This window comes from Protopterus annectens, chromosome 1.part1 (assembly GCF_019279795.1).
Source record: "Protopterus annectens isolate FY-2018-M chromosome 1.part1, PAN1.0, whole genome shotgun sequence".
Taxonomy (NCBI): Eukaryota; Metazoa; Chordata; order Ceratodontiformes; family Protopteridae; genus Protopterus; species Protopterus annectens.
In genome coordinates this window covers 1,959,871,876-1,959,943,964 of record NC_056726.1, presented here as the reverse complement: position 1 = coordinate 1,959,943,964, position 72,089 = coordinate 1,959,871,876, and positions in this window count along the sequence as shown.

The following is a 72,089-nucleotide window of genomic DNA, read 5'->3' as shown; positions in this document are numbered from 1 at the left end:
CTGGAGCATGTAGCTCTGAGGGATTGGGATTTCTTTAAGTGTAGCATGTCCAACAGCTCTGGGTTTGACATGGCCTTGTACATTAAGCAGAGATCGCCTCTGCGTAGACGATATGTGACAGAGTATAGCTGGAGTTTTTTAAGGCGGTCAGCATAGGGCATCTGCTTTAGGCCTGTGATTCTTTTAGTGAGGTATTTCTGAGGCCTTTCCAGTTGTTGCAGATGTCTTGAGAGGTATATACCAAATGGGGCATTGTATTCTATAATGGGTCTAATGAGGGATGAGTACAGTGGGACAATGACCTCCTTTTTTCTGGATGAAAGCCCTTCGTGATGAGGTGTGCCACATAGAAGGATTTCCTGACTGTTGTGGTGATGTGGTTATCGAAGGTGAGACCACTGTCCACCTGTGTCCCTAAGTCTCTTATCACACTTTCTGTGTTTAGTGTACTGCCACCTATATGGTAATTCATGGATACATGTTTTTTCCCAAAGGGGATAACAATACATTTCTTGGCATTGAGCTTGAGCCCATGGCTCTGGCACCAAGCAACTGTTTCTGTAAGGCCCTTTTGTAGAGTATCCACATCATTTGGGGATTCAATAATGGCTCCCAGTTTGCAGTCATCTGCAAACTTTGTTAGCCAGAGTTCCTTAGTGTTGACCTGTACTTCAGAGAAGTAGATGCCAAACAAGAGCGGCCCCAGGACTGAACCCTGAGGTACTCCACTTGTCACTTGTCTGGAGCTGGATTTGGAGTCGGCTACTTTTACAGTGTGGGTTCTATCAGTAAGCCATTTAGCAACCCATTGGGTGACATAGGGATTAATGCCCAACTTAGTAAGTTTATCTATGATTCCAGAGTGAGGGATGGTGTCAAAGGCCTTGGCAAGGTCTAGATAGGCTGTGTGGACCACCTTACCCTTGTCCATGGCTCTGGAGACTGATTCAAGGAAGTCAATCAGATTTAGGAGACAAGATCGGCCCTTTACAAATCCAAACTGGGTGGGGTCCAGTGTTTGAAGGTTGCCAATGTCTTTGTTTATAAGTTCCATGATAATACGCTCCATGGCCTTGCAGATAAGGCTTGTCAGACTGATGGGATGGTAGTTTCCGGGATCCAAGGTGGATCCCCCTTGTGGATTGGGATAACTGTAGCTCTGCGCCACTCAGTGGGCACGAAACCTGAGGTGAGGCTATGATTAAACATGACACTTAGGTGAGGTGCCAGTTCATATTGTAGTTCATGTAGTACACAGCCCGGGATGTCATCTGGTCCCATGGATGCTGTATTCTTGGCTTTAGAGAGTGCGTTTTGTACCTGTGTGGCCGTTATTACTGGAATTTGGCAATCTTCCGGTATTGAGATGGGCCATTTAGGGGTGAGAGGGGGTGAAGTTGGCACTGAATCGATCTGCCAGGATATTGGCAATATCCTTCGGATCAGTATATTTAATGCCATTCTGTTTTAGCTCAGAGCAGATCTGAGCATTGCCATTTAGATTCTTGACATAGTTATAGAATGCTTTGTGGTTGTCTTTGGAATCTTTGGCAATTTTATTTTTGTAACTAGCTTTGGAGGATTTTATGAGGCATCTCAGTTTCTTATTGAGGCTAGTAAGGGAGTTTTTTGCATCCTGGGATTTTCCTCTTTTCTGCAAATGTTTCTTCCTTTTGTTGTAAAGTTTGTTTATGGCAGGGGACCACCAGATTGGCTTTCTTTTTTTGGATGAGAGCATTTTGGTTCTATTTAGGATGGCACGATTCATGCATGAGTGGATGTGCTCGTACAGTGCCTTAGTGTGGGATTCAGCAGTTGAACTTTCAGTTCCCGTCTGCATGGGTGCCATGAAGTTTGTCACTTCTGACTTGAGTATCATGAAGTTGGCTTTGGAGAAGTTTTTTATGGTGGTTTCTTTACTGGGTGGTGGGGTGGGATGTGGATGTTAAGGGTGATTAGCTTATGGTCAGACCTGACTAACGAGGGGGTGACCATAGGTATGGAGCATTGATTTCCCATGTTGGTAATGACCAGGTCTAGGATATTGGAGCCCCTGGTGTGACTATGGATTAGTTGATCCAGGGCGTTGGAATTTATGAATTCCAAGAACCGTTAGCAAAGCTGTTGGGACATGAGTAGTTTTCCCAGTTAATGGCAGGGTAGTTAAAATCACCCAGTATTAGTGTGTTTGGTTCTATCTTAATATTTTTCAGTATGTTTAGAAAGGTGTAGTGAGAATCTTGGGGTATGGTGGGGGATCTGTAGCAAGCTACAATTTGGATTGCAGTCTTACCTAGTGTTAGTTGCACTTGGAGAATTTCAGACACATTGTGTTGGCCAACTAGCCTGGTGGTGTGAATATCCTTGGTGAATATTGACACTCCTCCAACTTTAGTGTTTCGGATCTGGTTTGGTGGCCGAAAAGTGTGGTAAGAGTTGTAGCCTGGTATTGCAGGGGTGCTCTCTGGAGCCTTGAACCAGGTCTCAGTTACTGCACAGATATCGATGTTCTCCATTTTTAGGAGTGCCTCAAGAGAGTGCATTTTGAAGTTTAGACTTCTAGCATTGAGTAGCATTACCTTCAGATTTTGCATGCTTGTACCTGTTACGGTGGTGGTTTTGTCCTTTGAAGTTTGCCTAAAATAGGCACTATAGGGGTGGCAAGAGCCTTAGCCAATAACCTGAATCCCAGGGGCAACAGGTGCAGACCATCTCTGGCAAAGCATCGTGGTCTGTCAATCATGTCATCCCAGGCAGACAGATACTGGATCCCCTTTGAATGACACCATAAGCTTAGCCAATTGTTGAAGTCAATCATTTTATCCTTATATTGTGGTATCATTCTGGGCGAAGGCAGGATGCTACTCAGGGCTAGGGTCATACCTGTCTGGGCCACATGATCCGAGAGCTCTTCCATGTCTCTTTTCATGTAGTCCAGGGAGGTACATCTCAAGTCATTCACTCCAACATGGACAATGACAGAGTCATATTTGTACTTGTTGTGGAGTGACTTGAGTGCATGCGTTATGTGGCGGATCCTGGCACCCGACAGGCAGCTGACTGTAATTTTCTCCTTATTCAACCTGGTGAGAGGGACATCAGTGTGTTGGACTATAGAGTCACCTATGACTAAAGTGTTAGGTACATTGTCTTGCCTTAGGGGCTGTTGCTGGGTGGCACACTGGTGTTGTGAACTATGTGACACATTGGTTGTGATTGGTGTTTGTTTGCGTTTCAGCTTCAGAGGTCTTTGTTGCTTGGGCAGGTTACAGTTAAGGGCCTCTGCATATGTGGATTTAGTGTTGCTATATGTGGGTGTTGGTGGTGCGGGTTTAGAAGGGCTATGTGTTGCTTGAGGTGTAGTGTGGGTGTTAACCTTCTCCTCTTGACTGTTTAGCACAATCTTGGGTGGAGAGAGCTTTGCTTCCATTTTGGCTATGTAAGTGCATCTCTCACATGTTGTAGTGTTGGGTGGTAGGAGGAGAGGGTTGTCTGTGTACATGAGGCAATTGCTGCATTGCCCCAGTATGCCCACATTCACCAGGTGGACAGGAGAAATCACTGGAAGCTGACCCTTGGACATGCCTGGTTTGGGGCTTTTTTTTCTTTGTAAAGTATAGGAGCTGTTTCCTTAGCAAGGTACTTTGCAATTATAGGTTGTTTAGTGCCTACTATTAATTTCTCCTTGTTAACAAGGAGAGTTCAGTGTTTGTATGAGTTTAAGGCTTCCTAGTGCTTTCCAGCAGGTATTAGAGAAAGTGCTAGTCACAGGGATGCTTAAAGGTAAGATTGAAAAGAATGCACTCTGCAGTGTGCACTAGAGAAGTTAGATGTGAAAGTAGGTAACTTGAGTTTTACCTGTTTAAAAAGTTAAGGTTTAGTGGAGAGTTACTATTTTTAAAACAGCAAGATGGATTGAAAGGGTGGTCACTTTTGTATTTTGGTACTATGAAATACTGTAGGATGGCCAATAAATTTAAATAATTGAAGGGGTGGGATTTCAAAATGATGATTTTGTGATTACTCACATAAGCCAGTGAAAGTAGAGAGAAATGAGATATATGGTCAGATTAACATAAGAGGCGGGCAACTAGAAAGACAGTGGTACTCAGAACAGAGAGAGCTGTGGTCTCTTTTGAAGTTTTAATATGCTGTTAAAACAGAATGCAAGCAAAACACAAGGTAAAGAAAACAAACTACAGTATTCAAAATATAGAAAGGCAATACAGTAATACAAAAAATAAAAGCAAACTAACCTTTCCTTCACAGCAAAGTGTAGCAGAGTCTGGATGAGCCTTTCTGGGGTTGGTGTCTGAATAGGTTGAAGGGTGGGGGGGTCGAGCACTTGGGGTGCTAGTTAGAAGGTCTGATGTTGATTTTATGAAGTGCTTGTTAAAGTTTTTGGCTATTTGTGATGGAGTGGAATCAGGTGATAGGGTGTGGTCTCTATTTGTTCCAGGGTTAAGTAGAGAAGATATGGAGTGCCAAAATATATTGACGTTGATTTTATGTTGGAGTTGAAGCTGGGACTAATATGACTTCTTATCTCAGTTGATTAGGTTTGTCACTTTGTTACATAGTGTTTTGACATTAACATGATTTTGTTCATTTTGTTCTGTTTCCAGGTTATCCAGGCTAGGTCCCTTTGCTTCATCGGGTGTTTACATTCCTTAGAGAACTGTGGAACTGAGTTATTTTTGATTCTTTTCATACAAATGGAAGCTAGGCATTAAGTGTGCAAAGGAATATATTATTAAAGTATAGTACAGCATCATTAAGGGATAGTTGTTTAAGGGGTGTCCAGTCTATTTCATGTAGGAGATTGTTGAATTTATGCTGAAAAAATAAGTTGAGTTCCTAACTGATTTTACAGTGTGTACTCTTAGTTGTTGGGAGTTTGTTCTAAGGGAATATGCTGGCAGATGATTGATGAGGGAGCTAGACAGTATACCAGAAGAGGGGCAATTGGCAGGGTGAGATATTAGGATCCAGTCTAGGGTGGATTGGCAGGTAAGATCTTTACTGTATTTTGTTGGAGTATTGATAAACTGAGAAAAAACATACAGATTTATACTATTTCTAGCGGAGTTGGAAGCTATGGTTTGCCAATCTATATTTACGCCTCCTAAGATTATTATTTTGAGGTTTATTGTTTGGGATGTCCAGAACAAAATATTTTCCAGCACTGGTATATTGTTACCTTATGGGATATATATTGTCATTATGCAAATTCTTTAGTAATAAGCTCCTCCCTTTCCACCCTACTGCTGGTATCTTGAATTTTTTTATTTGCCTTTCCTTGTGTTTATATTGAAAAAGTGCATTTTGCCTCTCATTGTCTGTTCTACTGATTTACTTGCTCTGAATTAATTATCTAGCCAACTGCTGGATAAAGTAGTGTATTTTTACATTCTGGCAAGCACTTGCTTTTACACCAAGAGGTCAGTGGATTTTCCATCTAGTGCACTGGGAGGTAACCTGGTCTGTTTAGGTTGGGGAAACAGTTATGATTCATGCATGTAGTTTTACTGGCTGGAGGGCTTATTAATCAGTTTATCTTGTTTTCAGTGCCTTTATAAATTCAGTACAATTGAGTGGCTCTTGGCTCATTTATACAAAGTGAAGTACTTTTATTGAGTAATCACACTTTTGTAAGCTGTTTAAAGTACACTGCTGTATCCATATCTTTAAGTTTGTTTGTGGTAGCATTTTGTATGTTTTAAGTTTGTTTGTGGTAGCATTTCATTCCAAGCACTCCTTTACTGTGCCTATACATTAGGACTATGGTTGTTCATCTAGTGAGAGTAGGTGTTTGCCTGGTCTATCTGAGCTGGGAAGCACACAAAATGGCTCTAGTATGTTTTACATTTCCCTTATATACTGTTACTGTACTTTAGCATTTTTAAAAATAAATAAATTAATAAAATAAACTGTACTGTCTGCTGCTGCTTAAAGTAGTTAATTGCACTGTATTACATTGTATTTGTTAGTTGTAGGGCTGTTGTAGGTAGTTTGTATGGTCTTGTTACAGTTGGGCTCCAAACCAGCTATTCTACATTAAGAAGGTGTTTTGCTGCACCCCTGTGGCGGAAATGCACTGATATAACCTGTCTGAGTTGGGGATTGCTGGTGGAAGGCTTATTGTGTGCTTTTCTGATTGGTAGTTAGCTAAAAACCTGTTTCTCTTTGCACATATTTAAGCCTTGTATTTGCACAGTGCTGCTCTTCATGCAAAAGCCTAGAAGCTAAGTTTTTCCCTAAACATATGTCAGTAAAACCCTTCCAAGCTTTTCTGCTCCTCTAGGAGCAACTCAGTTGTTCACTGAGCAGTGTTTCCTTATTGCTCAACCTTAGCCTAAACAAAATATAGGTGTCCATTGTAGTCACGGCACTACCAGCACAGTCCTGTCAAATTAACCCATTCCCTTCCCTAATAAAATATACAGTAAGAACCTGCTATTCTGGACGTGGAGTTTCTCATCATCTCTCTCTGGCCATTCTGATAGACATGGGCATCCTGAGGCAATGTAGCAATTGTTTCATGTATACTGACAACCACTTACTCATGAAACAAACAAATACTTTATGTGAGAGATGTAGTTACATTATGAAATTGGAGGCAAGACTCACATAAGGACAAATCACATGCCAACCAGGCAGTTAGCGCACACACACACACACACACACACACACACACACACACACACACACACACACACACACACACACACACTCTTCCCACACTAAATAAGGTCACGACACATAAACTCACATATCACTCTGCATCCCCCAGTTGCTGTTCAACACAAGCCTAATTTGTGTAATCCACAAGTAGTTTACCTGCAATCATTTATAAAACACAGCCATGGCACGTGGCATAAGTCCTGTGATCTATAATGTGTAAGACTAGATAGAAAGGGGTAAGAATCTCACTCCAGGCAACTTGGTGTGTGTGTGTGTGTGTGTGTGTGTGTGTGTGTGTGTGTGTGTGTGTGTGTGTGTGTGTGTGTGTGTGTGTGTGTATACCCCTGAAAAACTACTGAGAATCACTCATTGACTATCATACTGCAATGGTCCAGCACGTTTTGGCCCTGTAAGTTGCTGCCAGCTTCCAAACTGCCCTCTTCTACAAGGCCTGCTGATGTCATCTACCTTAACCCTACCAGCTGCCATTATAATGTCATACTTAAGCTGTGGCTTGTGCGATAAGTACTGTGATCTATAGTGTGTGAGACTAGATAGGTAGGAATTTTAATCTCACTCTAGGCCACTTGGAATATATATGTGCGCACATGTATGCCCCTGCAAAACAACTAAGAATCCCTCATTGACTATCAAACTACAATGGTTCTGTACTGTTTTGGCCCTGTAACTTGCTGCCAGCTTCCAAACCGCCCTCTTCTACAAGGCCTGCTGATGTCATCTACCTTAAGACTACCAAATGCCATTATAACATCAGACTTAAGCCATGGCAGTTGTGATAAGTACTGTGATCTATAGTATATAAGACAAGATAAGTAGTGGTTCTAATCTCACTCCAGGCCATGTGTGTGTGTGTGTGTGTGTGTGTGTGTGTGTGTGTGTGTGTGTGTGTGTGTGTGTGTGTGTGTGTGTGTGTGTGTGTGTGTGTGTGTGTGTGTGTGTGTGTGTGTGTGTGTGTACATGCGTGTATGCACATATCCCCCTGAAAAACAACTGAGAATTCCTCATTGACTATCAAACTGCAGTGGTTCTGCACTTTTTGACCCTGTAAGTTGCTGCCAGCTTCTAAACTGCCCTCTTCTACAAGGCCTGCTGATGTCATCTACCTTAATACTGCCAGCTGCTATTGTAATGTCAGACTTAAGCCGTGGAGTGTACGATAAGTGCTGTGATCTATAGTGCATACGATGAGATAGGTAGGGGTTCTAATCTCACTCCAGGCAACTCAGTGTGTGTGTGTGTATCTTCGTATGACATAAATATAATCACTGCACCATAAGTATTAGTATTTCATCTGAGTATTCAAATCTTGCTAAACAACCAAAATGGCGAAAAGACAGCTTCAAAACAACAGCTTCAATAACAGGCTTTTGCCATATTGAATCCACAGTATATGAAATATAGAGCTTTGCTGTTGTAAAAGTCAAGTGGCATTGTAATTCCACAACTTTAAAACATGTGGATGTCATAAAAACAGAAAAAACTAACATAAAAGTGAAGAACCTTTCTGATGTAAACAATGGACAAGCACTTTCAGCTTTTTCAAGCCTTCTTCAGCTTGTCCGTTGTTTACATCAGAAGGGTTCTTCACTTTTATGTTCATTTTTTCTGTTTTTATGACATCCACATGTTTTAAAGCTGTGGAATTACAACGCCACTTGACTTTTACATCAGCAAAGCTGTATATTTCATATACTGTGGATTCAATATGGTAAAAGCCTGTTATTGAAGCTGTCTTTTCACCATTTTGGTTGTTTAGCAAGTTTTGAATACTCAGATGAAATACTAATACTTGTGGTGCAATGCTCTTCAAATATTTACATTGTTTTTTGTTCTGCTGAGCATTCTTTAGCGGAATTCACTTCTTTTTCTGGATAAATATGATCACGTCAGTAACTTAGAAAGGTAGGGTTTTGCAGTATTTTAGTTGTAGCAGGTGATGTGGACTTCCAGACACCTGACCACAACTAGGTCTGCTGAAGTCATCAAACATAAGATGTCCTAAAGAGATAGTAATAGAAGGCTTGAGGTGTAGCATGTGCATTAGGTACTGTGATTTGTAGTGTGTACCATTAGATAAGTAAGTGTATTAATCTACATGCAATCAACTTTTATTGTGTGTGTGTGTGTGTGTGTGTGTGTGTGTGTGTGTGTGTGTGTGTGTGTGTGTGTGTGTGTGTGTGTGCGCACGCGCATGCTTTGCCATGTCCTGTTAACAGTAATTGGAAGTGGTGCTATCCTCAATGTTGCCAGGTTTGTGTGTGTAGCTGTTAGAACATTTTACATCAGCTTATGGAATCATAGGATCTTTGAACTTTAGTATCATAATGGCCTTACAGTCCTCACAATCCTAACCAAGTTTATACCCTTATTTACATGATCAGCACATATTGCAACTATCCACAAGGGGCACAGGCAGAAGCCCTGTGGTGAAATGATAGTCACCCAGCCAATCATACAGATGGCATCTGATGAGGTCCACTGAGGTGCTCTGTTTGCCATTAGGCAGGATTCTGTTTCAAAGGTGTGTTAAAGTCTGCTAGACAGATCTCTCCCACCAACATGTGTTACTAATGTCACAAACCAGGTTAATACCCTTAGATTGAGTAATCCATGTACCATGCCACTTACAGATATGCAGCATTTCCAATCAATCAGGGTCACACATTGCCCCATATGCAAGGCAGAGATCACCTCTGAGTAGTCCATATGCCACAAGCTACAATGACACTGATTTCAGAAGATCCCCATTGAACAGATACTGAAGATGCAAAACTCCCTTGTGAGGGACCATTATGTTGTGTGCAATTGCCAGTAGTGCTTGGAAAGGTACAATACCAAGTGGACGTTGCACTCAGTTATTGGTATGCTGAGGGAAGAGTGCATGCAGGTTATGACTATGTCAGTTTCAGGTGACTATGCCCTCAGTTGTGACATATGATTCCTGTCTTACCACTGGGGAGACATGGTAATCTCAGGTACATTAAGTGTAAACCTGTTTGCCCAGGTCTATCACCTCTGAGTATGTAAATCACATGTTGCTAATGATGTGCTACTTACCAGGAACATAGGTGTTACCAACAGAAATTATACCACACACATATATATATATATATATGTATATATATATATATATGTATATATGGAGCTTACAGCCATTAGTATGTCAACAGGCATTTGTTCATCAATACCCTCTTGTAGGATATTGACATAACTCACAGAGTCTATGACTGCTCACAGTTTGCAGGCATCAGCCAATGTTGTCAGCCACAGGCATTCAGTATGTACTTGTATCTTGATTAAATGGATTCCAAACAGTACAAGACCCAGGGCCAAGCCCTGCTGAACAAGGATGCTTACAGATCAGCTGTTGGAGGTGGATTTCCCTATTCTGAGTATGTGTTCCATCACTGAGCCACTTAGTGACCCCTATAATGATATTACCATGGATGCCTAAGTGGGTGCTTTTGTCAATGATGCCTGAGTGGGGAATACAGTCACACTACTTGACTAAGTCCATGGGGTTGTATGCCCTTGATGTCCTCTCACCCAGTTCCTTGGTGACTGCCTCAGATATGTCTACCACATTTAACAGCCATGATCTCCCTGTCAGAAATCCAAACTGTGGACAGTCAACTATTTGCAGATCACATATATGTTTGCTGATAAGTTCCATGATGATTTCCCCCACAGGCATACTGATATGACTACTCAGGCAAATATGTCTATAGTTCCAGTGGATGGTGGATGCACCACCTCTGTGCAAGGGGATAACAATTGCCATTATCCAGTCAGCTAGGATGCAGCCAGTGGTTTCAGTATTATTGCAAGGAGTTCCCAATGGTGTTAGTAATCTTTATTGGATCCCATGTAGGATGCAGCCTGGGATGTTAGCATGTCCAGCAGATGCTGTGTATCCCCCATAGACAGGACAGTTATGACCTGCTCTGTAGATATGGACAGTATGGGACATGTTGCAGGAATGTCGTGTGGCATATGTGGTGGGGACAGGGTAGTGAAGTTGATGCAGAACCTGTTGGACAACAGGTTAACTATGAGTACAGATCCATTATATGTGGTATCATTAAGTATGAGTTCACTGACAATCTGGGCCTTTCCTCTGAAGTTACACATGTAACTACACTGTGCGTTGTGGTTATACTTTATGGGGGAGGCTAATTTTGTCACATACTGTTTCCACATGACATCACAACAGCACCGTGTGCTTGTTTTCGAGGAGGAGGTTGTGCCTCCATTTTAGGGGGTCATCCTCACCCTAAATGTCACACAATAATGCCCACCTTGTATTGTACAGCCTGCTAATCCAGTTGTCCACCAGGCAGGTTTGCTGTGCATGAGGAGCGTGTATTCCTCCTGTCAGGTACAACCGAGTCTATGCAGTTGTACTGCTGCATACATAATGCATGGGTGAAGAGGTCTGCATACTTGCCATTCCAGTATGATAGGGGAGGTGCAGTCACTCTTTGTAAACCATCCCATAGGGCTTTGTTGAAGTATATTTCTAAATTTTCTACAAGGAGGGGGGTAGGTCTGATAGTTTTAATGAGACTAATCTGTGGTCATATCTCACCAGGGAGGACTTCACAGTAGGGTTCTGCTGTGGTCACCCATATTGGTAAATGCATGAAGCACTACATTGGCTTCCCTTGTGGGGATGTCACGCCACTGGTCCAGGGCATTGTAGTTAAGGATGTGGACTAACCTTTGGGCAAGTGAGCTTCAGCATGACTAAGCAACACAGTTGGTGGTTACTTAATCCCACCCCAAACCATGGTGGACTGATATATTTTGAGAGACACAAGTACATTCAAATAAGCACAATGGATGTCTTTATTCATGAGGCTGCTCCTGTAGCTGATAATGGCTTGATTAGGTCCCTTCAAGCAGTGAATAGCACCTGCAGTGTCTCTAGAAAATCATAATGTTTCACTAAATCTGGATGTTTATCTATCCTTAATGAATACGTATACACCACCTGCGTTACCTTGCACACTATCAGTTTGAGGTCTAAACATGTAGAATGACATGTAGACTGGTATGGCTGTGGTGCTGTCTACAGCCTTGAACCAGGTGTCTTTGACTGCACAAATATCTGCATATTCCAAGGTGGGGACACCTTCCACAGAGTAGGGTTTAGTGTTGTCATTCCCAGCATGAAGCAGCATAATTGTGATGCTGTATGAAGATAGCATTCTCATTGGAATGTTTTCCCTCCAAAGAGTGCCTATACAATGCATTGTGGAGGTGTCATCAGCCTTGGCCAGTACTCAAAATCCCAAGGGTGAGAGATAAAGACCATCTCTTGCAAACATTGATGTCTGTTGAGCAAGTCATCCCAGGCAGATATGTAGTGGATCCCCTTACAATGACACCACATGCTATGGCAATTATTGATATCTATAATTTTTCCGTGTGTATTGAACCATCATCCTATGTGAGGGTCAAATGCAGCTGTAAGTTATGGGCATACCCGTGAGAGACACAGAGTGTCTAAGCTCAGTCATGTGTCCGCATACAGTCCGGTGACGAAAGTCCCTAGTCGTACACACCTGCAGGAAATATGATGTCATCATTATGTCACCTGATATTCTTGAGTTGCAGCAATGTGTGGTATGGCATATTGTGTCAACCAACAGACAGCTAACTGTGACATTTCTCATAAGTAGCCTGGTGACATGGACATCAATGTGTCTCATGATGTAATGACCTATGAATAATAGGTTTGATTTTTTGTTTTGTCTCAAGTGTTTGACTGGTGAGACAGTGGTGCATGCACAATTATGTGGACTGTGCTCTCCAGAGTTAGGATTTTCTGAGGTGTCTGTTGTTTGGGAATGTGTCTGGTAAGGAGCTGCGCACACGCAGGTGTGTGTGATGTGGGTGAGGGTGGTGCAGGAGGTGAGCTGTGCATGTTGGCAAAGTGCTTATTGCCATATGTACTGACTACTGTTTAAGACACCATGGAATAAAAGTTTGAAATACAGTCACATCTGTCACACTTTGTATTTGTATGGCATAGGAGTAGAGGGTGGGGGCACATTCCACATGTCAGCAGCAGTCATTGATAGTGCCATTAGCAATACAATCATACTTGTGTGTACGCACAACATGCCATCATTAGGCAGTGTCATGACAGATGGTGAAATGTAACATATCACCTTTATGTAGGCCCCCATAATGTAACACAGAACCTAACAGTGTGCCATACAACGCTCTGTCACCCATGTGGACCTTGTCATTAGGCTTGGTGCCAATACCATACCTACAAATGTGATACTCTGCAAGTCCTTGGAGTTGACCGCCTGAAACACAATGTTTATAGACAGGCCTTGCAGTGCAGAAGTGAATGAACTTGCATGCACAGAGGACTTGTTCTGCTGACATTATGTTGGCCTTGCAAGCGTACAATGCTTATTAAGCAACTAGACAGCAAACTGGTTGTTGTTTGACATGATATGGGAATATAGACATATGTTTCAGGTACATAACTGTATGACATACCTAGGACATGTGGCAGGTGGACACACTTTGGCCAAAGGTGGTCAGTAATTTGGAGTAGGCCTCACAGTCATGTCATGCAGATATCCACTGTTAATCTGTTGAAGGGCAGGATGCATGAAGTGCTGTGAAATTATCACCTAAGATAGATCACCACCACTGTGCTGCTTGATTCAGCAAGCCTGGACATTTATGTCACTGAACATTGCACATTATATTGTGCTGCTGCTTCTAATCACCATCTGGTCAGTTCCCTAGTGACATACCATCAACCCTGGTACAGAAGGCATTGTACATGCAAAAGCCAACTGATTAAGCAGGGTGCTAATCAAGGCATCTACCTGGAGAAGGGTATGTAAAGCTTACAGAGCATTTCATGATGTGAGACAATTATGTGGATGAACAAACAGGCTGTGCCTACTTCTCATCATGAGCTTTGTAGTAATATTTTGCATGTAATGATAGAAAAAGTATTGGAGCATGGTATCCCATGAGAGAGTGGTTGTGGTGAGACCAGCACGTGTAGTAGCCAGGCACCAGCAATTCAGGGGACTCCCTTGCTTTCTGCATTATTCACAAGGTAATTGTGTCCTATCAGTACACACTGCTTGAGTAGTGTCCATCTGCAGAATACCTGGGTAAAACCTCCCAACTTACCTTCACAGGGTATACATATTACACTTCCGTCCATTGTTTGTCTCTGCTTTGTACAGACACCTTGGATGACTCTTTTCTTGGAACATGATAGAAGTAACTGCAATACCTAATTGCACAGAGGACAAATAGCCTGCAGTGCTAAGCAGTGTCCCCAGATCCCTCAGTCATCTGATATGTAAAGCCATGAAATGAGTTAGCATGGATACGATCAGCAACAATGTCATGGACCTACTAACACTGGACCAAACACAGTTTGTTTTGCTCAAGGGCAGATCATGTGTACCTACATTAACCAGTGGACCTCAATGAGTGTTACATTATGCAGTGGATGACAGGAATATGGCTCACTCCACTTACCATGGCCTGACAAGGTATTTGACAATATTAGGCCAGCTGGTCTTTCTGAAAACTGTGTAGATCACTACACAGACATATCTTACAACTGTAGCAGCCACACAGGTTCCATGGTAAACCAATACACATTGTAGATAACATGTCCAATGTAGTCTTGTGTCAAAACCGTGCATGTGTAGTCTGTCTCCTACATGCTTTGGAGGGGATGTGTATGGCTGCCATACAGGGAGGTGTCAGATCAAACTGTGTACCTCCCACTTATCCAAGACAGGACTAACACATGTATTACCTGTTCTAAACACCTACACCATCACTGTGGTACAAATAGTACATGCTGGAGAGACAGGTATGTAATGCAGACACTACACCCTATATGTAACAGGCTCTCCATGCATGTGAAGCACACGTCTACTGTAACACACATCATATGCAAGTGACACAATGGGATGCAGAACAAGACAATCATAACTGGTGTAAGACAAATGTCTGTAATGGACACTGGAAATTTGTACATGGGTCATCTCCATCACCACAGCTTGTAGATGTGTTAGATTTAGAAACCCTGGTGAAACTTATCAAGGAACTCAGACCTTTTCATAAATTAGGGATGCATAAGTAGGCTGAGTGACAGCACTGTCCTTGTTAGCCTGTTATACACATATGAACCTATGAAGCCATGCACCTATAGTGCTGTAGCTTGCTGGAGACATATTTCTTCTGTGCTGACATTCCATCCTGTGCTGTGATATCTATGGATTTATTGCTGCTGCGTATTCATTGGTGTCCCCTACAGACTCCTAAAACTAAACCATAAATAGGTCCATGACACACCTTTCATTGTGTAAGTATACGGCCATTGCAACTTCATACCACATAAGGTACACAAACTTATGTGTCTTACTCATTACACATGTCAGCGTACAGTATCTGTCAGTGACCAGTACAAGTGGCATGACAAAGCAACACTGCATTACACAATTACAAATTAATTTATATAGTCACCCTGTGCATCAGACACATAGCTTCATTTTCCTGCATCAATGATGAAGATGACAGGGATGCGGCACAGGTATTATCACTTGCACAGGATGCTGTGTTGAGGTGCAGGAGGCCTAGGCTGACCCAATAGGTTGAAATCATGTGTGTGTCAGGAAGGGTAGCAGGCAAGATGGACCATGGAAAGGTGCTGTGTGTGTGTGTCTGTAGGTGACCTGAATTTGACAGTGGTGTGTGAGTGTGTGCGTGAACACAGTCAAGCTCAGTAGCCTTAAATGTGTGTATGTTGGACAGCTTTGAACCATGCATAGTAGAGCTGACAGTTCACTGTCTCCACCCCTGAACATGGGAACTGGCTCTGCCAGGAGTTGCACTGGCACCTCTATGCCCAAGGTCAGAAGCAGTGCTAGTACCTGACGGTGACTACTGTCTGCTGAGACTGTGTCCTCCATGGGAATGCCTAGGGCCACAAGTCCATGTCTTGTCATGTCTTGGTGCGTATACACTCCCCTCTGGAGTACTGGATGCACTGAGACTATAGGACCGTGATTGTGCAAGGCCACATGGACTCTCAGCACATGGAGTTGCTGACCTACATCCACGAGTCTGACACTCAACTCCAACCAGATGTTCCATCACAGACAATTTGTGTTCCAAGGCAGATAGTCTGTGATCTGTCTCAGACCACCTTCTTTCTACAGCATCAGTGAACCAATCCAAGGTATCACCAATGCAGTGAAGACAGTCATGGATGTCAAACTGTGCTGCATCCATAATCCTGAGCATTCATCTGTAGTTCCTTTCAAAATGTGCCTGTGCCTCCATGATGGCCCAAAACATATGCAAAGTGACACATGATGAGACAACTTTAACAGGTGGTGGAAGGACAGCTGGCCCCCCTATCAATCTACCTGTGTGGAACCTTGCCAGCTTTCTGACTGTGGCCAGTGTTTACACTCACTAGATCCATAGCTGCCACACCTTCCTGTTCAATGCCCCCACCCTCTGACTGTCCCATATCTGTGGCCTCCGGGGACTGGGTATGTGTAGGCATACTGACTGTGTGTGGTGATGAGGACAAAAGAGAGATGTAAACCTCTAGGACAGCTTCAGCCCCTGAAACCCCCACCTGCACCTCACTTTGGGTACCATTATCATATAACAGACACTGACATCATGTTGTGTAGGGGCAGAAACCAACCCTCCTGGTCACCTGTGTTAAGAAAGGGAAAAGCAGTACATTAATACCTGCACTGTTATGTTCTGCAGTACTATGTTGCAATATATGTAAAGATCTATATAATGTTGTCAGTATTACAGACCTGTTTAACCCCCAACTTCATATAATAGGACATGAGTACATTACTTTTCCCATAAACATCTGCAGTTACTTGCAAATAAAAGCTCTTTACACAGAAATCTCATCAGCAACAGTGAGGTACACTATTGACATTTGTGAAGACTCTGCACAGTTGACAAATATGGTAATCTGTAATGTCCTGCCAATACTGTCACATCTATCAGTGTGGTCATACCCACAAGGCATAGGTATGACTCTAAAGTGTGTACAGTCAGAAAATATCTGTGCATTTGCCAGTCATGCCAACAGTACAGCAGTCCTACTAGCAGACCTGGGATGACACTTTATGGAATACATTGCAGTAAATCTACATCTGTAGCAAAACAGTGTTGTGGTTACCAGGAGCAGGACCACAGCCTTGCCTGACTCCTGAGGGACCTGTGAAAAGTTGAGGGAGAGGTAACACCACTGCATGTTGCGCTATAACAGGGTAATACATCCATATATCTCACATTTACACTAGCTACTTTGTTAATTGTTATGTTGGTCAAAATCTGAGTATGAGATTCAAACTGCAATTAAACTCCTCCTCACAAAGAACAAACACCTGACACCCACGTAAAAGTATGTACATCCTGACACACTGAATGCTACAGTATTCCAATAATGATCAAACTAAGCCTACCTGGATGCTCCTGTGGTGTGGAAACTGTGGGAGCTATCATGTGTTCCTAGGTTCACCAGGAATTCCTCAGTGGCTGAGAGTGGTTGTTCTGCTGCAGGCCCTCCACCAGTGACAACATGATCCCTGGCCACATCTGCTGTTCTTCTGCATGCAACATTAGTCATATCTGTGGCACTGTCAAACCTGGTCATATATCCTGCTCTGGTGACCTATGGCTTTCACATCATGTACAAGGTCAGCTCACAATGCTGCCCGCTGTTCCCTGTTTTGCCTCCCCCTGGACAGTAGGCGTTCATGGTGTTGACAGAGGCCTTCCAGGATGATATCATTCTCAGAATCCATAAAAGGGGCATGGCATCTGGCATACATGTTTCCTGAAAGACAGCAAAATGGGAACACATGTCAGGATCATATACTTGAAAGTACACTATGTAGAGATACAGCAAGAACAGAATGACTGGAAGTACCCACTGCTTGATCACACATGTCATATTCCACAGTGTGAAAACATACTAACCATGTGCATACAGCTAAGATACTATCAATAGTCAGCTATTCCTATTTGTGCCATGACAAATAATGGTGTATGATCACACACCCAACATAGGAGTTCATTATAGTGTATCCCCTAGGGGCAACTCTCTGGGGGTTGGGAGGGTGTCCTAAAGGTTAAGGTGTTTGCCTTACAAACACAAGGTGCAGAGTTTGAGTCTCACAAGGGATAATTGGCTAGGCTTAAAATGTCTCACAAGGGCAGTTAGCTTAGTACTAATCTATGAATCTATGAATCTGATAATATGTCAAAACAAAAGTGCCAAACAAATAACAGTGTGGTATTACACCCACTATAAAGGGACATTCCCATGAGACCAGTGTGCCACATTGACAAATAAAATTCCACCTTTGATGTATTGTACGTCCTCTGTAGATGTAACAAATCTGGAGATCAATGACATGTTATCATTACAGTTCTAAGAAAGGCTTAATGATGTAATCCCCATTCTCCCCTATATTCACACATATGCATCATGTAAACAAAAAGGTTACATACCTGATGGAGTACACTACTCCTCTGTTGATATGTGCAGATATATAAAGTTTTTGGCAACCCATTCACTGTCTGAAGAAAGTCTCATACAGACTGGTTCCCCTAGCCAGCTGTTTGCCTTTTTAGCTTGGTTCTCATTACCAGGTGATTGGCTCTTAAAAATCTGTGGTTCTGAAATGGTATTTACAGCCAACACAGCTGATTTGCAGTAAAATCAGGCAATGACATGCAACCACTGAACAAGATATAAGGCCTTCATGTAGAGTAGAAGCCCTTTCTGATATGTTGTGCATTGACATTACTGGGGTCAAGATATGACATTATTGCAGAGGGTACGTCTGTAGCATCTACTTCTACATACAGATTTGTGTGCTACAGGCTGTAGCTGATGCTGCAGGCAATAGGCATAGGGAGAGAGTGTGAGCAATTTGGAGGACCACAAGCTGTAAGAGTAACTGTGGGGGCTGTGGCCACCTTGTTGTAGAGGCAGAGTCAGAATGAGGGTACCCATTCCACTGCAAATTAAGGCATGTGCTTAAGGTAAGTATGTTAGGCAATGGTATTACTAACAGAGTACTAGGCAACATGTGTGTTGTGTCATTGAGCAACATAGGGATAAATATACCATTATGTCAACCATTTAGGCAACTGTCATGCCACGTGTTACAGTCTGGTCCTTATTTGGAATGTGTATGCTGGCAGTCCTTGTTACTAGCAGGACCTCCATATGTCTATGCTAGTTGTGCAGCTGTGCTAATCTGTAATATCATTATGAAATGATTGTGTGCTGCACTCTGATATTAGTGGGCCTCATTTGCATTATCTAAGTTAAAATGCATGACCTGATACTTTATGCACTCATAGTGTTGCTATAGGGATATGTCAAGTGTGTTCCTATCTGCAGGCCTGTGACTTCCATCAGTGAAAAGCAGACATTTCATTTGAAATGCATCAAGTGGATAAGGAATAGATGACTCAGTCATTCATTGATAGCTTCACAATAATGTAATTTAAATGCTACACACCACTGGATTTGAACCCAGGACTATGTGTGGCAAAACATACTGTTTACAAAGCATTTAACAGACTGAGCTATTGAGTCACTGTTATAGCATGTGTATTTGTGAAGGTATAAGTGCACACATACAGTCTGTGACATACTTCCATTACACCCATTATTATGTGCCTGGCTTTATAGGGATGTATTTCTCCCCCAGAGTCCCTGTTGAACATGTATTTTGCCATTCATGTTTTAGCAGGTGTACTTGCACATATTGCTGATAAAAGTGCCCATTTATCTAATATTAGAGACCTCATTTACATCCATTAGTCTTTGGCTTTCTAGTAGTGTAGTCCTATACCACACTCCAAATTACACTCCCTGTTTTTCCATTAGTTTGCATGACAGAGCACTATGGGCAGCTCTGCTTCAACACACTTAATTACGGTAGTTTGCAATTAATATGTTTTACTTAAACCATCTTTTTTTACTTAACAGCTGTGTAGTGTGTCAGATTAATGCAGTGGTCTCAGGTCCAATGGTCTTGGGTCCGAAAATGGGGACATGTGTTTATTTTGTACGTGTTGATTATCATTTAAAACACATATATCAATTTAGCTCCATTTATTTGAGCTTAACAATGCTGCAGAATGCAGTATCGGGCAAAAAGTCTTTAAAGAAAAGAAAAACAGGAAGATAGGACAGTGGTGAAATGGAGGGCAAGTAGGGAGAAAAATGGTGAAAGGCAGGTAGGTATGTGCAGGAAGGGTGTAGGAAAGAATCATAGCTATCCATTTCTTGTACAGCAACAATTGTGCACTTTGACAGAATTTGTAGATGAATTTGGATTGTCACCCCAAGAGACAGCGATGAGGACAACATAACTGCATTGTCAAGTCAATTGGACCAAAGTACGTGTGTCCAGTGGACATGTGTGCAAAACAGAGAGCTATGTATGGGACGATTTTTTTTTTTGGAACAGGTGCCCATTTTTTAAGGTGAGAGCGGAATTTTGGGGAAAAGACATAGGTATGTGTGGGGAGGTAAGTTGGGAAGGTGAGGAAGCTTTTGCAGACAGACGAGATAGACAAGAGAGCAGACAGGGATGGTGTGTGACACAAGAGGGGGGTGAACACCTTGAATGAGGAGGGTTTTGTGGAATCTAAGTCTCAGGTGCCTCCACAACGTAGCAGCATGACTCAAGTCCCCACCCATGGGACTGTCAGCACTGCTCCTTTACTGCCCTTGGGGTGGCAGTGGTGGAGGCTGGGCTCTGGGGTGAGGCTGCTGCACCAGGGTGGTGAGCATGCCCTCCATCCAGCACAGGCATTGTACAAAACCACTGAACACAATCCTGTGCATCAAACCTGGCAGTTTGTTGTGGGTGACAACACCCTCTCCACCACTACTACCAGAGGTGGGACCAGCTCTAGCCTGTGGGCCAGAACTACCAGATGCTGCAAGTAGTGCAGGGGCAGCAGAAAAGGCACCACCAGGTTGGGTCGCAGATGTGCTCGGCCCCAGTGCCACGGCTGGAGGAGGCAAGGTAGGTGGATCACCTGGAACCGGCCTACCATGTCATCCTGTTGTAAATTAGTTACAACAATAACTTAAGGTTAGTAATAACCAAACCAATGTTACTATTAACAAAATGGAACATAATACTAGTAATCCAAATATATGTTAAGGTATATTATGTGAAACACAACATTAAATAACATAACAGTAAGTATGTTAACAGCAAACCAGAATGAAATAAACCATAACACCAACAAAACAGTTAGTTAAACAGAATATATTAATACAATTTATTTATTTATTTTATTTTTTATTTTACATTTGTTGACCGGGCTAGTCTAACTGGATATATGTCCATTTTCAGTAGAGGCCCAGGGAGAAAAGCTCCAGTATAAACAGTTAAAACGTTAAAAATTTATAAAAAGGACATGTATATTAAAATTACAGTACAGAGATAGCATTGTTTATATGAATAAATATAATACAAATTATGGATTATAGACAATATAAAAAGGTTTGCTAGGGGAAAAGTAAAGAACAATTATTAGATCACAAAAACAGAGCAGGTATAAAGAGAAAAAGAGTTGGGTTGTATGCTTAGGTTAGTGTGTGGGGATGGGATTTGAGCAGGAGGGACATGGAATTTCAGTCTGGGTTAGAACAAGGACAGAGCCACTGGGCTTTAAGATGTTCTTTGATATGTTTTTTGAATAGAGTAGTAGAAGCTAGGGTAGATAGTTCAGAAGGGAGCAGATTCCAGTTTTTTTCCTATAGTATTAGAGAAAAGAGAGTCACCTGCTTTGTTGTTGGATTTAACTAAGGATACCAGACGTTTATTGGCAGAACGTAGTGTAGACAGATTTTTGTATGGTGAAATAAGATCTATGAGGATAGGGGTATTATTGGGATAGTGCAGGATTTTATGGGTAATAAGTAGTTGTTTACTGAGTATAAGGTTCTGTATTTCTAGCCATCCAAGTTGTCTAAGGTGAAGGCAGTGGTGAGTTTTAAAGGGAGAGCATGTGATAAATCTAGTAATGCTATTATAACATGTAGAAAGTTTTGAGAGGTTGTTTTTAGATAAGTTAGTATATATGGCAGAGGCATAAAAGAGGGTAGATATGAGGTGGGTCTGGGCAATAGTCTTCCTGGCTAAGGGAGTAAGGAAGGGTTTAATTCTATAGAGAGAACCAAGTTTTTTGTTAACAGACTTTATGGTGGAGTTAATATGGTCATCATAGTTAAGGCGATTGTCAATTGTAACTCCTAATAGCCGGATGGTAGTATCTGGGGTGATGTTGGTGGCATTATTAGAGGTAATGGTAAAGAATGGATTTGGTGATTTATGAGTTGGCGTAAAAAGGGGTAGTTTTGATTTTTTGGGATTAAGGAGGAGGCAGTGTTGCATAAACCAGTTTTCAACAGTTTGGAATACATTTTGGGTAATTCACTGGAGGGAGGCTAGATTCTTAGAAGTACAGATTAAGGTTGAGTCATCTGCATATTGGATGCAGGTGGCTTGGAGTGTGTTCAAGTGAAGGTCATTGATGAATAAGGAAAAGAGAAGGGCACCTAAAATAGAGCCTTGTGGGACTCCAATATTTACGGGAAGTAATGATGACAGATTGTTTTCCCAAAGTACTGCTTGTTGTCTATTTTGAAGGTAAGCCCTAAACCATTGTAATGCTTGTGGGTTAAGAGAATAGGAATTTAGTTTGTCTAGAAGTAAGTTATGGTTGACCATGTCAAAGGCTTTTGACAAGTCAATAAATATTGTAGCAGAGAAGGAGGAGTTGTTCCAATTTTTAATTATAGAGTCAGTGAGGGAGAGTAGTGCAGTTGTAGTGATTATTTATTTATTTATTTATTGCAGCTGAAAGCCCTCCAGGTGTAGCATCTCTCCAGGTGAAGCATCTCTAAGCCACTGAGAATCTGATCGCTTTGGGGCGCCCCCCCCCAACTTGTGTGAGCAAGGAATCCTCTCACTCCAGCTAAAAGCAAAAAAAAATCTGACCAGCAATCATCCAAAAGTAGACTACAGCCCCAGGTTTAACTCCAGGAACTTTGTTGTTGCCACTTGTGTAGTAGCCACTGAGGACCTGATCAGTTTGACCCCCCCCCCACTTGTGTGAGCAAGGAATCCTCTCACTCCAGCTAAAAGCAAAGAAAACTCTGACCAGCAATCATACAAAAATAGACTGCAGCCCCAGGTTTAACTCCAGCAACCTTATTGTTGCCACTTGTGTAGTAGCCACTGAGGACCTGATCGCTTTGAGTCCCCCCCCCCCCTACTTGTGTGAGCAAGGAATCCTCTCACTCCAGCTAAAAGCAAAGAAAACTCTGACCAGCAATCATCCAAAAACAGACTGCAGCCCCAAGTTTAACTCCAAGAACCTTATTGTTGCCGCTTGTGTAGTAGCCACTGAGGACCTGATCGCTTTGCCCCCCCCCCCCCCCCGCTTGTGGGAGCAAGGAATCCTTTCACTCCAGCTAAAAGCAAAGAATACTCTGACCAGCAATCATCCAAAAATAGACTGCAGCTCCAAGTTTAACGGAGCCTTGTTGTTGCCCCTTGTGTAGTAGCCACTGAGGACCTGATCGCTTTGCCCCGCTTGTGTGAGCAGGAATCCCCTCTCTAAGCTTGTGTGAGCAAGGAATCCTCTCACTCCAGCTAAAAGCAAAGAAAACTCTGAACAACAATCATCCAAAAATAGACTGCAGCCCCAGGTTTAACTCCAGGAACATTGTTGTTGCCACTTGTGTAGTGTAGGTGCCAGCTTTTGTGACTATTGTTATGCCTTGTTAAAATCTGTTACAGTCAGCTAGAGTGCTTACCCCAGGGGTAGCAGCTGCAAACCTTCTTCCTCTTAGCCCACCCCCACCCCTTTCATCCATTTCACTGTTGATAATTTGTTGTATGTTAAGGTATTTAGCCCCTCTCAATAGTCATAGCCTTCAGTCCCTCCTCAATACTTGCTCTTCACTAAACACCAAACAGAGGTACAAAGTCTCCAGCTGCTTTTATCTTTTTAGCAAACAATGAGCAAAGGGGAATACAAATATAAAAGAGAAAAAAATCTGCCATTGCAGACTAGTAAGCAGCATACAACTTCGACCTGTGGTGTGGTCCTACACATAGTTTTTCTTGGAGAAACCTTCCAGTCCTTGAACAAGGGTGCCTGTATGTTTACCTTATTTCCTTGGCTGTCCTTTGATAATTAGCTAGGTTTAGCAGAATGCCTTGGATTCTCCCCTGCTACTTTAAATTCCAATTGATGGTTTCCCTCCCTTCCCCCACCCCCAAGTGATTGCTCAGGTACAACACACCAAAGGTTTTAAAAACCCTGGATGCCATATTTGCTCTAATTGCAGCTGAAAGCCTTCCAGGTGCAGCATCTCTAGTAAGTGTCCCAGGATTAGCTGATAGTTTTTTTTAGCTAAGTTCTATCTGGAAGGTGTAGCCCCGCTCCATTCGCTTCGCTCACTTCGCTCTCCTCCCACCCCCATATCACTACCTTTATAACTATCCATACAACCACACCTCCTCACTTCCTCCCAAATCCCCACCCCTCTACTTCCTGTTCTCATACTACCTCCCTTCTTTGCTCCTCCCCACACTTACCTACTATCCACTATCAAAGACTACTATACCTTACTCCCACCCCTTCCTCTCATCCTCTGTTCTACATCCCATAAAGTGACATGTCTCTTATAACTCAAACTATACTCTTACCTTCTCTACTCCTTATACTCTATCACCTCACCTCCTATCACTCACAGTTACCTACTCCCTATTTCCATCCCTCAAACACCACTCTTAATTCAAGTACTACACCCCAACCCTATCTACTAATTTGTCCCTTCATCCTCCCCCCCACCACTCCCATTCCTAAAATAAAAATATCTCCTCCCTCCCCTTTAAAACAAAAAAACAAAGTCTACTTACTCAAATTAAAACCCCATTACAAACCTCTACTTCTATCTGGTGACATTCATCCTAACCCAGGCCCTACAGACACTACCCTGAACAATAACCTCCCTGTATCTAAACCTGCCATCCCCTCCAACCCACAAAAACAAGTACAATTCTGCTCAATCATTTTCAAGAGCCTTGTAAATAAAGTTCAAGAACTCCATGCTTGGATAGCTAACTATACTCCTGACATAGTTACCCTAACTGAAACATGGTTAAAACAACCATCTGGACAGTGAAATCATCCCTCCTGGCTATAATAGATAAGATCGACCTAAAAATAAAAGGAGGAGGAGTCTTCATACTCTACTCCAATTGTCTCTCCCAAATCAGTCCCACACTAGACTTACACTCCTTCTCACCAGCTGAACTCCTACTGACCAACTTCAGTTTCAACACCATAACTGTCACAGCAATCTATATTCCCCCTGGTGATAATATTAACATACTTGAGAACATCCTATCTCACCTCTCACATACCATCCACAATGAAATAATTATACTGGGAGATGTAAATATTGATTGGCTTAAAATACAAGCTCCCAACACTACTTCCTGTATAAACCTACATGGGATTGAGTAGCTAATCACAACCCCAACCTACATTAATAAATCTCACCTACCTAGCTCTCTTCTTGACTGGATATTGGTCTCCCACCCTCAAACTTTCATAACTCCCAAACCCTTCCAAATGCCCTCAGCAACCACTGTCCTATAACAGTTACCAGACATACTCCCCACCTTAACAAACCTAACAAATTTATTACCACCCACTCACTTTCTCATTTCTGTCCTAACTCCTTTATTCACCAACTCTGCAACATTAACTGGTCTTACCTCACCACTCTTCCTTTAGATGAAGCTGTCCACTCCTTCAACACTACATTCCTAAGCATTCTTAACTCCCTTGCTCCTCTTCACATGATTAGAATCAAATCTAATACTGCTCCCTGGATAATTAAATCTACCAGAACCCTCATGAAAAACCAGGATAGGATTTGGAAAATGTGGACTACAACTAGGACTCTTTCTCTTCTTCAGAAATATAAAGAACTCAGAAATAAAATTAAAAAAAAAATCATCCATTATGAGAAAATAAACTTCTATGCCAATCCTCCCTCTACTCTTAAATCAGACCCAAAGAAATTCTGGAGCTCTATTAAACAGACTCTTCATCCAGAAAACCCTTCCTCTCCTAACCCATGTCCCAATGCAACACCTGAAGACATAGCCAACAAATTTAACAATCATTTTATAAACTCAGTAACCTCCATAATAAATCCCCCCCCTAGAAACAACACTAGCACCCCCACAAACTCTATACCTCTTCCAAACCCTCCTAACTCCTTCTCTCTAAAAACAGTATCAACTAACTATGTAAAGTCATTACTCTCTAAACTTAAACCTTGCTCCCCATCTGTTGACAAGCTACCCTCTTACTTCCTGCAGATTGCCTCTGAACCTCTTGCCTATCCTGTATCCATCTTAATCAACCGATCCATTTCTGAATCCTATGTTCCCACTGTATGGAAGAATTTCTTTACTCTACCCATTCACAAAGGGGCAACTCCTCAGACATATCCAACTTCAGACCGATTGCCATACTCTCTCCACTCTCAAAACTCCTAGAGAAATGCATTCACAAGCAGGTAATGCATTACCTTCACATGAAAACCTTCTCACACCCACACAGCATGGTTTCCGTCCCAAGCATAGTACAAATACTGCATTCATATCATTCATCAACATAGTCTCCCTAGCTCATGGTAACAATAAACTTGTCTCATGCCTATTCTTTGACCTTTCTAAAGCCTTTGACACTGTCTCTCACCCACTCCTTCTAGATGAACTCACTAACTTACATTTCTCTCCCCTTACTATCTCCTGGTTCTCCAGCTATCTCGCTACCCACCAGCAATCAGTTAAATGTCTCCCTGCACTATCCTCCCCTCTCAGTGTACAAATGGGAGTCCCCCAAGGGTCCATACTTGGACCACTACTCTAATATTTTCACCAACTTGTTCTACTCCTCTTGTCCCCAGTCATCTCTTGTGCAATATGCTGATGACTCAGCTGTTATAACCACTGCTGACAACCCAACTGACCTCCACTGAACTACCCAGGCATCCTTCCACATCATTGAGACTTGGCTTAGTGATAACAAACTAATACTTAATCCAAAAAAACTAAGCTCCTACTCTTCCTCCCTAAAACATCACCACACTCAAAAGTACATTTAACATCTTATCCTGCAACAACAATATCATCTCAGCTGGATCTAGTACTAAATTGCTAGGTGTTACAATAGATGATCAGCTTAAGTTTGATCTCCATATTACTAACTCAGTAAAAAGAACTCATCAGAAACTTGGACATCTTTTCCGTAGCAAGAAATACTTAACTAACACTGCCTGAATAACTCTCTCCCAGGCTTTATTACTCCCAACACTCCTGTACAGCTGCCACATATTCACAAACCTAAATTCTACACTTATTTCCAAGCTTGAAACTACCTATAATAAGATCACCAGATCTGCAGCTAACCAAACCTACAAGTCACACTACTGCTTAGCACTACAGCAACTAGACTGGCTAGAATTCCCTCAGCTGCACCAAATATACCAACTACAAATCATCCACTCTAGCCTCTATCTACCCTCCTTCTGCCCCAGCCTCTCCACTATCATACCCAAATATTCCTCTGCTAGGATGCTACGCAGCTCAAATCAATAATTATTAGACATCTACAAACCCAAAACCAAAATAGGCTGCCTTCTCTATAACTATAACCCAGCTACATCCTGGAACCAACTCCCCTTGGAAATAAAATCCCTCCAGCATAGCAAAAGTTTTGAATTAGCCACAAGGAAATACCTAAAAATGAAGTTGTCTTGCCACTGTAGCCAACCACCCTGAAACCACCATCCTTTCACGTATTTCACCACCTCACTCTTATTGTATCTCTAACACTATTCCCCTGCCGCTTCTACCTCTTCCCTTCCTCTATCTCCAAACACTCTTAATTTTTGCAGTCTCAAAACAACCTACCTGTCTAGTCTGTCTCCTATACTCTACCTCCCCTACATCTCCTACTAGCCATTCGTACTTTCCTTTCTTGTTTCCAAACTCCTATACAACTAGATCCTGCCCACTTTAAATAAGCATCTGCCTAACTATTAACTCATTTTGCTCTAAGCAGCTTAAATAATATTGTAATTAGTCACATTTTCTTCTGCTAATTGTTTAAAACCTTGTTTGTAACAACTCACATACTTGTCTGCCAATTGTTAATACTCTGTATAATTGAATTGCCTGAGGAGCTTTTTTTCTCTCCAGGTCCCTGCTTGTAAGATCCTATAGTTGAGTGTTACTACTATGTTACTAAAATGTAATAAATTGTTTTCTAGTCCTGAGGAGCTTTTCTCCCTGGGTCTCTGCTGAAAATGAGCCAAAAGCTCAGCCAGACTAACCCGGTTAACAAATGTAAAATAAATAAAATAAAAATAAATAAATTGCCATTTGTTAACTGGGTAGGTTCAACTGAGCCAAAGGCCCATTTTTAGTGGAGACCCGAGGAGAAAGCTCCAGTTACAATTACAGTCATTCAAGACAAAAATTAACATCCCAAATGGCATATAACAAGAATTTATACAACAAAGTGAAATTAATTAAATTAACAGTTTTGTACAAGTTTCTGTGTATATATCTATATAGTAACAACAAGAATAATCTGGGTGCAGAACAATTATTTACAAGAACTAGATGTTGATATGCAGTAGTATTAGCATTATGGAGAGGAGGAAGGATAGAGGAAAGAGATTAACAAGAGAAGGAAGTAGATTTAGGAAGAGGGTAGCTAGAATAAGGTTGGAGGTTGACAGGGACAGGACCAGGTTTTTTGTAGATAGTGTTTAAGTTCAATTTTGAATTGGGCCTTATGGGGATACTTCTTATATTATGAGGAAGGGAGTTCCAGGTGTGAGCTACTGAGTATTTATATAGTGACTTCCCAATATTTTTTGTAGGTTTGTAGATGGCCAAAAGATGTTTGTCAGATGTACGAAGCTAATGTTGGGGGTTGTATTGTGATACAATGTTAGGGATAGAGGGGCAGGAAGTGGGGCTGTAAAGAATTTAGTTTGTTTTATGCAGTTGTGGAAGAAACAGTTGTTTAGGGAATTCAGTCCATTGCAAAGACTTATGGGCAAGGCAGTGGTGGGATTTATAGGGGAGAATGGAGACTAACTTAGCTGTTTTATTGTAGGTTTGCTCTAATTTGCTGAGAAGAGATGACTAAAGGTTGGTAAGGACTGGAGCTGTATACAGAAGACAGGGTAAGAGTAGAGACATGGATAGGGAGGGTTTGGAGGAGGGAGAAAGAAATTTATGATTGCGGTACAGGAGGCCAAGTTTTTGGTGGTTTTTTTATGCATTGATTGATATGTATGTCAAATTTTAGTTTATCCTCAATGGCAACACCAGGTAATTTAGTATGTAGTTGAGGTCTGATGATGGTATTGTTAATAGAGGTGATGGAGAAAGAGGATTTGTGTTGTGCTAATGTTTTAGGAAGGAATAGTAGAAGTTTAGTTTTTTAGGATTTAATATTAGTTGATTGTCAGTGAGCCAGGTTTCGATGGAAGAGAAAGTGTCTGGGTTAAGAGAAAGGAGCTTAGAGATACTGTGGGCAGTGGTAGTAAGGGTGGAATCGTCAGCATATTGTAAGAGAGTTGAGAGGTTAATAGCAGAGTGTAAGTTGTTAGTGAAGATATTGAACAAGAGGGGGCCCAAAATAGAGCCTTGGGGAACACCAGTGTAGATAGGCAGAAATGGGTAGGAGACAGTTTGCCAGCATATAGATTGTAGTCTGTCAGATAAGTAACTAGAGAACGAGTCTATATTGTGGGTAGAAAGGTGAATGTCAGAAAGTTTAGTTAACAGTTTAGAGTGAGAGACCATATCAAAAGCCTTTGAGAGCTCAAGGATTAGACAGGAAGGAAGTAGGTTGTTATCACGGGTTTCTACTACAGTTTGGGTGAATGAGAGTAGAGCTGTAGATGTGCTATGGTGGGTGTTAAGAGATTATTATAGGTTCATAGGTTTATACTAGGCTATCTGCCCTAGGGCATTTATAAGCCTAGCCAGGGTGTGTTTGGCTTTTGCCACCCATTTTAAATTAATTTTGCTATGCCCTTTTTCGAGGTTAGTATACTGTGCCTCTGTCTAACAGTGACATAGAAGTTATACCCGGGGTAAACCTATGATCGCCCATCCACTCATCAAGATTCCTCTTGAAGAGAGTCAATGAGGGACTCTGCCTAACCTGGACTGGGATTTTATTCCAGAGTGAAGGGAGCCTCTGGGTTATGATTCTGTCCCTCCAGCATGTCCTATTTATTTCAGTGCTGAGGTTCAAGCCTCTCAAGCGCATAGCTCGATGGGATTTGGATTTTCTGAGGTGCAGCATGTCCATTAATTCCGGGTTGGACATGGCTTTATAAGTCAGACACAGATCGCCTCTGAGCAGGTGGTATGCCACTGACTAGAGCTGGAGTTTCTTTAACCAGGCAGCATATGGCATCTGTTTGAGCCCTTTAATCCTCTTGGTGAGGTACTTTTGGGGTTATCCAGTTGCTGCAGGTGTCTGGTAAGGTACATCCCAAAAGGGGCATTGTACTCAATTATGGGCCTGATGAGGGATGAGTAAAGAGGCACGATGACCTTCCCTGATCTAGATGTGAATCCCTTCATGATTAGGTGGGCTATATAAAATGCTTTTCTAGCCACTTTGCCCATGTGGTTGTCAAATGAGAGATTGCTATCAACTTGGGTCCCCAGGTCCCTAATTACTTCTTCTATACTTAATGGATTACCACCTATGTGGCAATTTGTGGGCACTTTGTTTTTGCCAAAGGGGATGACTATACACTTTTTAGCATTTAGCTTGAGGCCATTGCTCTGGCACCAGTTGTCTGTTTCTATGAGGCCCTTTTGGAGGATGCTTGTGTCAGCTTCAGAGTCGATTATGGTGCCCAGTTTGCAGTCATCTGTGAACTTGGTCAGCCGCAATCCTTCTGTGTTGGCCTGTACCTCCGAGAAATATATACCGAACAAGAGAGGTCACAGGACTGAGTCTTGTGGGATGCCACTTGTAACTGGTTTAGAGTCTGACATGGCTCCAGCAATTCTAACCATGTGGGTTCTGTCCTTGAGCCAGTTTGCAACCCATCTAGTGACATAGGGGTTTATGTTTAAGCTGGTGAGCTTATCTATAATGCCCAAGTGGGGTATTGTATCGAAGGCTTTTGCGAGGTCCAGGTAGGCTGTGTGGACCACCTTCCCCTTCTCAATGGCCTTGGTGACTGTTTCAAAGAAATCAACCTGGTTTAAGAGGCAGGATCTGCCCTTAACAAACTGAACTGGGTAGGATCCAGTGTCTGTAGGTCCCCAATATCTTTATTTATGAGGTCCATGATGATCCTTTCCATAGCTTTGCAGACCAAGCTAGTCAGGCTTATGGGGCAATAGTTTCCAGGATCCATTGAGGCACCACCTTTGTGGAGAGGGACCACTGTTGCCGTACGCCACTCTTTGGGTACATATCCTGTAATAAGGCTGAGATTGAACAGTAGTTTTATGTTTGGGTTTAGTTCTTCTTGGAGTTCATGTAGGACAAAGCCTGGGACACCGTCTGGTCCCATTGATGCTGTGTTTATTGCTTTGGAGAGGGCGGCTCTTACCTGAGCATCTGAGAAGTCAGGGGGGCAGCACTCTGCTGGGATAGATATTTGCCCTTTTGGTGGGGAGGGGGAAGAGAAGTTTACGCTGATCCTATCAGCTAGGATGTTGGCAATGTCTGTGGGTTCGGTGTATTTTTTGTCATTTTGGACTAATTCTGAGCATATCTGGGAATTCCCACCCAGGTTCCTAACATAACTAAAGAAAGCCTTGTGATTATCCTTAGTGTCCTGTGCAATTTTTCTCTCGAAGCTGGCCTTAGACGATTTTATGAGTGTCCGTAGTTTTTTGCTAATACTGATCAGAGATGCCTTCCTTTTTGGGATTTTGCTCTATCATGTAGTAGCTTCCTCCTTCTATTGTATAGTTTGTTTATGGCTGGGGTCCACCAGACAGGACATCTGCCTTTGGAGGATTGGGTCTTGGTTTTATTTGGGATTGCATAATCCATGCATTCCTGAAGGTGTTCATAGAATGTGTTTATAAAGGATTCTGTGGTCTGGGCCGTATTTTCCACAGGCCCGGGGCTTTGAAGGATTCCACCTCAGTTTAGAGGAGTGCAAAATTTGCTTTAGAGAAGTTTTTCACTGTGGTTTTCTGGGCAGGGGGTGGGGTCGGGATGTGAATATCCAGTGAGATTAGTTTATGGTTTGATCTTACCAGTGAGGGATACACTTCTGGTCTGGAACATAGAGTCCTCATGTTGGTGATGATTAGGTCCAGTATGTTTTCTCCTCTTGTGGGAGTGGTAACAAGTTGTTCCATAACATTTGAGTTTATAAATTCTAGGAACCTTTGGGCTAGGGTGTTGGAGCTAGAGTAATGCTCCCAGTCTATGTTTGGGTAGTTGAAGTAGCCCAATATAATGGTGTTTGGAGAGACCTTCATATTTTCTAGTGTTCTCAGGAAGGCTGAGTGGGGTTCCTGGGTTTGGGAGGGTGGTCTGTAGCAGGCTATAAACTGGAAGGCAGCTTTACCCACTGTTAGTTGCACATGGATAGTCTCTGATGCTTTGTGCTGTGCTACCAACCTGGAGGTGTGGGTATCTTTGACGAATATTGATACTCCCCTCCTTTTGTGGTTCGGTCCAAGTTTTGGGGCTGAAAAGCATGGTATGAGGAATAACCTGGTATTGCTGAGGTGCTCTCAGGAGCCTTGAACCAGGTTTCTGTTGCTGCACAGATTTTGATGTTCTCCATGCTAAGGAGAGTTTCGAGTGCGTGCATCTTGAGGTTTAGACTTCTGGCATTGAGTAGTATTACTGTTAGTTTCTTATCCCTTGTGATACCTATGGAGGTGGGTTTGTCTTTTGAGCCTTGCCTAAAAAAGGCACTATGGGGGTAGCAAGAGCCTTTGCCAATATCTAAAAGCCCAGGGGTGACAGGTGCAAGCCGTCCCTCGTGAAGCATCGTGGCTTGTCGAGCATGTCATCCCAGGCTGACAGTCATTGGATCCCCTTTGAATGACACCAATACTTAAGCCAATTGTGGAAATTGATCATCTTGTCTTCATATTGTGGCATCATTCTTGGTGAGGGTAAGATGCTACTCAAGGTCAGGGTCATACCGGCCTGGGCTACATGCTCAGAGAGCTCCTCTATGTCTCTTTTCATGTAGTCCAGGGAGGTATGTCTCAGGTCATTCACACCAGCATGGACAATGACTGAGTCATATTTGTACTTGCCTTGGAGTGACCTGAGTGCATGTGTTATGTGGCGGATCCTAGCGCCCGACAGGGAGCTCACCGTGACCTTCTCCTTGTTCAGCCTGGTGAGCGGGATGTCATTGTGCCTGACGATAGAGTCACCTATTACAAGTGTATCAGATGTGTTGTTTAGCCTTAAGAGCTGTGACTGTTCGTCACACTGGCTTTGTGAGCTATGTGTTGCACGTGTTTTGTTTTGGGGTAGTGGTTGCTTGGGTGTCTGCTTTGGAGGTCTCTGCTGCTTAGGCAGATTTTTATTTAGAGCCTCTGAGTATGTTTTTGTGTGTTTATGTGTTTGGTTTGCTGTCATGGTAGGTCTATGTGAGACTGGAATTGTAGTGAGTGTGGTTTCCTTCTCCTCCTGACTGGTTACGCCAGTACTGAGTTGAGAGATCTTAGCCTCCAGTTTGGCTATATGGTTGCATCTCTCACACGTGCTGGAATTTGTTGGGAGGTGGAGAGGGTTGTCTGTGTACATGAGGCAGTTGTAACATTGCCTCAAGATTCCCAGATTCACCACTGATTGACAACTGACCTCTGGACACGCTAGAATAGTATTCGGAATTCCTTTATAATTGAAAAAAGGGCCAATGGGGAACAAGGTACTCAAGGGGAGTTTGTGAGGGTGTAGTGTTTTTAATTTTTTAGTGCTGACTTAATGAGCAAGTGCCAGGTAACTTAAATGCAATGTGTTACAGGTAACTTAAATGCAAAAACTACAAACAATAACTTTCTTTCAAGTGAAACAAGGAAATAAGTACAGTAAGCAATGTAGATATCACTAGGGATCCACAGAAGCGCTGAAAAGCCACGTTTTAGGTGGAATTAGCATTTCAGGGAAATAACAAGCAAACAAACAACAAGCATACAAACAAAGCTAGATTCACCAGACCTGGATCTAGTCTATGCTACAGCAAACAAGGTATACCAATTTCAGTAAGAAACAGTTCAAATATGCAGGCACTATAAGCCTTTAACCAGATCAAGCAAGTTTTTAAGTAGCTGGGAATGAATGCATGTTTCTAGTATTTTGGAAAGTGGAGATATTATAGCAATGGGATGATAGTTTGAAGGGCCAGTGGTGTTACCTCCTTTGTGGAGTGGGATTGCGTAAAAGGATTTGAATAATTCAGGGACAACAGAATCAGTAACTGAATGATTAATAAGGATAGCGACTGGGTAGGCAATAGATTTAACAGCAATTTTAGGAAGTGGAGAGGTAAATTGTCAACAGAGAGAGAGCAGGGTTTGAGTTTATTCAGCTGGGATTTGATAAAGGCAGTGTGAACAGGTTGTAAGGAGAAGGTATTAGAAGGTATTCGTTTTTTACCCATTTTTTCTAAGTTCTTTGTAATGTTGGAGTAGGGGATAGGTTTTATTTTTACCCAAATTTTCCATGCAGTGTCCCTCTGATGCATAATAGAACATGTTTGTTTAGTGAGCCAGGGTGCAGAGTTTTATTTTACCCTGATTTTTCTGGATGGGGCCATGGAGTTTAGTATGTGTAGAAATATCTTGTAGTCATTGCACATCTGTATAACATTAATACGTTAAAGAAGATAAGAGGTGGGGAGAGAGAGATAAACATACCATTAGTGAAGTCGCAGAAGATAGTAATACACAGACTACTAATACATACTTCTACAGGTGTGCAGTGTCAGTTGTGAGTACAGTGAATCAAATTCTTCTATAGATGATGTAGCCTGTACATACCTCTCAAGCTGTTAGGATGGAACAGTATGGACCAAACACTAACAAATACAGGTACACAACTACATGGAACTGTTTCACATAATGTGCATGTACATAACTACCAAGATGTTCTGTAAACAGATTTGGAAATACATTCCCTTCTAGGTAATCATTTACCTGCTAATTATGGACCAGACAAATTGGGCAGTTATTGGATTACGAAAAATCGTGACAGTAGAGAGGTACGTTTGTGTACATTAAGTAGACTAGACAGCTGTCATATTTTAGTTGGCAGGCATGGGAGTAGAACCCAAAAGCTGTGACTGCAGGGGACATGTGCACATAATGTACCAATTGACTGCAGTGACATTAGAACAGAACCCAAAAGCTATGACTGCAGGGGCAGGGGTGTAGCTAGGATTTTCAAATTTGTACTCACAGCTCTCAAACTGCTACCCCCCCTCCCCAGCCAAGCTATGGCCATTCTCGTAATTCACAGTTCGCTCTTTTAGTGTCAATGAAGAGGCATTCGCTGTTATGCCTCTTCAGTAATATAATATAGATTCACTCAAACTTGGTTCCTTGAATTGAAAATGAACCTGAAAATCAGTTCTTTGAAAAATGCAGCATGGTAGTTGGGGTAGAGGATTCATGCTTTTGTTTTCTGTAACTAAGGTACAGGTTTTGAGCTTGAGTAAATTACTAACCACCTGCTACCCCTAACTAGGGCATTTCATTCACACACACACCCCTACCTACCTCTTAGTGCAAGAAATATGGACAAAGCCAAAAATAAACAGGGACAGATATTAAATAATGCTCTCGTGAACTTAGAAAGTTGCTAGAATAACAGGATTTGTGCTAGTATGAGAAAGTTGCTAGAATAACAGGATTTGTGCTAGTATGAATTTTTCTAAAGGACATGAAGTCTGAAACTCAAATGTCTGTCATTATTTAGCAACTTCAGCCTTCAATGATTTTCTAGAAAATCACAAAATTTATGAGGAACAGACAAAAAATATGGGGCAAAAATCTGGACATTCTGCAAAATTTGGACAGTTGAGAGGTATGCTACCTACCTCACACACACACACACACACACACACACACACACACACACACACACACACACACACACACACACACACAATACCTCTCAACCTCTTAGAGCAACAAACTCATAAATAAAACTGAGGCAAAGACCCAAAAATAAGGACATTTTTTTTAAAATATTGCTCTTATAAATCTAGAAAGATAATAGAATAGTAGTAGGTCTTGCATTAGTACGGATTTTCTGAAAGGTATGAAATCTGAAACTCAAATGTCTGCCATTATTTTCTAACTTCATTCTTTAATGATTTGCCACTAATTTGCCAGAAAACCGCAATGTTATGAAAAACGGACCAAAATGTGATGCAAAAATATAAAATTGCCAGACAATACAGCTGGGAACCTGTGAAAGAAGGGACACAGTTTTAATATGAGCACAGTTAACTTGAGCAGCTGACAAAATGAGAGAATCTACATGCATTTCTGAAATAAAAGTAATGTATAACTCTGATTATTACAGTTATTTATAAAAGTAAACCCTCCACGTTTTCTTCCAAAATTGCTATTTTGCAGAGAGATTAGGGGGAAAGCAACATTTTGAGCCAAAATTGGGGACAGTTAAGAGATTTGGATATTCCTAATTCTATAAAGTGATTTGCACATACCTCTCAACCTCTTAATGCAGGAAATCTGGACATGGCCAAATATATTGGGGGAACATACAAACAGTACTAAAAATTAATCTTGTACAAACTTAAGACACTTGATATAATATCAGGTCTTGCTTAAGCATGCATTTTTCTGATGATTATGATATGTGAAACTTAATGTCGGTCATTATTTAGTGACTTCATTCCTAAATGATTTGCCAGAAAAGTTTTATTTTGCATTTTACAGCACGAACACCAATAAATATTTGCTAAACAAAGCAATGCAGTCTCACAATGAAACTAGACTTAGCATTAAAACTTCTCTGCCCTTGAAACTCACATTCATTGAAACAGCATTGAAACCCACATTCAAAGAAAATACATTTTGCAAGTGGCAGATAAAGATGAACTTTGGGCTGTTTTCAAATCATAGGCCCCTTGCACATGAAACATACACGTGCTCTTTGATACACCTTCCTGATTGTATTAAATTATATTCCTTGTACAATACAGTATAGTTGTTAGAGAGCGTTTTAAATTTATTGTTTTGAACATTATTCCAGTAACCAATGAAACAAAATGCATGCACCAATAATGACAAAACAGCCCAATTCATAACATTTCCATCATAAAGTCTACTCAAACTTCTACAGTCCACCAGTATCAGTAAATATGCACAATCTCTGAACTAGTAAAAGCCATCTACATAATTCCACATTAAAGAAATCTGTAACTAATGAAGAGGCTGCTGCTAGCAAACAACTTATATTTCATGATTTCATCTACAAATAAAGTGCCTGTTGCCCTTGAGGAATACATTGCCTATGTTGCATTAAAAACAATGATACACTAGTAATATTGCAATAGGGAATGGATGGCAAACTGATAACAGCTTCATAGTTACTACTAGATATCTTCACCAAAATGGACTACAGCATCCACCCCCCCTTTAGAATACAGTACAGTATCAGCAATGCATTTACCTACTGTGGGAGAAGAACCCACAGCCTTCTGCATCAAAAGCAAGTACACTACCTGTTGTGCTAGTAACAGTACAAGCAGACTCAGCATAAGCAGCACTAAACTTTAGTTCCCCTGCAGCTCTCAGCTCCTTGTAAAATGTTGACACTCAGCTGTATCTCTGAACTTTGCAGCACAAGAAATCTGGAAAAAGCCACCATTTATTGGGGGGGGGGGACAAAAGCCCAAATACCAGGGACACATTTTAAACATCACTTGTATAATTTTGGAAAGTTGCTAGAATAAAATGCTATGTTATCACCATGCATGTCTTGAACCCAGAACCATGTGCACTACAGTCAGTGCAACATGCCACTATGCTAAATCAGCAGTTTGAAAAATAGGAAGACAAACTTAATGGCTATCATTTACATAGCTCTCAACCTCTTAGCACAAAAAACCTGGACAAAAAGCCAATAATGAGGGAATACAAATTCAGTTCTCACTTCACACCTTAGCACAAAAAACCAGGACAAACAACAAAAACAATAATGGGGGAAATACAACTTCAGTTCTCAGTTCTCACCATAGCTCACAACTGTTAGAAAAACAAATCTGAACAAAGTTCAGAGATGGTGGTGATTAGGGACTTTAGGCTCTTCTCACCCTGAATCAAAGGTACAGGGTTTGAGCCTGAACACCTATAGCCATACAGGTGCATTATGCGGGGGCATTTACACACACGCACAATCAAATGAATGAGTATGCATATACTTAATGGCCTCAGTAATATTTTTAGTCACTGTTGTGAGACATACTGTAGCTTCAATTTCTTAGCTCTAAAATCTTGGATAAAGCCCATAAAAATAGGGAGCAAAGTCAGGTACAGACTATAAGTAATGGTGTTGTATCCTTAGAAAGTTGCTAGAATAGGGTTTTGCATTAGTATGCATTTTCTGAGGTATTTATCATAGGTTCATAGGTTCATACTAGGCTATCTGCCCTAGGGCATTTACAAGCCTAGCTAGAGTGTGTTTGGCTTTTGCCACCCATTTTAAATGAATTTTGCTATGCCCTTTTTCGAGGTTAGTATACTGTGCCTCTGTCTAACAGTGACACAGAAGTGATACCCGGGGTAAACCTACGATCTCCCATCCACTCATCAAGATTCCTCTTGAAGAGAGTCATTGAGGGACTCTGCCTAACCTGGACTGGGATTTTATACCCATGAATACTACAAGTTTAGTTATTATTGAATTGATCATATAAGCAACAATTGTTTCCTACCCTATCCACTTTTGTAATAGAATGGCAAAAACCCTTTTGAGAGAAAATGGGGAAATGCTGTCAGTGACTTGCTGATGCTAAAGTTCTAACTGCTTCATCTTCAGATGGTGCACAAAAGAAATGCACGATTTTTTTAACATCGTTAAAACTTAAAGGGGGGCAAGGAAATAAAGGAGAGGTTTTAACAAATAAGATCAGCTGAATAGAAAAACACTTTTAATAATTATATAGGCAACACTATCCAAAATGTCTGTGGGGATTGCTTGTTACAAAACACCACCACTGCATTTTAAAATATCTTGAAGCAACCAGGGCTATGTAAACTAATAGCAAAATACCATGTTCAAATTTGCTACTCTTAAAATAAACATTAAATGAAGCACATATGTTCGTTCCTTTTTAATATATACTACATCCAAGACCCCTAAAAACAAATAAACGTACATGGTCTTTATTCTGCTTACCTTTCACAATTACATGTAGCCAACTAGTCTTATAAACCAAAAGCAACACTTCACCCAGTAGGAAAATACCCACAAGTGAAAGTTGCATTTTGTTTTGCATTTATATTTGTAAGCGAGGTCATCTCCTGTAACATTCATATAAGGGGCTAAAGTTGAAAAAAATGGTTTCAGAAAAAGTAGATACCGATCACCATTCCCAAAGCACTTTTCCAGATGCCTCCGTTTACAGGAAGGTCATTGCTTTGGTACTAGTGTGATGTACTCAACATAATAATTTTCAAATCTTTTTCTCCACATTTTAAGGATGTCGCATTACTAACTAGACAATAAAGGGCATGTTTTAAAAGGCATACATTTACAAGCACATACCCTGCCAAAAAGTGGTATAATAAATGGCACAAAACGTAAAGCACCAGCAATGTCCATTATAATGGTCACTACGCTGCTCAATCTCAAATTAAATTGCAAGGAGAGTTTGCCTAACATTCCTCCAGTTCTGCAGCAGCTTCGTCTGACCAAACTAAACCGTTGAAGTTTTAAGCGGTTTGTCAACACACACAGACACAAATATAAAAACATTACCTCAAAATAAAACTAGCTTCAGCACTGGTGGACGAGAAAATGAAAAACTTCATGTGGGTGACTTGATACTGCCAAATACACGACGATATCTTCACACAACAAATCCAAAATAACCCAAAACGCGGTTATTCTTCGCTGTCAAGCTACACTATTTTTCAGGGGGAAAGCATATTATTTACCTTGCAACATGGCTTCAAGCTTCTTTCTATCCACCCGGAATCTATCCTCAGTCCATTCAGGATCACTAGTGGCAACAGAAGGGATGCTAGATTCATCTTCAGAGCCAGGCAACGGCGAATCAGTGCTTCGTTTGACAATCAAGGATATTCAACAACAACAGGTGCAGTTTGCGATTTTCTTCCACTCACTCACTACTGCACATTTCCCACTCGCAGCCAGCCGGACATGACGTGAGCTCACTTCCGACTGGTTGGTATCTTCCTTAAAGGAGCCAACACTGTTTAAAAAAGAAAAAACATGTACATTTTTTTTAAAAAAAAAGCTACCTCCTCTTCTAAAGAAGTTGTACTGAAATCAGTACAGTGCGTATGCCTCCCGACGTCCCTGTGCAGGGGACATGTGCACATAATGTACCAAATGACTGCAGTGACATTAGAACAGACATGCAATGAATACAGCCCTACTGCAGCTATTTGAATACATTACTTACGAAACCACAATCCTGCTTTACACTTTATTGTTATTGCTTCTTAGAATCTGTGAAGTATACACATGAAATCTGCCCAGAAAGTGGGCTGCTTTACCCATATATTTTGTTCCTGGAGTGGGAAGAATACAGAGCATTATTTGGCAAAAAGTGGCCTGAAGACAGCCCTGAACCATACTGTGGGTTGTACCATAGATTTATCAGGCAATTACTTTTGCATTCTTTATTTATTTCACTTTTACAGTTGACTACAGTGACATTATAACATACATACAATGTATACAGCCCTACTGCACTTATTTGAACACATTACATATGAAAACACAGTCCTGCTTTACACTTTATTGTTATTGCTGTTTAGAATCTGTGAAGTATACACATGATATCTGCCCAGAATGTGGGTTACCTTACCATATACTTTGCTCCAGACGACCCTGAACTGTAGTGTGGTTTTTGCAATACATTTATCAAGCAATTACTTTTGTATTCTTTATTTATTTCAGTTTTACAGTTGACTGCAGTGACATTAGAACACACATGCAGTGAATACAGCCCTACTGCAGTTATTTGCTCACATTAGTTATCAAATCACAATCCTGATTTACACCTTATTGCTTATTGTTATTAATATTGTTTATTGTTTATTTCATTACAGTTACCAGAAAATATCTGTACTTACCACACTCATGGCACATCCTGGCCAGGCACCCGGCATGAAACTGGGCATTGTGAGCCCATTCAGCTGCAGCTGTTGGAAGAAAAGCACACCGTTATGCATACCAGTTTTGCATGGATTCAGCTTGTATTTTAGTAAAGTAGTAACAATCATACTTACATATCTCTGGGGCATGCCCAGCCCTAGCCTCTTGGACCCAGGTGTCCAAGGTTCCCATCATCCTTCACTTCAGGTCATCGTAGTGGTGATGACACTGCTCACCAATGCAGAGGATACCAGTAGTAGTGGTAAGACCCCTGGCCAATTGATCCCAGGCCTCAGCTTTACATTCTGAGACCTGGTAATCACCCTGCAACAGCCAGGGTTTGTAGTTGTGGACCAGGAGTCCAACAAACACTCTGGACTCCTGCACATCCCACCTCTGTGACTGATAGCACACTCCCTCACTGTTAAATAAAAAATCAGAATTCAATACACAGGAGGTTCAGATTCAAAAGTTTACTAGTGTACACCAGGAGGCAAAAAGCCATACAAGTACAGAATTTTGTCTGACATGATGCAGGAAGTACAGAATATTTTATAGTGTTTGCATTCAAGTTATGCCCACCTTACTGACGTGGTTAGTCACAAGGCATCTACATCACTTTTACTAACAGTATTCTATTCATCTAATAATGCTGATGCAGTTCATTTAAAAAAACTTTTCCTTTAGATACAATACGGCCTTGCTATCCAGCTGACCAGTCATAATGTCTTTCTGTAAAGTTACTTCTTAAAGGTCTCATATCAGTTCGAATACAATAGCAGATTCAGACTTTAAATTCACCTTTTTGTTCACTGTTTCACTTTCCCACCAGCTGTGTTCTTATCTTACAGGGACAAATTACTACATCAGGAAAGGAAGATCCAAGGACAAGTTATCTTATCAGGAAGAAGCGGAAGATTTACACATTTTAATTTCCTGACCCAGCAGATAATCACTTATGAAAAGCATAACATTAAGCTTGCTGAGCTGGCAGCTGCCAGGGTCAGGGGTCAAAGCACACTGCAGTTTCAGAAGCTACTTGCATTTACACATGAATTTATCCCTTCTGTTATATGATTAATAGAATAAAATGCATTATAAACTACCTTGCTTTTAAACTAGCATTTCACATATATTTAAATACATATTTTTCTAACACTCACCAACATCGCCAGGCATATCAACATGTTAATAAGACTCCAATGAAGGATGCAGAATTCCTGCCTATTGGCCTTAATATTAACTGTTTTACTGCCATTACGTGTAATACTGTAACATTCAAAAAAGCATTGCGTTACTTAGCATCGTGCAAACCTACTTAGCAGAGCTGAGCATCTGTACACTCACACAAACATGTTTTAGTGAAGCTTAGCAATGTGTAAATAGGAGTAGCTGTTTATGCAGTGCTTAGCACCTTTCAGCTTTTTCAAATGTAACAATTTTGTTTTTACATTAAACCACCCTTTAGGTCACCTCACACATCTTCACAGCAATAAATGTAAAAAGGTATGACTGCTGGGGGCTTGAACTCAGGATCTACAACACTTTATGCCATGGCTTTATCTATGTAGCTACTTGGATAGTAAGAAAACCCATATACTTTCACGTATACTAATAAGCTACCTGTTAGCATTGCTAAATACCACTCCATACCACATAAATGGCCATTAAAAAAAAATAAATAAAATAAAAACATAAAAACACACATAATTAATTACATCCATTTTCTATTTTTAGATGTCTGGCAGATGTCACCTGTGCATTGCACAATTGGTCATTAAAACAAAGCAAAATAAATAATTACATCTGGCTTCTATTTTTAGATGTCTCATATGTGTCAGCTGTGTATGTGTAAGCGTAGCTCAGCACTGCTATTTTCCGCATCACACAACACAAATGGGTACTAACAAAAATAAAAATAAAAAAATACAAAAATAAAACAAAAAATATTAAAATTCACAGATATTTCTACACTAGAAGGAAACATTACAGGGATTCTTATCCTGTACATAACATCTGTCCAGGAATTCCCTGGACAATCCACAACCATGGGACACAACACTACTGCCTACATGGATTCAATATCCGTGTTACTATGATCTCCCTCAGCAGTGTACCATGGTTAACTTGCATGGCACGCTGCTGAGGGGGAACCATGGTCATGTACATGGGTACATTCAGTGTAGGCTCTACATGGATTTTATTGAATCCTGGGGTAAGTGATTACCTGGATTTATATGCATACTTCAGAAATCCAACTTTGGTCAGAACTACAGTCGCCAGTAAAGGATGGAACTGCGAAAAAACAAAGGATTACTAGACAGCAGGAACAACAGAAACCAGAAACTAGATCCAGGACTGATCAGCCACTCAACATGGAGGATATCAAACACGCTTTACTACCTATACAGGAAGCTCTAAAGGACCTGACCTCACAAATACAAACATTTGGAGTTTTATGCAATCAATTGCTTCAGAGAATGGACAAAACTGAGACCAGAATTTCTGAAATAGAGGACAAAATTGACATGCTGGAGAAAAAATCAAAGGTATGTGATGTGGATGTACAAGCCATGCAAAATAAACTTATTGATTTAGAAGCAAGGTCTAGAAGAAATAATATTATTATAAGAGGAATCCCTGAAAGCATCCAGTATGCAGAGCTAATACCAGCCATAACACAAATATTTGGAATACTGTTAAATGATGCTGATGGGGTGAAACAGATTGTAATAGAAAGGGCACACAGAGCGCTGAGAGAGGTACACGCTTCTACTATGCCTAGACCTGTATATGTTAAGATATTGAACTTTCAAGATGTTAGCAAAATACTGTTTACTGCAAAAAAAAATGGTGGCTATGTTATGTGGAAAAATGTTAAAATATTTCTGGCTCAAGATTTACCATTACAAGTAAGGCAGGCTAGACAGTCTTTATCTGCTTACTGTAAATTTCTGATTGATAAAAAAATTAAATTCCAGATGAAATACCCCAATATGCTTACATTTATGGTGGATGGCACTAAATATTCTGTTTCCAATAAAAATCAGGCAAAAGAAGTGTTTCTGAAAGTTTTTAAAGTTCTACCTGTATCAGAGGGCTGAAAAGAACTTCAATTGAGACTGGCATGTTCCTGTAGACAGATCCTGCATGTATTTTACCTCAAGGCTTTTCTAATCCTTTGTTTCTTCACTAAACTGTTCAGGCCTCTGAAAAAGCAATAAAACTGTTTGTTTATGCTAATCTGAGGGTCTGCTGTCTGGTTTCAGACTTTTATGGCCTCAAGGTCTATTTCCATTGTGTGGTAAACAGGAAATGCCTGGATTTCAACTGAGAGCGTAGATTTGGATGTAATACTTCTTGTGGTCCTGCTGTGAAAGAGGTCCCTTGTCGTGAGTATTTCTGATGGTTTCCTGGCTTGAAAAGACAAAGAGAACTGAAAATAATATGATAATGTTCTTTTTATAACTAAATAACATTACAGTATGTACTTAAAGCACATAATAACATGTACTTTTACTGTTTTTTTCTTCTTTTATAGGTGTGAACCAAAATTGTTTTTTTTTACTATATGCAGTGAGTGGCAGGCACTGTGTAGGGTACAGATCTAAAATGTAGGATGTATTTTTTTTTCTCTCTCCTCTCTTCTGTAAAAAGTTTATGTACATAATGATTGCAACAAAACAGATACTTAAGGTAGGATAAAATAAGTACCCAATCTACTAAAACTTTCCTTTACACAGTAATAACCTTAGAAATGAGATTTGTTTAACTAATAGTTAAACCAAAGCTGTAGTTAAGTAGCGGTGTTTGGTAGGGAATGTGTAGTTTAGACTTTGATGTAGATATGCTAGAATATATAGGTTGTATGTTTAGGAAATGTTTTAAATGTTATTACCTGAAGTTTTTCAATGTGTTGGTGTGTTTAACCTTGTTTATATTTTCTCTTATACAAGACCTATATAAATCCTGGTCCAGGGGTAAAGTGGGTAAGCACTGGTTAGGGACGGGATGTAGGAAATGCTTCCAGATTAGATATAGTGTACAGTCAATACATGTCAATTTCATAATTCCCCTCTTATATTGTTATTTGATACCAAGACCTGTGAATGTGGGAGTTGAACTCATGGAATGTTAAAGGACTCCAGAACTTGAAGAAGAGAAAGCTGTTGCTACACATATTATTACAGGACAAAGCACTGTTTGTATTTCTACAGGAAACACATTTGATGAATGAACAATGGAATGATATTAGAAAAAAGAACTGGATTAGAGAGCTAGTGACATCAGAAGGTAAGACAAACAGTGCGGAGTGGCTATAATTATCAAAACCCAATACAAAGATAGGATTTTAGACTCCAAAGTGGATCCAAATGGGCGATGGTGTTATGTGATTTTATCGGATAATGCATTTGATAAACCTATCCTACTTTTGAATATATATGCCCCATGCAATGATCAACACAGTTTCATAGCATCATTATATCCAATATTAACACAATATGATGGTTATTATTTTGTTGTGGGTGGGGACTGGAATACCTATCAAAATCCAAAGTTGGATAGGTCTTGTCCACAGAGCATTTAATAAGCAGGCGGGATAGCATTAAATGATTTTAAGGAAGATTTTCAATTATATGACCCCTTTTCTTATTCACAAGATATTAATAATGCAAATAAATATACCTTCTATTCACCATGCCACAAAATGTGGGCTAGAATAGATTACTTTTTGATATCTAAAGCACTAAGCAATTTAGAACGAGTGGTGGTTATACATACTCGTCATCTATCAGATCACTCAAAATTTCGTTAAAATTTTCTAAAGATTTAAAAGACACAAGAAGGCATAGGGGTTATAATTGGTCACTCAACCCAAATCTTTTAAGTAAAAAGAGATAGCAGATGGAATTATAAAATATTTGAAAGAATTTACAGATAGCTTGAAGCTCCAAAACATACATACCCCTGACATTGAATGGGCGACAGCTAAAGCTCAAATTAGAGGATTTCTTATACAAAAAGCCTCATATTATAAGAAAATTCATAATAGTGATATTCAAAACTAGAAATAAGAATAAAACAACTTGATAATGAGCTGATTCAGAATTTTAACGCTCAAACTGAGGAGGAAATGTTGAAGCTTCAAAGGGATCTCTTTTGCTTCATAATAATAAATTAACACTTCAAGAACATAGGTGTTTAGTGAAATATGCTAATAATGTTCAAATACCATCAAAAGCACTGGCAAGGATTATAAATCAATCAAAAACAACTGGATATATTTGAAATTCAGTATAACGACACAATATATTCTAAAACTGAGGATATTGTTGATGTTTTTGGGAAAATCTATACTAAGGTGTATGAGGGGCAAACTGATAGGTCTCTACATAACCAGAATAAAAGTTTTCTGCAAAATTAACTTTCCAGAATTAGAAGAGAGCCTGCAAAGTGACCTGATTAAACCTATTTCTAAAGAAGAAATAGTATATACAATTCAACATATGAAAGTACATAAGTCGCCAGGGCCTGATGGTATTACAGCTGAATTTTACAAAGAGTTTGCTGATAGTTTGGGAAAAGAATTGTCTCATGTATTTAATTACATAACTAAAAATAAAATTAGTGACCCCCACCTTAATGCGTCAAAAACAATTTTCATACATAAAACCAATTCGGATCCCTTAACCCAGATAATTACAGACCAATAGCACTAATGAATGTGGATATGAAAATTTTAACATCAATTATAGCATCGAGACTAAAGAAGGTTTTGATATATCTAATTTCTAAGGAACAAGCTGGATTTATGGCAACTAGACAAACCAGCGATAACACACTTACACTGCATAATATGATGACGTATGCTAAAAAACAACTTTAATATCTATGCTCTTATAATAGATGCCCAGAAAGCATTTGATAGAGTAGACATAAATTTTTTGTTTGATGTGTTACCCTATTTTAACTTGCCCCAAGAATTCATTCAGATACTACAAATATTATATAGTAATCCATACACTCGCTATACATCAATAGGACTTATTCTAACAGAATACAGATTAAAAATGGTACTCGTCAGGGTTGTCCTATGTCCCCTTATTGTTTAACCTATATCTAGAACCCTATTTTTATATATCAAGCAAAATTTGTATCATAATGCACCAATAATTTATAGGAATAAAATATTAATGTCAGCATTCGCAGATGATCTTATTATTTATTGTACAACCCCAATTTCAGACAGTGAAAAGATATTAAAGCTCATAAACGAATTTTCAGTAGTTTCTAATTATAAAATTAACTTACAGAAAACGAATATCTTCCCATTAAGAACCCCAAAACCTTTTTCACTAATGGCCCTGATGGGGAAGTTAACATGTAAAGAAAATATTAAATATTTGGGTATCAACTTCTCTACGGATAATAAGGACTTTTATAACAATAATGTTAAGCAGTATGGGAACACATAATAGCTGATTGTGACAGATGGAAGAATTTAAAACTACGGTATTAGCAAAAGTATCAATAGTGAAAATGAATATACTACCACGAATGTTATACATATTTAGGTCTGCCCAATTATCAATTTCAAAACAGTTTTAAACAAATGCATAAAGATCTAGCTAAATTAATCTGGACACCAAAAAAAACTAGAATATCTTATGACAAATTAATCACCGCTAAAACAAGAAGGGGACTTGAGCTACCAAACTTTGAAGCATATTATTTGATTGTAAACGCTAATAAAATTTTAAGAATTGCTAATTATGATGTAACGAATACAAAATGGATACCAACTTGGGTGGTCTTGAATCATAAGCATATTTTGGATAGGAAAATAAATCCTAAAGCATTGCCCTTTATGGACAAAATTAGTCTGATAAAATATGGGGTCATGGACCACATAATAACCTGTGTCTCATCTTTGCAAACTTTATTTCAGTCCGTAGATTTATTGCAATATATGATGGTTCTTCAACCTTTCCACAGGAATCCTAATTTTAAATTAAATAATCAGCTGATCGATCTCAGCAAATTTCCATTAATACTTAATCTGACTCTATTTGATGTTTTAATAAACTTGACTTATCGGCTTTACAAATTAGACAGGAAATGAATCTACCTAGAAGTTACATTGTTATAATGAGACAAGTTAAAGAACTTGCCTTGAGCTACTTTAGGAACTTTAAACCTGCAGCCGGATTTGTGGATAAGTGCTCTGAATTGTGGCAAGCTATCCAACAAGACACTAAATTTATAGCAACTGCATATAAATTAATTAAGGATTTGAAATTTCAGGACAAAATTTTGCTTTCAGAGTATTGGGTAAAAAGTAACAGTAACAGACAATCAGATATTAAAAGCAATTGATATAACTAGGAAATCAGTTTCTTTTCAAAAACTGATGTACATAATTGATGATTTGGAACAATGCATATTACACACATCTTAGATTACATAAATTTAACCCTAGGAATTCTCCAATTTGTCCATACTGTGCAGATCAAACAGCGGATCTTCTTCATATGTTCTGGAGTTGTAAATGCGTATATAAACTTTGGAACTCTCTTAAAGTACAACTGCAAAGATGGGTTATCAAAGTTCTACACTGTCATGGGAATTTATGATTCTACACATTCCTCCAAGAGAGCTTTCCAGATCGCAAACTATTATTTGTATGAATATTTTTTGCTGATGAAACTCTATATAGCCACAAATTGGCTAGAACCACATAAGACATCATGGAATAATTTTAAGCTTGTGGCTATAAAGCATATACTAGCACATAAATTACTTCTGAAACAAACTAACAAAAATATTAATAACCCGAAAATATGGGAAAAGGTCTTCAATATTATATTAGCATGATACTGATTTTAGGAATATATTAAATATAGGAAGCATTTCATGTAGATATTGTATAAATGGTTTGTAGTAGTTATAGTGTATTATGTGTGTGATGTTTATTGTATTTTTGTAATGTTTTTGGAAAATATATTTCAATAAAAATTTATTATGGAAAAAAAAAAAAGAAATCCAACTTTGCTAACATAACAGTCTACCGCTTCATAAACTGCCTGCATCAACACCTTAGCCACCTCTCCTTATCTGCTTAGTAAAGCACATTTCTTGTCATACTAATCCCAGATTGGCTTTGTATTAATCTAAATGCTGCACAGAAACTCAGCATTACTCTTTATCCGGGTTGCCAGACATCCCTATTTGAGCGGGATTGTCCCGGGATCAGCAGCCTGATCCCGAGTCTCGCAATGCATCCTGGCGAAACAGCCGTACTCTTTTTTTTTTTTTTTGGACCGTATACCGGCATACGGGCCAATCAAAAATTGCTAAACACTGAGCTACTTGTGTTTAATGCAGAACATCAGGCAGTTCCACATTAAACACAGCTCTGTTTTGCGAGTTTTTTGATTGGCTCGTATACCGGCATACGGGCCAATCAAAAATCGGTAAACACAGAGCTATTTGTGTCTAATGCGGAACTGCCTGATGTTCCATATTAAAAAGAAGTAGCTCCGTGTTTAAAGACTTTTTTATTTTTTTTGGTCCTCAGTGTGAAAGACATTTTTTTTTTGTCCCTACCCGGCCAGTTGAAAATCTGGCAACACTGCTCTTTATAGACCTCCTACCACACATATTAATTATGATCTTTTCCCTTATATCTTTTTCCCCTTTTTTAATAAAAATCTGAAATTACCATAGGATTTCTGTAAATTACCTGAAGTCTGACATTATCCTGGCATATCCCAACCACACAATCCAAGTTCTGAAACCACCATTATCAAACTGCTAGTCCGTAAGCACAACAGCTTTAGTTAACTTTATTCTAGACAGTTCAGTAACCATTGTACGTATATTTTTCTATATATTTTTCAATATATATATATATATATATATATATATATATATATATATATATATATACATACATACACACACACACACACATACACAAAGAAGTTTTACTCCTGTAATCCAGGAACCCAAACAAGGAGTACTGTCATTGACAACAAACTAGGTCTCATCGCAATCAAACAAGATGTTATATAGTCCTGTCACCCAAGGTCGAATGGTAAGTTGACCAGGTCTGTATTAATGAATGGTCTTTCTGCTTATCACATCTATGGCAAAGAGGACTGACTGACTTAAATACCTGCTTATATTACCTCAGGATCATGAATTCCCCTTTGGTCTAGACCACACCCTTTCTGTGAGGGACTGATTGTGTTGTGAAAGCATTACAAACTTCTAGTTTCCTCAGATTTTAAAAATTGCATGTTTTGAGTAATAACTGTGTTTTTTCTTTCTCAGTCAGCAGCTTTATCAGATTCTGTGTTGGTTCCTATGTCACAGGCATCTGTAAAAAGAGAATGGAAGATAGGTAACCACCATGAAAAACATCTCCAAAGCTGACTTTGGGCTCCTAAAAACAGATATGACTAACTTCATGGTACCCACGTCAATGGAAAATAGATGCATGACTGCCACATCGTACACCAGTGCACTGTATGAACATATACATAAATGCATGGAACTAGCCATACCCAACAGAACCAAGACTCTCTCCTCCAAAAAAAGGAAGCCAATCCGGTGGTCCCCTGCCATTAATAAACTCTACAACAGAAGGAAGAAACTGTTGCAGTAAAAGATGAAGTTCCAAGACTGGAAAAACTTCCTTATTAGCCTCAACAAAAAGTTGAGATCCCTCATCAAAACCTCTAAAGCCAGCTATAAAGGCAGAATTGCGGCAGACACTAAAAACAACCACAAAGTCTTCTATAGTTATATCAAGAATCCCCATGGCAATACCTAGGTTTGCTGTGAGTTACTGCACAATGTTGCCTCCTATACTGAGCCAACAGATATTATCAACATACTGGCCGACAGATTCAGTGCCAACTTTATTCCTCTCTGCCCCCTAAATGACCCATCACAATACCGAAGGATTGTCAGGTACCCAACATTACTGCAGCACAGGTTAAAGCTGCATTGTCCAAGGCCAAGAATACAGCTTCCATGGGACCCGATAATATCCCTGGATGTGTCCTACATGAACTACAAAGTGAACTGGCACCACATCTGTGCACCCTGTTCAATTACAGCCTCATCTCAGGCTTTGTCCCTACTGAATGGCACACTGGAAAGGCCACAATCATCCCTCTCCATAAAGGGGGAGCAACTACAGATCCTGGGAATCATCACCCCATTAGCCTGACATGTCTGATATGTAAGGCTATGGAGCAAATCATCATGGACCTAATTAACAAGGATGTAGGGAATCTCCAAACTCTAGATCCCATGCAATTTGGTGTTGTGAAAGGTAGATCATGCTTGTTCAACCTGGTTGACTTATTTTGAGTCAGTCATCAGAGCTGTGGATGAGGGCAAGGCAGTTCATACAGCCTACCTCGATCTGGCCAAGGCCTTTGATACCATTCCCCATTCAGGAATTATTGATAAACTCACCAAGCTAGGCATCAACCCCTATATCACTAGGTGGGTTGCAAATTGACTCACAGATAGAACCCACAGTGTGAAAGTAGCGGGCTCCAAGTCAGACTGCAGATCAGTCACGAGTGGAGTCCCACAGGGATAAGTCCTGGGTGCTCTCCTGTTTGGCATCTACTGCTCAGAAGTCCAGGCTAACAGAGAGGGACTCTGGCTGACCAAGTTCACACACAACTGCAAGCTGAGAGCCATTATTAACTCCTCAAATGATGTAGCCATCCTACAGAAAGGCCTCACTGAGACAAATGACTGGTGTCGAAAGCATGGCCTTAAGCTTAATGCCAAAAATATGTCATCATCTCCTTTGGGAAAAACTGAAAAACTCAGTTCCACTAATTACCACATCAATAGGAGCCCACTGAACACTAAAGGCATTATAAGAGATCTGGGGACACAAGTTGACAGCAACCTCTCCTTCAATCATGACCACCACATTGCCACTGTGGTCAGAAAGCCTTTCTATATGACACATCTCATTACCAAGGGTTTTGCATCCAGGAAGAAAAAGGTCATCATCTCTCTCTCTCTCTCTCTCTACTCTTCCCTCATTAGGCCAATCATCGAGTATAATGCCCCATTTGGCATGTACCTCACTTGACACATGCAACAGCTGGAAAGGCCACAAAAGTACCTCATGAAGAGGATCCTAAGCCTTAAGCACATGTCCTACATGGACAGACTCAAAAAACTCCAGCTATTCTCTGTCTCATATCGTCTACTAAGAGGCAATCTCTGCTTGACTTACAAAGCCATGTCTGACCCAGCTCTGATAGAAATGCTACATCTAAAGAAATCCCAGTCCATCCACACAACACACTCTAGAGACCTCACCCTCATTACCACAATCAACAGAACATGCTGGAGGGAGAGGTTCATAACCCAGAGACTGCCCATGCTCTGGAATAGACTTCCCATACATGTCAAGCAGAGCATCTCACTGGCCCTCTTCAAGAAAAATCTTGTTGAGTAGATGGAAAATAGAAAATTCACCCTGGAAATCACTAAAGTGGCTCTACTTGATACAGGCACTAGTTACCAACATTGGGTGGCACAATGCCAGGCACATATATGGGCTACGCTTGTAAAGGCTCCAGGGCCATTAGCCTAGTACACACCTATGAACCTATGAACCTATGAATCAGTGTCTTTGCAGGCAGCTACATCCAGGTAGAGCTTAATCAAGCGTTCTTAATTCAGTTTTGAAGCCCACTAAAAATATTAGCCTTTCTAGACCTACCTATATCCAGGAGGGACATACTGAAGTGTCTACTATGTCAGCATTAGTGTGCTATCCACTCTTTGAATGCTGTTTCACCTCCTCATTCTCTTACAATCCATATGCATGAGTCAGTTACATCTATAGTGAGAGTAGGTTTGACTTCTGAAATGGCTCATAGTTTTACAGTTTGCCTTTTGTCTCCTCTAGTTTTGGCTGTATTGCTCCAGATATAAGCTGCTACATAATTAATGAGACATTTTCAAAAGCAGGAGAGATTACAACAATTTTTTCCACTGCAGAGGAAGCATCTCTGTAAAGATCTAGTGAGGAAATCTGAAGGTGACATGGATAGATATTTTATTTTGGGCACTTTGGTTTGACCTTTGAGATTTTCCATCTCTTAAATCCAATCCATCATTCACCCTGGGACTGAATATTTAGCTGTAGCCTCAAGATTCCTGGAATCTTCCATCACCAGACAGTTGAGTAATTTAGCTTAACTTCCTTATACAAGGTGTCAGCTTACAGACCTGAAAAACACTATCTGCCTTTCCATATTTATTTTTTAAGGTTGAGAATATTCATTGTTTTTGTCTAACTGCTTTGCATCTGCTCATAGGACTAAAAAAATTACGTAACTCACATGGTATTTCAACAGGGGATTGGAAACTTGCTTATGTCATCCTCAAACTAGTTGACAATCAGATAATTAATTTGCCAAATATTGTTAGTATCTCTACCTTTAGGGCACCTTTCAGTGCACTTTTCAGCCTAAAGATGCCATGCTTGTGCTGACTAGACTCTTCCTCTTTTAAGAGTGTCCCAAAAAGAATTGAGTGCAATGCATTGAGTGGAGCCATTTAGCTCTAACTTGTGTACTATTTTGCACATGTCATCATGCTGTCAGCCATTTTGGGTTAGATTGCTCAAAATCTGGTGTTTCATTACCTACACAGTCTGTCCTTTCCCCTTTTCTCAGTTTTCCACTACGTGGTCCTACTACACGGACTAGGCAGTCTGAGGCTGTCTGTTCCTCTTTTTCTGCCTATTTGCCTTTCCCTTCACATGAGTAGCCACCCCCATATCATCTGCTATTGTTAAAACTGACTTGAGTCAGACCAACCTTCTGTGTCCCCAACACCTGTTCCAGATATGCAGATGGTGGTCTTAATTTATCCAGTAGTATAAGTGCAGGGGAGTATGAGGAATTCTGATATAGTAGGTTTTCATGGTGACCCTTAAGAAGGAGAGGGGTCTCCACCCCCTTATAGGTTCAGAGGTTCATATGTAGGTACTAGGCTATTGGCCCTAGGACCTATATAAGCCTAGCCAAATGGTACCCTGGCTTTTGCCACCCAAGAAAAGTATTTTCCTGTGCCCCTGTCAAGCAGAGCCACAGAAGTGATCCCCAATGTGAATTTCCTATCTCCCATCCAATCATCAAGATTTTTCTTGAAGACTGCTAATGAGGAGCTTTGTTTGATATAGAGAGGCAGTTTGTTCCAGAGTATGGGAAGTCTCTGGGACAGGAATCTATCCCACCAGCATGTTCTGTTTATTGTGGTGACAAGGTTTAGGTCCCTAGAGCGTGTAGCTCAGAGGGATTGGGATTTCTTTAAGTGGAGCATGTCCAACAGCTTTGGGTTTGACATAGCTTTGTATGTTAGGCAGAGATCGCCTCTGAGTAGGCGATATGTGACGGAGTAAAGATGGAGATTTTTGAGATGGTCTGCATAGGGCATCTGTTTGAGGCAGGAAATCCTCTTTGTGAGGTATTTCTGCAGCCTTTCCAGTTGTTGTAGATGTCTATTGCTGGTTTTACTCTTGCGGATAAATGTACCAGTAATCAGCAATATCACAATAGATTAAAACATTAACAGCACCTACAGACTGGATCTCAGTATAGAGTTCATTTGAAAGCATTTAACATTAATGGTATTCAAATTAAACAGTGACAGCTTGAATTGTACCACTGATGGCAGTGCTTACATCTCAATGTCCTTCATTTCCTAGATGTTATGGCTGTTTCCTGTGAAGGGAGTGCTCAACGAGAAGCCATGTTTGGAAGAAAATGTGATTTGGTCCTTTGGTACTAATTGCAGATCTGGTTTGTCCATTGTGTTACATATTACCTCCCTCACAGTATTGGACCACACTATCATTGACCTAGGGCATGCCTTAGTTTCTCACTTGAAGCTGACACAATTTGACTTGTGTCACATTGTAATATTTGTTACTGTTCCATTTCTACTGGGAAGGTTTTATTTTCCAAACTGATAGTGATTGTTGCTGTTAAGCTTCCTTTTTTTTAATTCCCACTTTTATGAAGCTATAAACAACTGAGATTTTGAGCAGTTTAAGTGGCTTTGTAAGGTGGATAATTTACAGAGATATCATCCAGGATTTTTTATTATTGTAAGAATATCGTTATTCCTGAAATGGATTTGTTCATTTCTTCTATTCTGTATAACATAGATTCTAGCAATGTACAAGTTCCTTTCTCCAGCCATCTCCTTATAGTTATTTATTTTTTATTTATTTATTGCCTGTTTTGACTAGGACAAACTAACTGAGCTATACAAAACCCCTTGTCAGCAGATGTCTGGGAAGAAAAGCTCCACATGCATACATTACAAAAATGCTTTGATTACAAACAAATAACTGCAACAATATTTAGAGGTATGTACATAAATTAGAGCGACACTTTTTAAGGAGGTAACAGGCAAGTTTTACAAGTTGTAAAACTTGGTATTTCATGCTGAGTAGGCAAAATAATAAAGGGTTTACCCTCATATTGGTGATCCCAATACAGGCGAAGCGGCTTCCGCGAATACCGAAGTGTGAACGTCTCCAACGTCAAATTCCACATAACTGAACGGCAAAACCTCTCCCCTTTTTGACCCATGGTAGCACTGGTGTGGAGGTGTGGCGCAGCCGGAAATGTGAAAATTCAACATTATTTTGACATTTAAAAATTTTCACACTTTGGTTTTGCGGAAACGGTTCGATTAAGTGGCCAGTCGATGATTTGAAGGTAAACCTAATAAAGAGGCTCTGTTGTTAGATTGGGCATTTACCAGGGCAGAATTTGATAATGCTCTATATCAGGCAAATTCTGATAGTGGTCTGGGTCAAGATGAGTTGGTTTACAATTTCTATATTACGTTTTCTGAGAAAGAGGAGTAGAATTTTAACTCGATGTCTTGAATGATCGTATTTTTCTCTGTATGATTGACAAAAGTGTTGATCTGATGTTGTCAATTTTCATTTTACCCTTGACATATTTTATCCTCGACATATGGGTTTGGTTCCAAGCATCAGAACTGACTCAGCCATTACTACAGCTTACAGAAGATAAAACTCTTGAGCTCAACCCTTACCCACAATGCTCCTTTTCCTGCTACCTCAGATCTTGTCTGACACTTTTTGTGTCAGACATGGTTGTCTTAACTCTCAAGCAAGCTAAGTAAAAGTTTATTGTTTTCTTCTTGTTTTTCCAACAATTCAGTAGTCTGTTTCACCCTTACCTTATCTTGTACAATTTTTAACCTCTTCTGTACTTTTATCTACTTTTCTTTCTCTTTCTCTGTAATACATTCATATTCATGACTATCATTGTTGATAGTCTTTTCCCTGTGTAACTTTCCTGTTTTTTAAAACTGATGTGTCATCTCCTTCTTCTTACTCCTCCTCAACTAAATCTTCGCAGAAATGAAAGAAGAGAACTGCATCGATGCCAACTTCTCCTACGGCACAGTCTACAAAAAAGCTAAAGTCTTCAGTTCCTACAGTTTTTTTCAGAACCAACATAGTACAAAAGATAGCTAAGAATACACTGTCAATGCCAGGAACTGCTTTGTACGATCTTTTATTGCACACAGAAAATTAAAACAGATTGAGCGCTTTCATCCCCTCATGGGGATTTCATCAGAATCTGCCATTTTACATTATTATCCCCTTTATATACCCTACCAATTTCTGATGTCATTCTTTAATTAGTAAAACAATTATGTTAACACGATAGCAATCTAATTACACATCTTTCGCTTACTTAACAATAAAACCTCCTACTAATGCATTTATAAAAACAATTCTAAAATATTCATAATGTCATTATATAAAGCAAAACTTTTAGTATACAATAAAATATTTAAAATGTTTAAGGTCAAATATAAGTGGCTTTGTGCATACTTTATTTATACTGTTCTGCTTTTTTATTCAATACAGGCTTAATAGATATAATTTCATGGTTATCAAATTCAGACTCAGAATATTAATAATGCCCTTTTTAGACATATACAAATGTCAGTTAATTGTAAAGAGTTTAGATTTTGTATTTTAGAGAAAGTGTTAAGAAACCCAAGGGGAGGGAATTATAAAAATGATGTTGAAGAAAGAGAGACTAGATGGCAGGTCAAGCTACAAGCTAATATTCTCCCAGGGTTGAATGAAATTATATCTATTAAGCCTGTATTGAATAAAAAAGCAGAACAGTATAAATAAAGTATGCACAAAGCCACTTATATTTGATCTTAAACATTTTAAATATTTTATTGGATACTAAAAGTTTTGCTTTATATAATGACATTATGAATATTTTAGAATGGTTTTATATATGCATTAGTAGGAGGTTTTATTAAGTAAGCGAAAGATGTGTAATTAGATTGCTATCTTGTTAACATGATAATTGTTTTACTAATTAAAGAATGACATCAGAAATTGGTAGGGTATATAAAGGGGATAATAATGTAAAATGGCAGATTCTGATGAATTCTCCATGAGGGGATGAAAGCGCTCAATCTGTTTTAATTTTCCGTGTGCAATAAAAGATCGTACAAAGCAGTTCCTGGCATTGACAGTGTATTCTTAGCTATTCTTGGTGGACTCTGCACTGTTGGGTTTTGGATATTTTTTGTTTGAATAGTACAAAAGATACTGGTTCCCACACCTTTGTTGGAACCAAACCTACCGGACAAAACAAAGTCTTCAATACCAGAGGTTTTAGTGAGAAACAGCTTGACCCATCAGCACCACAATAATTGGTGCACATTCTTTCCTCGGCGCCGAGCATTTCGACACTGAGTAAGCTATCAGTGGAGTGTTCCATGTTGACACTGCCTAGAACTACATACTCTCCCTCATTTCACCCCTTTCCAGATAGTCTGCTTTCAGTCTTTTGGGAAAGTCCAAAATTACCTTGCATTCTCTCTCCATTCCACCAAAAGCCTAACTGAAGGGGATGTGGAGAGATTGTGAATAAGATACTCTGGGTGAGAGGATTGACAAGTTCTACTGTGGCTCCAGCCCCCATGGGCTAAGGGTCTGAAGTTTCCTTTACCCCTCCAACACTTTTTCCTCTAACCTCAACTGAAGCTCTACAGCCCTTGGTTTCAAGTCTCTCCGCACTGACTGTATTGGTGCTGAAGATGTCCGTGTCTTCGGACCTGATTCCCATTCTGAGTTCTTCAGTTCAGTCTGAACCATAGACCTCCTGGAGCTATATCTGTTCTGGCAGCTCTGAGGGGCTTGAGTTGACTCCTATTTTTTTTGAGCCTTCTCTGCACTTTGGAGCCTTAGCACAAATCAGTTCAGCTCCAGCTTCAGCCTTGGGAGTTGCCTCCTCGGAGGGGGGAGTCACCACAGTTCCAGGGCAGTCTTTCTTGGTTTCTGACTCCCTTCCCTCTTTGAGTGGGCCAGCTTTCAAGGCTATAGAGAGGGCCTTGCCTTCAGCACTTAGCCAATTGGCATCATACACTTCACACAGATATCCTCTCCTTCCTTTCACCCAGATATTCAAGCAGTACCTCCACTGGGTCAGTGGGTGCAAAAACTGCAGGAATCCCAGATGGAAATTCTCTTCTTCTGATACCTCTACATATCAACCCACTGAGGAGGTTCCTCAGAAGAAAAAGTGCAAGAGGAAGTACTTGGAATTCCCAGAGGAATTGATAACTGAAGATACGGACTTTGATGAAGAGGAGGGATCCCCAAGGTCACCCCCTGATGATGTCTTCTTTGAAGACATCCCGGAAATATTAAACAACAGGGGTGACTGGAAATCCCAACATCCTTCTCCAGAGGAATCAGTGTACCTACAGGCTTTTGGAACTTGACCATCTACCCCTTGGGTGACTGCACCCACTGATGAGCTCATTCAGTTATCAGATACCCTCTCAGGAACTGTTCCTGAGGATTTCCAAGAGAAAGTGGCTTCCCAGTTGGCTACCCTGGAGTATGTGTCCAATTTGTCCATGAGGCTCATCACTCATGCAGCTGAAGGGACCACTAGAGCAGTGGATTCAGGCACTGCCATTAGGAGACTCACCTGGATGTGCCTATGTGACTTTGTGGAGCCATTTAAATCTTCATTTGTCAATGCACCCTTTGATGGATCATCCATGTTTGGTTCAAAGGTTAGAGAAACTATCTTTGTGTGAAAAAGATGGACAGATCCTCTCTGAAGTAGGAATACGTTTTTCCACTCCTCAATGGTCAGTCTCTAGAAATCAGAGAAGCAGTGGAAAAATGTGGTTGAAAAAGGTCCAAGGGGCTTTTTAGGACACACGTGGAAGTATTTTCCCTCAGGAGCAGAGGGGGGAACTTCAATGGAAGATGCCACTGCCGAGGCAGAGGTGGCCTGTAAAATCAAGGTTTCAGAGATTCTTTCTCTGGTAAACCCTACCAGCACTCCTGAAAGGAGGCCCAATTGTCTTCCTCTGCAGGCAACCATGAGGCTCTTATCCCTGCACCAAAATGCCTGGCTAAAAATAACATTGAATGCTTGGGTGCAGAGGATTATATACAGAGGTTGTACAATTCCTTTTTCCCTTCCTCTTCCCATATGCAAGAAAATCCACTATGTTCCACCCTGTCAGACGGAACAAGCAGTTCTAGAAATCCAAAAACTGCTAGAAAAATGAGTCATCCAAGAAGTCACATCAGACCAGAGACAGTCCAGAATTTACTTAAAATTCCTTTTAATGAAAAAGATGACAGGGGACTGCAGACCAATTTTGGATCTAAACATACAAATCAGTTCACCAAACCAAATTCTGGATGGTAACAGCATAGTCCATTCTTATGTTTTTGGAAAAAGATGATTGGATGTGCTCAGTAGATCTTCAGGATGCATATTGTCATATAAAGATGGACAAATGATCCAGAAGATTCCTCTGCTTCCAGCTGGGAGCCAATCACTTTCAATTCAAAGTGCTGCTCTGTGGTCTCACTACAACCCCAGAGTGTTCACCAAGTGTATGACAGTAGTGGCAGCTCTCTTGAGAATGCAGAGATTCTGAGTGTTCATAGGTTCATAGGTTGGTACTAGGCTATCAGCCCTAGGGCCTATATAAGCCTAGCCATAACAATTCCCTGGCTATTTCTTCCCACATTATTTACTTCCCTGGACCCCTGTCTAGCAGGGTTACTGACATGATCCCCGGGATGAATTTCCTTTCTCCCATCCAATCGTCAAGGTTCCTTTTGAAGAGGACCAAAGAGGCACTCTTCCTGACATGTATGGGCAATCTATTCCAGAGTCTGGGGAGTCTCTGGGTCAGGAACCTATCCCTCCAGCATGTTTTGTTTATTGTGATGACAAGGTTTAGATCCCTGGAGCATGTGGCTCTGAGGGATTGGGATTTCCATATATAGATGATTGCCTTATTACCACCCCAACCAGGCATCAATTGATAGAATCAAGAGGCCATGTACTCCATATTTGCTCTTACATAGCTATAGCTGTAAATTATGAAAAATTGAAATTAACCCCAACTCAGAATTTAAAGTTCATAGGAGCCCTTCTAAGTACTCAAACTTCCATAGCCTCTCTTCCCTCTATAATACTACAGAAAGTCAGAGTTCAGGTACAGATACTAATCAGCAACAGAAAAGTAACCACTCACCTAGTCCTTCAGGCACTGGGCTCCATGGCTGTCGCTATAACTGTAGTTCCCTTAGCAAGATTCCACACGAGGATACTACAATGGTTACTAGCATCCTAATGGTCAATGTTACACCGACACATGTCGGTCCTGATTTTGACCACCAATCATTGCAAAATGATGTAGCTTGGTGAATGCATTCTCCTAGGCCACCCCTTTGTCCTATCACAACCCCAAGCCATAGTGACCGCAGACACCTCCCAGATGGGGTCGGGGGCATTATCTAGGCAGGACTGTCCAAGGTATTTGGTCCCCCATAGAAGCCAACTTGCATATCAGTATACTGGAGCTAAGGGCAGTGCCTTTAGAGTTGCAAGCCTTTCAGACTGCTCTTCCTTCAGCAACAATTGCAATTCAAATGGACAATATGTCAGTAGTTTGGTACATCAACAAGCAGGGAGGAACCAAATCCTACCCCCTTTGTCAAGAGGTTCTCGGTGTGTGGCAATGGGTGATCTCTTCCATCCATTTTCTGGTAGTAATGCACATTCTGGGGAGTTCCAACGTAATAACAGACAGACTAAGCAAGTGTATTCTCCTGCCTCATGAGTGGTCTCTCAATCCAATGGTGACAGAAAGGATTTTCCGTCCATGGGGCCATCTTGCAGTGGCTTGTTTGCTTCTCCCCTAAATAACAAGTGCAGCTACTACTTTGCCCTGACTCCCCACACCTAGGGGAGTCACTAAGAGATACTCTTCTCCACATTTGGCCCCCTGGACTACTGTATGCCTTTACCCCAATTGCTCTAAATCCAAAATTTCTACAGGAAGCAATCAGCTTGAAGAGCAACATAATCCTCATTGCACCATATTGGCCTCAACAAATATAGTTCCCCTTTCTTTGGCCTTATCTGATTTGACAGCCTTGGAATCTGGACCCAGCTCCAAACCTTTTATCTCACCCAGAGGGATTAATCCATCTGAATATTGCAAACCTCAAGCTGACAGCTTGTTTTTTCTAGTTCCATTAATTGCCAGGCATCCTCTCTATCCCCCTCAATACGCCAGATAACCTTAGCCTCTCAAATCCCAGCTACCTATAAACTCTATGCTAGTAAGTGGAAGAAGTTTGCCTTTTGGGCTTTTGATAACAATACTGATCCCTTTTCAGCACCCATTGATAAAATCATAGAATTTGTAGCTACACTTTTCAAGGCAGGTCTTCCCATTCTACCGTCAAAGTTCAATTAGCAGCTATTTCTAATTTCCATAATAATTTTAAAGACTCCTCCCTAGCTTCAACTAAACTTTGCAAAGCCTTATTGAAAGGAATGTTCTTGTTAAAACCACCTTACAACAACCCTACTTCACCTCGGGATCTGAACTTAGTGTTACAAACCATTGTTCAATTTCCCATTGAACCATCAGCTGAATGTGAGCTAAAGTTTTTTTCCTGGAAAACTATACTTTTAGTGGCAATAACTTTTGCAGAAGGATTTCAGAAATATAAGCCTTATCATGTAGACCTCCTTATATGATTTTCCATAAAGACAGTGTCACTAAGAACCACTCCTTTCTTTTTGCCTAAGGTAGTGTCAGAGATCGGTATTAATCAGATGATTAATTTACCAGTATTTTTCCTCAATTTTTCTAACTGCTTGCATTTATTAGATGTTCACAGGCAACTGCACTTCTGTTTACAGATAACTGAGAATATAAGACAATCCAACCAACTATCTGTATCATTTTTACCTACAAGACTTGGCCAATAAGCAAAGTGATGCTAGCCAGATGGCTCAAAGATTGCTTTTTTTCTATAATAAAAACAAAATTAATTTGCCTAGGCTTTTAAAGTCTCATTCTACAAGAACAGTAGCTATTTCAGCAGTTTTTCAATCTAGAGCTTCTATGGGTGATATACTTTTATTGCTCATTACAAATTGGATTTGGTCTCCAGGGGAAGAGTGTAATTTGGTTCTATGATGCTCAGGAATATCCTTCCTTCAGTCTACCCAAGACCTAAGATAGCTGGGGACTCTGACCCACCCTCCTTCCCCCTGCCCTTAAGTTTTGGTGGTTTTGATAATGGACATATGGCACTTCTGTTATTAGCATCATTATTATTATTACTGTTATGTGATCCCAGATGTGGACTCTGTTAAAGGTTTTGGGTTTATATCACTTTGCGTGTCTTCCTGAAAACTCAATCTGAGCTAACAGGAAAAGGAGCACTGTGGGTAAGGGTTGAGCTCAAGAGTTTTTGGCTATTGCAAGCTGTAGTAACAGCCATGTCAGTTCCGATGCTCAGAACCAAACCCGTATATCGAGGATAAATGAAAATGGACAATGCAGATTGAACGTTATGGTGAGTACATAACTTAGTTTTTATATTCATTCTTGATTTACTTGGAATAATAGGGAATAACATCTGTTAATTAACTGGCATCCTATTGCACTGTGCAATATGAAGTACAAATTAATCATTAAGCTTTTTTAAGGCCATTTAAATCCTGTATTACATGCTATTTTGGAGCCAGAATTTTATTGAGGAGTACCTAGATGGAATGCAGTTGAACTTCACTTTATTGTATAAGATGGTGTACTCTATTGTCTAAGAGCACAGACGTGAGAGTGTTCCATAAGGTGTTTGCTATTGTGCTGCAATTTGAAGCATTTTCCTTATTTAATTTGTATGCTTAGAACTGTGACATCACTTTTTGAAAGTCTATATATAACTCCTTTACATATGTTTGAAATAAATGTTCTGTTTCCACCACCCAGTTGTCTAAATGACACCTGTGCCTTCCTCCCCATTGAAAGTCAACCCTTTATTCCAGGCCTGGCCTGGCTGTCCTTTCCCAAACTCCATTTCTTTTCAATCTGGTAATCATCTTTCATACTTTGTTCTTTTTTTTCACTGTTGTTAATTGTTTTAGCTTGTTGTTGACTTGCAGAATAAACTAAACAATGTTTTCATACTTATCTCTCTTTTTTATTTTAACAGTGATATTCCTGCACAAGCTAGAACATTAATCAATTTAATGAAAAATGACTCGGTGAGTATGAGAAGTATTTATTGGACATTAGTCTTAATAATGGTAACATTTATCTTGGCTTAATATAATTTATAGCAAAAGATCACTTATGTAATCCATGTATAAAATAGTTCTGCTGCAATAATATTCCAAACAATGCAGAATATTTCCTACTTCTAGTTCAGTAATGCAACCACATATCTCTTTTCACAGATATGTGCCTAATTGATTACAGTGACCTTTATGTACTGACTCAGCTGCTACATTAAACGATAGGGGTCCATATAAATGACAGAGAAGCACATTGGATATATTTAATGGTGGTCAATGGTTCTTTATACCATTTGCGAACTTTGTACACATCCGAGGTGTTTAAACAAGTATCTAAATATAATCTGTATACTCATTTAAATCTGCAGACTTTCAGACTGGGAGTTATTCACAATTAACAGAAAGCACAGTACAAAACAGTGCTAGTTGCATCCATGTTTTTGGGGCCTAGGTAGTTCAAAGAACCTATTTATGTCAAAGTGCATTTCTCAAAACTGCTTGATATGCAGTGTACACAAATAAGCACATAATGACAAGTAAACCCATGTAGATGAGCATGGCAGTATTTGCAAATATAGGAGAATGTAGAGGAGTGATTCAGAGACGTATAGGATGGCAGCACTGGGCACTCATACTTATCTAGGTTGAATGTTGTGAACCTACATAAGAAATTGCAAATTCACCCCTGTACTGGCCTCCATGTCTCTGATGGACAGAGGTCAACAGTAAGTAAATTAATCTCCACCCACCCTTTCCCCCCAACATAACCCTTAACTACCTCCTTATTAACATACCCCCCCTATAGAGGTCCAAGGTACTCAGGGAGAAATGTGGGTTGTGTTGCATAGCTATGCTTATAAAGACCCTAGTGTTCGTTAGTCTAGCATAAACCTATGAACCCATTTATAGAGCACAGGACTGTAGCCATGTTAGACACGGCAGCAGCAAAAGAACAGCAGCCATCAGAATCAGTGTATACAAAGTTATGCATCCTAGCTACCCCTGCCAATGCAGACAATAAAGGCAGTGACTTACATTCCATCATGTGAAATACCACCAGATAATCAATCACTTCATAGTCTACCAGAGCTTTCTGAACTGTATTGCCCATATGTGAAATCAAGGAGTTTTCATGGAAAAAACAGTCTTGTAGATACAAACTTATTTGTAGCATTCACCATAGCCCATAATGACCCCTATACTTTGATCAGCATACTTCCGCTATGGTTAGAAGCTCCTTGGATCTGACCCAAGTAATAACCAGAGATTTCTCATCCAGAACAAAGAAAGTTTTACTTTCACTGTACACATCTATAGTTTGTCCCATTATTTAGTATACGGGATAGAGGGAAATTCCACTGACTTACTGGAGACATGTTAGGTATATTGCAGGCCTATTAACCAGCTCCTTAACAACATGCTGCAACATGTGGTGGAGCATATCTGATTCCTCATGACAGCAGAAGTAAGAATCTTTGTGAATTCTATGAAACTGCATGCTTCCCTCGGGTCCTTGGTGCAATAACTTGATCTAGTGTTGCTATTAAGGATGGACAAAGATATATAAATATGTAGGGTTGCCATTCATAAAACAGGAAATCTGTTATACCCAGAGCCTTATCTACAGTGTGTCTATATGCCACCCATGTAGGTCCCATGATTCACACATATGACACTTGTTTGATCTATACCAACAGATCCACTGAGGGGAATTCCCATAGGGTAACCTGACGGTAGATGCACACACATTGCAAACATAATGACGAAGACATACATGCATCATACACACTGGGAGCATGCCACATTTAATGTTGTGTTTTGTGTGTTACAGACTGTATTGGATATGCCTTTGAGCCATGGATGCTGATACCCGTCAACCATATGGAGCCAACAGGCAATGGTAGAAATATTATAAGTGTGGTCTGTGCATATGAAAACAAGGAATATTGTGGAATGAGTCTTTGCAGTACTGCAAGATAGATTCCACTGATTAAACATCTCCAGTAATACCCTGCAATATAGCCCAGAGATATGCAACAAAATATTTGTAGTGTGAGCCACACTGCATAACATGATACTGCATAAACAGGTCGTGCAGGACAACAACACTTTGCCAGAAAAAGGCCATAACTGATGCAGCAGCAGCAGCAGTAAGAGTGGTGTAAGAGAAAGCAAGTGAAGACCAGGGCCCCACAGATAAGACAGTGATAGATGTGGCACATTGAATCACTGGCAGATATGTGGCATTTGGTCCTACTTATGGGTCAGAACACAGATGACACAGAATACTATGATGTATGCTGTAACACTCAGGCTATGCAAAGCAGTGCCTGGTCTGGCCAGACTATGTGTCAGACATAAAAAAAAAAAATAAACAAGTAAACAAACAAACAAACAAAAAAAGACCTAGAGGACACAGGAGGGGAGGGTGTGCTCATCATCGCTTGTGTAGCTGGGAGAAACAGTGATAGATGAGTGAAGCACTATAATGTGGGTAAGGCCATAGGAGATAAATGTGACAACTGTATAGTCAGGGAGATTGCTGGGTGTCTGAAACCACATCCTCTGTTTTTATGGTTGGGGTGCCACTATGGGATCATTGTTAGTGTTCATTGTATCAGCCAACCAAGTTAGGGATGGAGTTGTCCCTCAAAAAGGATGGGGTTGAATTCCAAGACCTTGTGGTATCCATTGACTGGATTCCAAGGAACAGGCCCAGGCAAGACCAGTGGTGCCAGACTACATGCTAACATATATCAACCACAGTGAATCTGTAGCACTTTGTGCCCTTTTACATGTGACACCATGTATACATCCATTTTATATTCATACCCTCTCTTGGTCACAGAGATCATGTCCATTGAGGTCAGACTGCAGGGCAGTTTCAATGTGTCACATGGAAGAGCCTATGTTGGTAATATTTGTCACCAGTGACGTCAGTAGCAGCATTGCCTCATTGTGCCACTGCTCCATGTCACTGTAAAATTGTCTCATGTCCTCCTGCATGCAACAGAGAACAACTGCAAGCTCCACAAATGCTTTACATGACAGCCACTTGAGCTCAATCACTAACCTATACATTTTCTAGTTGATTCCAAATGCTGCATATGTATTGCAGGTAGTACAGGGGTTATAGTGGCATCACAACCCCCTCTGTCTCTCACATATGATGACTGCCCACACATCAGTTGTAGTTTGCATATCAAAGGCTGCTTTGGAGAAACTATAAGGACCTGTTATAGAATATCACCTAAAGGTGGTATTTTATGCTCCAGGGAGGTCTTGAACTCAGAAGTGACCACCACAGAAATATCTATGCCAGTGGGTATGAGTGCTTCCTTCCCTGGGGTGTTACAAGCAATGCCACTGTGTCATCAGACCATGATGCCTGCATGTCACCATCATAGTCTGCTACAACATCCCTGGTTAATGCCCTTTTCTCTGCCACTATATTGGACCCTTCTTCAGTATAATCTGTGTATGCATGCAACACTCTCAACCACTTACTACCAGAATCAAGAAGAAAGACAAAAAATAATAAGTGACAAAGGTCTCAACTCAGGGAAACATTTAAAATATTAATATTACTGTCTTTGAAACATAAATTATGCATATTCAGAGGTAAACGAAGTCTGTTATTTTAATGATTATTATTTGCTAACCACAGTTCAACACATTATTGAAAATAATCACCAGTTGTAACAGAAAAAGAGCAAAATGTTCAGCTAAGTAAAGTTAGGGACACTTAAGAGGTATATGGCCATTGTAAGCCCACTGATGTTTGGTTGTACTACCTTCCTATGGCATACATACTGTTTTATACAGTAACATTGATATACAATACTTTGTACCACATACCTTGTTGAGCAGGCTATTCTGTTTGCAGACCAAAGGCTTCTGCTCTACAGGTCACCAACAGTCATAGATGCTCTACCAAATTTGTACATATGTGTCATACCTCACTACTAACCTGGTGAATTACCTATAGACAAACCAATAGTAGGTCCCAAGTCTGTACTCACAGCCAGGCCAGCACTTGGAATGGAGGTTTTGTGCTCCTGCCCAGAAAGTGACAGCAAAAACTCATCAACGTCTGTTAGCTATTTCAGTGTTAGCAGCCCTTTCCTGTCCTGGACCTGCCCAGAGTGATGTTCCATACCTTCTTCTTTGCACAAGCGAGTATATCTCTAGTCTTCCTTTATATCTGCTGCAGGACCTCCCACAGCATTCACAGCCTCCTCTATGCCTTGCTAGATCTCACCTCTGACATGCTGCTCAACACTACCTTTGGGAAGTAAACACATACATGCAGAGGGCCCATTGAAGCACATCATTGCCCTGGCTTGTGACAGCATGTGCACACCTGAGGAAAAAATGCATCAAATGAAGGGGCCATCTGCTTTAGGTGCATGAATTTAGGTATCTAAGTTTTTTTTTCAGAAGTGAAGGTTCAGGAGATCCAGAGACTGACTGGTAGACTGGTGCAGTGATGACAGAGCTCTAGGTTTACTGTACTGTGCCAGAGAAGGAAGAGGTGAGGCATAAGATCAGGCTCTTTTAAGACTCATTCTATGTCCCCATCTGCACCTATGGTTATGAGCCTTGGGTAGAGACAAAAGGAGTGAATTATTCATGTAGGAAACAATCATGAGCTCAGCATACTACCCAAGAGAGGTTTCTGGGTCGCATCCTCACCTACAGCTAGGATCATCTGCATTACCATGTGATGAGCTTAGCAATTTAGAGTGCATTGGAGTACACCTTCTGCTGTCCCATTTTAACAAGTGCAGTTGAGGTAGTTTTGAGCATCTTTTGAAGATGCTACCTGGGCATGTCCCTTGAGTGTTGTACTAAGAACAGATTACAGGGAAGAGACTCCAGAGAAGAACCAAGGCACACTGGATGAATTATATATATTAGCTTGCTGGGGAACACTTGGGTTCCAGTTGAATGATCTAGAGACTGTTGCTGGGGATAGAGAAGTGTCACCTGCAGTGCCCAGCTTGTTAATACCCTGACTCTTGCCATGGTAAACAATTTAGAATATGATAATAATAATGATGATGATGATGCTCTTATTTGTAAGTTACTGTTTTCTATGCATGTGGGAGCTTCATAACTTTGTTACAAATTTGTTGTTTCAAATATGTAGACTCCCATAAATGCCTTGTGTTGCCTTTCTTTTTTAGCCTAAATTGCAGGAGATTTTTTTTCATCCCATTTGAGACATCATGTCATCAGCCCAGTCCCCACTGCATCACACCCACACAAAGCTTATTAGCTTTTCTAGTACCCCCCACAGACTTGCTCAAGTATTGCTGGGATCAATCATGGATCCTTGGGGTGTTTCAGGGGCTCAGCCATCTCTGATTCTGTCCTGGGGGGGATCAATATGCCCTTCCCAATCCTTGTCATGTTTCCAATGGTTATCGCTTTGAACTGCAACTCCCCTAGGGAAGTATCATTGTTGAACACTCTTCCACCTGCTATGGGCACACCCACCCCCCTGCCACTCAATCATGTGAGTCACTAATCAAACCTGATTCAACTACGCCATAGTCAGGACTTTATCCCTCCTAACTACCAGAGCAGCTAAATGCAGAAGTGTTTTCTTCCTAATTCCAGATGTGAATAGACTGACAGTCAATGTATTGTTCTCCATTTGGTCAAACTCCATCTTGTATACATTTTCCATTTCCAGTTGTTCAATATGTCCTTGTGAAAGCTCAGTTGGATAAGGTCTGAAGTTAGTCAAGACAGCATTGCCTAGTGTATCAATTTTAATCCCTTTATACATCATCTGGTGACTACTTTGTCACAAATATCACACTCATACCACTTGCCTAATTGCCTAAACATTTATTTCCTTCATCTGCATTGTGAGCTCCTGGGTTTTCAATTGCAGCTAAGGTTCCAAGTTAATCTTCAATAGCGTATCTACATCAAAGATGGTTCAAAAATAACTTTGGTAACGCATTCATTTTTAAGTAGAATTTTTTCATTTGGCATCAGTTGAGTGCTGTTATTTCTACAGAAATTTCCATGTACCTGCCTCTGTATAACTCAATGTGTCTTTCACAAGAACATTAAACACTCTAATGAGAAAGTTGATTTGGTAACATTTCAATAGGAAGGTCAAACTATTTCACGAACAAGACTTTGGTCATCACAATTAGCTCTGCAGTATTGCTATAGATAATTCTAGTCTTCACTGTTTTACTGTAATTTCAGAAGTTGTCAGTAATATAATTGTTACTTTTTTAATAACTGTACTGCGTTCTTTAAGAAAATGCTACTATTGTAGCTCTGTTAGCTCTGTTTACTCATATGATGATATTTGTCTTGCTACATTTGTCCATTTGATGGCACAGCCGCTACGCTGGCAGTTAACATAGAGGCTAAAGTCTTGGAGCCATTATCGTGCTTCTTTATTTAGCTAAGTGTTCAGGGTTTAATTCTTTCTAACATTATTTGCCTACCAGGTCACTCTGAGTAAGTCACTTAAATAGCCACCTCTCCCAGATCACCCCTGAAAAGTGGAATGTATGTGCAATGGGTTACCCAACTAACACATGTAATTAAAAATGGCTGAATGGGTGTATGGATGAGTTCATTTACTTTGTGAAAATAAAAATAAAACTCAACTTTAAAAAATATTTATAAGGCACCATACTTCTCCATCCTTCATTAAACATTTCTATATCTGGACTTAAATGTTATGATAGTAAAACCTATGATACCTCCTTTGGAAACATAATTTCTGATAGATTTAAATTTTGTTTCATGTAAAAAAATAAATAAATATTGATTAGATTATATCATCCCCACACACATTTCTGAACACTATGTATTAATGTCAAAAGAACTGTATCGTGTTTTGCATGAAGGGAGCGTGCCTTAATATGCAAATCTAAGACTTCTCTCCTAGATACCCTTCAGAAAAATGAACAGCTCTTTCTTTGGTGTAAAGGGGGTAGAGTGGGGGCATACCTATCAACATCTTAGTGCAAGAAATCTGGACAAAGCCAGATAGAATGCACTACAGCTAGTGCAGAGGATTAAGGCTATGCACTACAGTTAGTGCAGAGGATTAAGGCTATGCACTACAGTTAGTGCAGAGGATTAAGGCTATGCACTACAGTTAGTCCAGAGGATTAAGGCTATGCGCTACAGTTAGTGCAGAGGATTAAGGCTATGCACTACAGTTAGTCCAGAGGATTAAGGCTATGCATTGCAGTTAGTGCAGAGGATTAAGGCTATGCACTACAGTTAGTGCAGAGTATTAAGGGTATGTGCTGCAGTCAGTGCAGAGGATTAAAGCTATGCGCTACAGTTAGTGCACAGGATTAAAGCTATGCGCTACAGTCAGTACAGAGAATTAAGGCTATGCACTACAGTTAGTGAAGAGGATTAAGGCTATGCACTACAGTTAATGCAGAGGATTAAGGCTATGCGCTACATTAAGGCTATGCACTACAGTTAGTGCAGAGGATTAAGGCTATGCGCTACAGTTAGTGCAGAGGATTAAGGCTATGCGCTACAGTTAGTGCAGAGGATTAAGGCTATGAGCTATTAATGATCTACTTCCTAAAGTCTAAAGCTTGACTTCCTAAATCTTCATTTGCGTACTATGTGGCTATGAGCAAGCCACTTAACCAGCTAATGCTCTGTGACAGTTCACAAACAACATGCCTATTAAGTACCTATGAGCTTATGACAAAATATATTTATCGTGTACTTCCAGAGATCTTTGACTAGTGCCAAAAGCAGCACAGTTTTCAAGGTTAGAGACAACACAAACTAAAAGGTAAAGTACCTGAAGCTGGTGAGTCACTGGCATATGTACACCAATAACCAGGAGACCAGAAGTAGGTGGGATAAAAAATAAATTACCTAGATTCAGCAAGTTTTGAAATGGATATGTCCATATATATTAATTAGAGCAGTATTAGAATTGGACCTTACTTTTCCTTTAATATTCTTGACAGGACTTCATCATATACAGAAATTGTTTCTAGATGAAATTGTTTCTGATTCGTATTTTTTCTCATTTGCTGTATGCAGAGAATTAACTTCAATGAGGATTGGAAGGTTATCACAATTTTTATTGGAGGAAATGAC